The sequence below is a fragment of the Phocoena phocoena genome, chromosome 5, assembly GCF_963924675.1.
Source record: "Phocoena phocoena chromosome 5, mPhoPho1.1, whole genome shotgun sequence".
In the NCBI taxonomy this organism is placed as follows: Eukaryota; Metazoa; Chordata; class Mammalia; order Artiodactyla; family Phocoenidae; genus Phocoena; species Phocoena phocoena.
Genome location: NC_089223.1, coordinates 75802621 through 75874709, shown reverse-complemented (window position 1 = coordinate 75874709; position 72089 = coordinate 75802621). Strand labels below are relative to the sequence as shown.

Here is a 72089-nt window from a genome sequence, read left to right as displayed (position 1 = left end):
GGACACCACAGTGAACAAAATAGACCAATCTTCTCCTTTCTGAGCTTACATTCTAGGAAGAGGAAACAGAGAGTAAACATAATAGATAAGTAAATTATAAGGATACTTAGAAGGTGAAAAGTGTCTTGGAGAAAAATAAAGCCTGGTGAGTTGGATAGGAAAAGAGAAAGAGAAGGGGGAGCTAGCACCCGTTCACTGTGTGTTAAAAAAAAAAATAGGGAGACCGAAATAGAAGGGGTGTGAGCACTCTCATGAAGTCTAAAATAAATTTGAGAAACACAGGGGAAGTAGATACAGCCACACATCAACCCCGGTATCGTGTATGCCTGTGCGTGAGCTGCATTGAGGGCATGGCCGCCAGATTGCAGTAGCTCCTCCCACCTTCTGTGCTTCACCGTCCTTCTCAAGAACGTCATAGTACTTCTAAATGTTACCCTTTTCCTCTGAACCCTCTGTTCCTCCCCCGCAAAGTTGGTGGAGCTTTCTTCCACGTTCCTACAACCTTTAGATCATCTCTGTACGACGTCACTCATCTCCTTGTCCTGTAACGATCTGTCCACGCATGTGCCAGCCCTACTGAACTACAGAAACTCCTTAAGAGAGGGGACCAAGTCCCAGCACCCAGTATCTGATTGGTTCCAGCACTTGGTGATATTTTGGGTTGGCCAAAAGATTCATTCGGTTTTTCCTGTAAGATGGCTCTAGTAGCACTCAGTTGTCTTTAACTTCATTCGAAACAATTCTGTTAGATTGTATTGTGACAGCTGTCATATCAGCATGCATTAAAAAACAATCTTATCAAAATTAGTGAATTTTTGTGTAGCCATTTTAATACTGAAGATGGAAGAAAAAACAACATTTTCAATGTATTATGCTTTATTATTTCAAGAAAGGTAAAAACACAACTGAAACGCACCAAAAGATTTGTGCAGTGTATGGAGACGGTTCTGTGACTGATCGAACGTGTCAGAAGTGGTTTGCAAAGTTCCGTGTTGGAGCTTTCTCACTGGATGATGCTCCATGGTAGGGTAGACCAATTGAAGTTGATATCAATCAAACTGAGACATTAATTGAGAACAATCAATGTTATACCACGCGGGAGATAGCCAACATACTCAAAATATCCAAATCAAGCACTGAAAATCATTTGCACCAGCTTGGTTATGTTCATCACTTTGGTGTTTGGGTTCCACATAAGTTAAGCGAATAAACCTTTCTGACCATATTTCTGCATACTATTCTCTACTGAAACGTAATGAAAACGTGCTGTTTTTAAAACAAATTGTGACCGGCAATGAAAAGTGGATACTGTACAATAATGTGGAACAGAAGAGATTGTGGGGCAAGTGAAATGAACCATCACCAACCACACCAAAGGCTGGTCTTCGTCCAAAGAAGGTGATGTTGTGTATATGGTGGGATTGGAAGGGAGTCCTCTATTGTGAGCTCCTTCCGGAAAACCAAATGATTAATTCCAAAAAGTACTGCTCCCAATTAGACCAATTGAAAGCAGCACTCGTCGAAAAGCGTCTGGAATTAGTCAACAGAAAACACATAATCTTCCATGAGGATAACGCAAGACCGCATGTTTCTTTGATGACTAGGCAAAAACTGTTACAGCTTGGCTGAGAAGTTCTGATTCATCCGCCATATTCACCAGACATTGCACCTTTGGATTTCCATTTATTTCGGTCTTTACAAAATTCTCTTAATGGAAAAAATTTCAATTCCCTGGAAGACTATAAAAGGCACCTGGAATAGTTCTTTGCTCAAAAAGATAAAAAGTTTTGGGAAGATGGAATTATGAAGTTGCCAGAAAAATGGCAGAAGGTAGTGGGAAAAAATGGTGAATACATTGTTCAATAAAGTTCTTGGTGAAAATGAAAAATGTGTCTTTTATTTTTACCTAAAAACCAAAGGAAACTTTTGGCCAACCCAATAGAAAGTGCTCAAAGGGGCTTCCCTGGTGGCGCAGTGGTTGAGAGTCCGCCTGCCGATGCACGGGACACAGGTTCATGCCCCGGTCTGGGAGGATCCCACATGCCGCGGAGCGGCTGGGCCCGTGATCCATGGCCGCTAAACCTGCGCGTCCGGAGCCTGTGCTCCGCAACGGGAGAGGCCACAACAGTGAGAGGCCCGCGTACCGCAAAAAAAAAAAAAAAAAAAGTGCTCGAAGTATTTGATAAATGAGGGGATGAAAGAATGGATAATAAATGAATGAATGAATAGAAACAGAGTTGGAATGAGTGTGGCTATGACAATCAGAACGCATGTTCTCCTGCACCTGAGTTCTCTAGAGATTCTCCATATTTGTGTATGCTATTCTTCAACACTTCTGGATCCCAGGAATATTGGAATGGTCAGATAAGTTATTCTCTAAAGCAAATAAAAATGCTTGGGTAGGGGCTCATTTGTCAGTTACAAAATCTATTTAGTAGGTCTGAAAAGCATTTTTAAAATTAACTATATCAACTATATTTCAACTTAAATATTTTTAATTAACTAGAATACATGATAAAATAAGAGTGCATCAAAGTGAATAAGGGTAAGTGGTTTTGTTACATGTGGCCCAATTTTCCCATAACAACCCCAGTTTATTCCTGTTGGCTCAGCATAGTTACTTTAAAAAAATAAAATAATAACTTTCCTAGTTTGTACAATAAACTAAGAGATCATTTTCATTATATATACGTATGTGTATAATGTGTCTACTGGTTTGTGAAGTAAAGTTATTTCTTACTGGGGACAATGGTCCAGAAAAGTCTGAAAATGGCTTTTCTGGAGAATGTCAAACTTTTGAAACTCTGAAGAAGCATCACAGAGGAGAAAAGCTAGGGAGAAGCAGAGAGAAGAAAAGAATACCTGGATGCCTTCCTCATCCTCACACTATCCCTTTCGGGAGGCAGAACCATTCCATCTTACAAATCTGAGAACTAAAGGCCAGAGAGCTTAAAGACCTTGCCCAAGTCGTAGTGCCAGCATTGAAATCTAGGTCTACACATGGGAAAAAGTAAAAGCATTTTGTCCTACACATAAAGAAGGGAAAGTATTCTTTCCACTTCTTGGAGATGGCAACATTTGTAGCCACATAAAAACTTAGGAGGGTATAATGCAGCACATCTCCCACTCTAGTATTATGAGTTTTATGGTTTAATAAACATACTTTTATTTTAGAAGTATTTTGCATTTGGAACTGCTTAATATTTTGACTCAGATGGCAGTTCTTAATTATGGACTGAAAAAGTGGATAAATGTTTAGAAGTGATGAAATAAGTCTTGCCAGGCAAAAGCACAGAAAATGAGCTGTTCTGTGTAGAGAGTACATTAGTAAAGAGTACAGGATCTGGAGACAGACAACAAAGGTCCAAATCTTAATAGCTATGGGACTGTGGACAGGCTTTTAAGTTTTTCTGTGCTTTAGTTTACTTATTTATAAATGGTGCCTACCTCACAGGGTTCTTGCAGAGGCTAAATGAGATAATTCACATACCACTCTGAACATGCTTCCTGGAATGTGGTAAATGCTCAGAAATGTCAGCTGCTCTAAACAAGAATGGAAATCAAGACTATTGTTCCCTCTTTATCTTTACTTCTCGTTGGCATACACCCCTACCTTCAATGGTCTTCCTCTAGATTTTCTTACATTCCTGAAATAACCCTTACCCCTTTGGTCATGATGCATTATTTCTTTAAGAGATTGCTAGGTTCAATTTGCTAGTATTTTGCTAAGGGTTTTTGTGACTATGTTCATGAGGCATACTGATCTCTAGTTGTTTTTCTTTTTTTCTCTCTTGTAATGTTACTGTCAGATTTTCATATCAAGGTGATGCTGGCCTCTTGAAATGAGTTTGGAAGTATTTCATCCTCCTATTTTCTGAAAGAGTTTGTGAAACATTGGTATGCTTCTTTCTTAAATATTTGATAGAATTCACAAGTGAATCCATGTTTTCTTTGTGGGAAATTTTTTAATTTATACATTTAATTTCTTTACTAGATTTAAGGATATTCAGGTTTTCTACTTCTTCTTCAGTCATATTTGGTAAGTTGTATCTTCTATAGAATTTGCCCATTCATTTAAGTTGTTAACTTTATCTATGTAAAATTATTCATATGTTCATTTATCATCCTTGTGATGTCTATAGCATCTGTAGCACATCCCACTTTCATTCCTGATATTGACAGTTTGTGTCTTTGACCTTTTTTTTTTCTTAATGAATCTAGCTAGAGGTTTATACATTTTGTTGAAATTTACCAACCAGCTTTCAGTTTCGTTGACTCTGTTATTTTTTTTTATATGTCATTATTTTCTGCTTTCGTCTTTATTTTCTCCCTTCTATTTTCTTCAGGTTTAATTTGTTCTTTCTTTCTTTTTAAGGTATAGTCTTAGATTATTGATTTTAGACCTTTTTTCTTTTCTAATATAAACATTTAACTATACATCTCCCTTGGGATTCTGCTTTAACAACTCATAAATTTGATACATGTTTTTATTTTCATTTTCATTCAAAATGTTTTCTAAATTTCCTTGTGATTTCTTCTTTGACCACCCATGTGTTGTTTTTTTATTCCCGTGGCCACGCCAGACAGCATGCAGGAACTTAGTTCCCCAACCAGGGATCGAACCTGTGCCCCCTGCAATGGAAGCACAGAGTCCTAACCACTGGACTGTCAGGGAATTCCCAATCCATATGTTGCTTAGAAGTGTGTTGTTTAATTCCTAAATATATGGAGATGCCCCAAATAGCTCTTATTCAATTCTAATTTAATTTCACTATGGTCAAAGGACAAATTCTATGATTTCAATACTTTAAAATTTGTTAGCACTTGTTTTATGACTAAGATATGGTCTCTTTTGGTTAATTAAATGATTTCCCCAATGCCACACAACTTATTAATTTCAAAGAATTTAAGTGATTCCCAGACTTCTGACTCATTCTGTCAGGTTTTGTTTCATGTATTTTGAAGCTCTATTACATTTAAGATTGTCATATCTTCCTGATGAATTGACTCCTTTATCATTATGAAAGCTCCTTTCTTGTTCCTAGTTGTCTGCTTTGTCTAATACTAATTAGCTACTCCAGCTTTCTTGTAATTAGCGTTTGCATAGTATATCTTTTTCCATCCTCTTTATTTTAACGTATCTGGTCTATATATTTAAAGTGGTTTTCTTTTTTTGTGGTACGTGGGCTTCTCACTGTTGTGACCTCTCCCATTGCGGAGCACAAGTTCAGCGGCCATGGCTCATGAGCCCAGCCGCTCCGCGGCATGTGGGATCTTCCCGGACTGGGGCACGAACCCGTGTCCCCTGCATCGGCAGGCGGACCCTCAACCATTGCGCCACCAGGGAAGCCCTAAAGTGGTTTTCTTACGCAAAGCATGTAATATAATCTTACCTTTTAAATCTAGATTGACAATCTCTGACTTTTAATTGGAGTTTTTAGACCATTTATATTTAGTATAATTATCAATATGGTTAAGTTTAAATCTGCCATTTACTATTTGTATTCTATTTGTCTCATCTTTTCTTTTTACTTTTTTCTTCCTTTTTTCTTCCTTTCCTGCTTCTTTTGAATTAATTGATACTTCTTAGTATTCCATTTATACATAGCACTGTCAGTGATACATATTTTTCTTAACTTATTAAACTTTTAGTGATTGCATTACCCTTTACAATATCTATTTTTAACTCATAATATATATTCAAATAATATTATATCCCTTTGTATACAACATAAAACCCTTACAACTATGAACTGCTATTTTCCTCACCCTGTCCTTCAAGTTATTGTCATACATTTTACTTCTAATATTTGATAATTCTCAAAAATACATTAATTTTTCTTTATACAGTGAAATTAACCTTTTAAAGAAACAAAATCTTGTATATTTGTCCACATATTTAGCACTTCTGGCACACTATACTCCAAGTTTTCATCTGGTATCATTTTGTTTTAGCCTGAATAATTTTCTTTAACACTCTTGTAGTATGTATCTGCTGGCAAAAAAATTCCCTCAAGTTTTGTTTGTCTGATAAAGTTTTTATTTCACTTTTGTTTTTGAAGGACATTTTCAATGGATACAGAATTCTAAGGTGACTTTATTTCTTCAGCACTCTAAAGATGTTATTTCATTGTTTTCTGGCTAGAAAAGTTTCTGAGGTGAAATGTATTGTCTCTCTTATGTTTGTTCCTCTTTGTGGAATCTGTATTTTTCTCTAACTGCTTTTAAGGTTCTCTTCAATGCTGGTTTTCAGCAATTTGACTATTATGTGCCTTAATTTCTTTATGAGCTTTTAAGGTTTTGGATTTATGAAATATAGTTTTCATCAAATCTTAAAGTATTTCAGCCATTATTTCTTCAAATATTTTTTCTGCCCCCTCTTCCTTTCCCCATTTACAGTAGATAATTTTATATTATCCCACGGATCACTGAACCTCTTCTCCTTTATTTTTTTCAGTCTGTTTTTTCTCTCTGTGGTTCATCTTGGATCAATTCAATTGCTAGGTTTACTAATCTTTTCTTCTGCAGTGCCTAATATGCTGTTAATCCTATCCAGCAAAATCTTCAGTTCAGATATTGTAGTTTTCATCTCTAGAAGTTTCATTTGGTTCTTTCTATACCTTTCACTTTTATTCTGATTCTTTTATTGTTTTCCTTTAAATACTTACACATAATAATAAAGTCTGTTTTAACACCCTTGTCCACTAATTCTATTACCTTGTCATTTCTAGGTCTGTTTCTCTTACCTAATTCTTCTCCTTGTTGTAGATTTTTTTTTTTTTGTCCACGTTTTAGCATGTCTAGTTATTTTTAATTTGATATTGACAAGTGTCTGCATTGTGTTGTCTTCTTTGGATCTTCAGTCTAATGCTCTCCCAACTGACCTATTTTGGCTACCCTGTGTTGTCTTCTTTTAAAGAACATTGGACTTTATTTTGGTGGGTGGTGAAGTTAATCGCTCATCAGTTTGATTCCATCAAGAACGGTTTTTAAGAGGTTGGAGTTGTGCTATCCAATGGTAATCACTATGTGGCTACTGAAATATTACTAATCTGAATTAATATGTGATATAGGTATAAAATACACAATAGATTTTGAAGATTTAGTATAAAAAAAGCAAACATTTTCATTAATAATTTTTATATTGATTACATGTTGAATTGATAATATTTTAGATATACTGGGTTAAATAAAATATATTATTAAAATTAATTTTACCTATTTATTTTTACTTTTTTATTGTGGTTACCAGACATTTAAAATTACATATATGGTTTGCATTATATTTCTCTAGGTCAGTGCTAGTCTAGAGCAGTGGTAAAGCTACAGCCCATAGGCTGGCCACCTGTTTTTGTTAATAAAGTTTTATTGGAACACAGCCACACCCATTCACTTATGTATTGTCTGTGGCTGCCTTCACACAATAGTGACAGAACTGACTAGCTGTGATGGAGACCATATGAACCACAAGCCAAAAATACTTGCTATCTGTTAATTTAAGAAAATATTTCCAACACTGTTCTAGAGGGTCTTTCACTCCAAGGATAGTTCAGACTCACTACTAATGTATGATTACTTTAGGGTCTCCACTGGATGTTCCAAGGATGAACAAGGACTCACCCCTTTGGCTAGTCAAACCCCGAACATTTTCTCACTTCATGTGAGATTTATTCAGTTCACAATTCATCAGTCTTTTCTGCCCAGCCTTGTGGAGTGTCATTCTATACATTTGTGTCATGGTATTCAACAAAAACACAAGACATCCCTACACTACATGTTCCTGGAGCTCTTTTTCTGCATAGCTCCCTCCTTCCCAAAATTCTGCCTTACTACAGACTCCCAAAACTCCAACCTCCATCTCATCAACTCAGCAAGGCTGCCAGGATCTGTTTGGATCTACAGTCTAGAAATTGCTTCCAGGCAGAAAGCCAGGGCAATTATCAAGCTCACTGTGGTTCTCTTCTCTCAAGGATCACAGTCCTAAGCAGACTGTTGTCCAATGTCTGAAAGTCAGTGTTTCATATTTTATCTAACTTTCTAATTATTTATGGTGGGCAGTTAAGTCTGGTCATTGTTATTCCACCATGCCTTGAAGGGGAAATCCCCTCTACTTATCTTTTGATAGGTGGAATTTTCTAGATAGTGTACCCTAGCCCTTCAGACTTTCCAAAGGACATTTGTTGGATTTAACTGACTTGTGTGGAAACAGAGGGGTAAGGTAGATCCTTTCCTGGTGGATTTGCCTAAGTAGTTGATGATACACTATATTTTTGCTGACCTGGATTTCACATGTCCAGGTTGTGACAGAAAGGACACAGATAATTTTATAGGAGAATCTGAAAACAGGTTAATCTTGGGCTGCACATTTCTGAATTCATTTCTACATTTATATCAGAGGTACAACAGACACATTAGTAGACCCCCAAAGATGTGACTCTTAAAAGTTTAAGAAGTTATTACCGTAAGTTCCAGATGCTGTATTAAATTAAACAGATATAACTATCTCCAGGAGTTTATAATTAAAAAGAAAGAAATGATCCAAAATATAAATAGGTGATAGATGTAGGTAGATATATAGATAGATGAAAAAGGGGGTTTGTTTTATATTAGCAGCATCTCTTTATTAAGGGATGAAATTCTAATTAGCTGGCCACAAACACACAAAAAGAATGTATGATTAATTTTTTTGTACCTGATTAGAAAATTAGGTACAATTTTTTTGTACTTGATTAGAAAATTTTCAGAAAAATGTGGGGAAACAATCTATTTGTTGAAAATAAGATGAGAAGTGATAGTTTAGCCAAAGGGGAGAGGAGTGACAGAAAGGACTGGGAAGGGTGTAACACTGAAGATGTGGGTCAAAAATAGGCTATCCAAGAATCAAATAAAGGGGCAGAAGGTTAAAACGGTCAAAGGAGAGAAAAGATGAGGAGAGAGAAGGTGGAAAAGTAAGGGATTGGGGGCACAATAGTGCTGGGGACATTGTAGATGTTCAATGAAGATTGGGTGGATGGACGGATGGGTGGATGGATGGATGGATGGATGGATGGATGATGGATGGATGGATGGATGGACAGTCAGAAGAATATAATAGAAAAGGATAAATTGATGGCTGAGGGTGAGAATTCAGTCTTATTACAGATAAAGAAGGAATAATGAAGATAGAGGGAATTATAGTGTTGGATTTTGTAGGATGTCAATTTGTAACTATTTAAAGTGCAGATAAGTTTTCCTCTAGCTAACTCATGTGTAAGACCACAAGTTAAAGGTCACTTTCTTAAAGAGGGCTTTTCTGACTATTAATCTAAATTAATTCACCCGTTTTTTCCTCTCTTGGCACTCTATATTTTTCCTTTATAACACTTACCACAGTTTGTAAACAATATTTTTGGCAATTATTTGTTTAATATCTGTTCCCCACTAGACTATAGGCTCCCTGAGGGAAAGAACTATGCCTTTTTTTGCTAATTACTCTGTCTTTAGGGCCCAGCACAAAGCTTGGCACATGTTAAGCTCCCAATAAATATTTGTTGACTAAACGCACAAATAAGTGCATGAATCCATGAACGAATGAGGTTGGGACATGGGGAAATGCAAAGCTGTGAGGCTTATCCAGCCTCATGAGGATTGAGGCCTATTAATTCAAGGAATGGCTGTAGTGCAATATAAAATGCCCTGGAAATAGCCAAGACACAGAAGCAACCTACATGTACATCAACAGATGAATGGATAAAGATGTGATACATACATACAATGGAATATTACTTAGCCATAAAGAGAGTGAAATAATGCCATTTGCAGCAACATGGATAGACCTAGAGATTACCATACTAAGTGAAATCAGACAGAGAAAGATAAATACCATATGATATCACTTCTACATGGAATCTAAAAAAACTGATACAAGTGAATTTATTTACAAAACAGAAACAAACTCACAGACAGAAGACAAACTTATGGTTACCAAATGGGAAGGGGGGAGGATAAATTAGGAGTTTGGGATTAACAGATACACACTACTATATATAAAATAGATAACTAACAAGGACCTACTGTATAGCACAGGGAACTATATTTAATATTTTGTAATAACCTATAATGGAAAAGAATCTGAAAAAGAATATATATATATATATATATATATATATATATTACTGTACACCTGAAACTAACACAGCATTGTAAATCAATTATACTTTAAATTGAAAAATAAAATAAAAATTTAAAAACAGCCTTGGAATTGGAATCATAAAGTCTGAGTTTAACACCTGCCTCTGTTGTTTACTTGTTGTCTTAATTAGGGCAAGATAACTTATCCAAGCTTCTGATCTCTCAAATGAGGATAATACACCTCACATGGTTGTTATGAAGCTTAAATGAAGAAATTATTCAGAACTTCTCAAAGGTTTTCTCCCAAGAACCCCTCAGGAAAGTGGGGCGGGGGTTGTAGTTCACATCTCTGTTGAACTGAAGGCACACTCAAAACAAAAGCAACTTTTTTGAAATAGGCTTCATCTTGAAAGTTTATGAAAAGTTTGTATTTTATACTATAATATATACATATATTGTTTCAGTATTTAAATTATGTTTTAAATTGTTCACTGCTAATTTACTTAAACTTTTTCCCATAAAATAATTGAACAAAATGGATGCTCATAAAAAATGTCCTGTATTATCCTTTGGTTTTCCATATTTATGAGAAGCATGGATTTATGTGAAGTGGCCTCCCACATGATGGTTTGTCCTCCATAATTTTGCTGAACCTGAATCTGTCCACCAGAGGAGCAGCAAGGTTAGTTCAACAGGCAAAACAGATAATATGAGGAGGATTCCCTCCATAGAGGCAGTGCCAAGGCAGGTTTGCTAGTCTGGACATAAATCAAGGGTAAAGGTTAGAAAGGATTTATAACTTCATTTAAACCTATATAATCAAAAGGAAAATGATCATTGCTATGTAAACTGTAGAATTTATATACTAGATAATTATATATTCATTATAAATAATTACATTTATTTATAATAAATATATTATTTATATTTTAGTTATAATAAATATATTATTATATATAATGTTATCACATAATACAACATATTGAACTATCTTCAGAGAGAAAATTATCAAAGATTACTCCTATCTTTTGTTTTATTCCTAGGACCAAATGTAAAAAAAAACAAAACCTCCACTCTCTATACTAACAACTAGAAATTGTCAGTTCTAAATCTGAATTAGCCCTAAATATATGCTCTATACATTTAGCCGTGGCTCACTTTCCATTTCCAAGGTTTCAATCCAGTGAAAACATTAAACACAGTATCACTAAAGCAAACCCCCATACGAACTAAATGTGGTCTGCCCTCAGTTTCCTCATTATGAAGTGGGGTCAGCAATACTTACTTCACAGGCTGGTTATAGCACTAAATGCAATGATGCCTATGAGTGTGCCAGGTACAGTGCCTGGCACACTGTAACCAGGACCACCTGAGTTCTAGGCTTCATTCACTGCTCTGTCATCAATGCCCACCTGTTATGGGCTGAATTGTGTCCCATGCCCACCCCCTTGGCCAAATCCATATGTTGAAGTCCTAACATCCAATACCTCAGAATATGACCATATTTGGAGATAGGGTCTTTAATGAAGTAATTAAGTTAAAATGAGGATTAGGGTAGGCCCTAATCCAATATGTCTGGTGTCCTTATAAGAAGAGGAAATCTGGACACAGACAAGTACAGAGGGAAGACAATGTGAAGACATAGGGAGAGACCATCTTACAAGCCAAGGATCCAGGAACAAATCCTGCCGTCACGGCCCTAACAAGGAACCAATTCTGCAGACCACTTCATCTCAGATTTCTAGCCTCCAGATATGTGAAAAAATAAACTTCTGTTGTTTAAGACACTTAGTCTGTGGCATTCCTAGCAAACTAATATACCACTGGAATAAAAGCTCCATGAAAGCAGAGATTTTTCTTTTCTTTTTGTTCAGTGATGTACCCTGAGTGCTTAGAACAGAGCCTGACACATAGCAAGCACCTAGTAATTGTTGAACTATTACATAAATGTCCAGTCCTGTACTTGGCACAAGATATTTAGCAAATATTTGAAGACTGAATAAATGATTCTATTTCCCAAATACCAAATCAGGACATAGGTTGAAAAAAATCTTCTGTAAGTATATTTATGTAAGCAGTGTAAAACTTTCAATATTAAATCACACTTGACAATCACCTCAGTTGAAGAGGGCAAATGTCATGAAATTCAAGCTGGTCTGGGAAAATCCAGCTTTGGTAGAATAAGTTGCCAACTGTTTGATGTCCCTACCCCTTGACCTAAATTGAAGCACCGTACATACAGCTCTCACTTACTTTTCCAGCCTCTTTTCTCCAAGTCTTCCACACTTTGCTGGAACCACTGTGGTCTCTGTATCTGTTCCAGATACACCAGGCTCAACTCAAATCCCTCCTCCCACATGAAGCCTTTTCTGACCCTCTGAAGCCAAGGCTTATTTGGCTTCAGTTATTTATTTATTTATTTGGACTACTTTTTAAAAAAACATATCATCTACTTCCTCATATCATCGGTTATCTTTGGGTGAAGATATCTTTCTTGTTTCCATTTTAGATTGAAAGGTCTCTGAGGACAGGGATGTTGTAAATTACTTAATTCCACCCCTATCTAAGTAGCGGTCCAGCAAATATTGTAGATTATAAAATTATGTCATTGGAAAACGGCATAGTCAGCAGTTACGCCGAACCCCAGTCCTGAGTCCAAAGAGTCAGGAAAGGCACTGGCAAATCCAAATCTCTTTAACAACTTGGGCACAAGTCCTACTAAAAGTGGGAAATGGAGAATTGCAATTACAGAGCCATGGTGCTGTTAATGTCGCCATTAACATCACTCTAATAAACATACATCAGGCCCTATTTTTGAATAATGTCTATTTGACTAATGCTGGGAGTTTCCTTTCCAAGGATTCTTACTATTCTTTCCTTTGGCTGGTTTTTTGTTTTATTTTTTTGATTGACTAGACACCGCAGATAACCAAATCAGCAGCAGGGTGCGGAAATATGTTTGATCTCTGCCTCTGTGGGCTTGGCAAACAAGCTAGAGTGTGTTTATGCAATCCTAGGCAAAAGAAATACTGCATAGAATTAATTACTCTTTTTTTTTTACTATCAGTCCTTTTTCTGATTTTCCTGATATGAAACATGACCCAGTGTAAGGAAAAGTCTTTCCTCTTGATTTAATGCAAAAACTTTAGGAAAAATAAGTGTGACATTCCTCAGTTTGTTTTCTGACCATTTGATCTCATCTTCATATGACCTTTAAAAAAATCCTGTTGTTATGTTTCTTTTCATTTAATTGGATCCAAACAATAATGATAAATAAGATAACTGGAGAAAGGAGGGTCCTAACCTCACAGGTAAGTGTGGATATCACCGTCTTTGACTATTTTAATGTGCTCCTCATTGAATCCCCAGTCTAACTTTCTCTCCATTTTTATGTGATGTAAGAGGACATGTTGAATGGAATTTTTATTGATAATAGTTTGAATAAAATATTTAATTATAATATTCCCCTTGGGAAATTAGACTCTAATAACATATTTTGAGTAAAGTTTATATTTTCAGGAGTATAACTCAGAAATACTAAAGCAAGTGATACGGAATAAGGTATAAAATATCAAAATACAAATCAATACTACATAAATCAGACTGTGGACATCCTTTTATAGATAAAGAAATTCAAATGGAAAAGATCATTTACGTGGTCAAGGAAATTAGTTGTTGGAATAATATAGAATTGTCCATTAAGTATAAAGAGTTGAGACAGGAACTATAAAAAAGATAAAGCCCTTACCCCAATCAGCTTACAAATAACTACTGGAGTGCAAGCTAACTAGAAGTATAAACTGCACGGGGAGCTGAGGAGGGAGGTAATTCTACTGATAAAAGCAATTTTTCTTTAATTTTTGAAAGATGCCTTTTTTAGATTCAAAAAGAAAATTTGAATTATACACATTTTATTTAAAAAAATGATACAGGAAAGGTTTTCTTTAAAATAAGATAAACAAACTTTGCCTTCCTTCTTTAGTTTCTAAAGACTATAGAATAGAAAGATTGCTATCTAGAATTGAAATAACATAATCAACAGTGTTATTAGGGAGGGCATCAGGCATAGCAATCACTGTGTCTGAATTAGACAATACATCTTTGTCAGGTCATCTGTACCAAATGGTCTAGATTAAATTAACTCTTTTTTTTTAAAGAATTTAAATGTACTTTTCCTTCAAGTACAGAAGAAAGTCAAAGGGAATACATTAAGAAGTATGACAAATTTTGTCATACAAATAGCACTACTCATTTGATAGCACTACCACCTAATCAAAACCGCAAAGTATCAAGGACTGGACTTTGGAAAGGTTCTTTCAAATGCAGCAGAATGGGGAACACCTCGAGATATTTGGTGAGGGAAAGCAAACAGATTCTACCAACAGTATCTCTCCTGAAACATGGTAAATAAATCCTCATCAAGACATTTCCTGGGAATTTCTGGTGGCGCAGTGGTTAAGAATCTGCCTGCCTAGTCAGAGGACAAGGGTTCGATCCCTGGTCCGGGAAGAGCCCACATGCCGCGGAGCAACTAAGCCCGTGTGCCACAACTATTGAGCCCACACTACGCAACCACTGAAGCCCGCACGCTCTAGGGCCCGCATGCCGCGACTCCTGAGCCCATGTGCTGCGACTACTGAAGCCCGCGTGCCTGGAGCCTGGGCAACAAGAGAAGCCACCGCAATGAGAAGCCTGCACACCAAACGAAGAGTAGCCCCTGCTCACTGCAACTAGAGAAAGCCCACGCGGAGCAAGGAAGACCCAAAGCAGCCAAATTACATATATATAAAAAAAAGACCTTTCCTGTATCCTCCTGAATCTTAGGAACTTCTCTAAAATGCCCTCATCTTCTCAGGACTAAGTGAAATACAGTGAATTTTATTTGAAAATTGTGCCAAGTAAACACACATATGGGAAAGGAGAAAAACTTGTGTGAATCTGGGGGAAATCTTCATTTTTCTGACAGCCACAAAATACTAAGCGGAATGAGTTTAGGAGTCCACCGTTGTTAATTTCAGCTTCTTCTGAATCTTTATATTTCTTATCTCCAGCACAGAAAAGGAAATTGGTTCCATAAATTACTGTGTAGCAAAAATTGTATTCAATGAGTTTTGAAAGTGTTTCCCTCTTTTTTTTTTAGAAAGTGAATTTTCTATGAAGATACTGTGACTACTAGGCAGAATTGTATATTCAGTGGTACTGATGACTTCTTTTATGATGGTATTCCAAAAAATTTTTTAAATATTTCTCATAAACCTGCTAAACTTAAGAGGTGCTAGAATCCATAATGTTCATTAAGTAATAGATCCATTTGCAACGATAATGAACAAAATTGAAATGTAAGTCTAAACAGCTCATGTAAAAGTGCTGACTGGCTAAAATATTCTTTAAAATCTAATAAACTAAAGATTATACTGATAGCATAAACACAGTATACATTGTAGATCTTTCTTGTCCATAACATAACTGAGTAACTTTAAATAGGCAAAGATCACCCAAAAAGTATTGTACATAGTTCAAAGTTCCCCCATATTTCCTTTTTATCCCCTCCTGAAAATACAGTGTCTTCAAGAAAAGGGGTGGAGGGAGACAAACACTAGAATACACACTGAGACATAATTTAGAGGTATTCATGATAGAAGAAAGCACAAGTCAGTGAATTAAAAATTGAATATATGCCGTGCCTTCTTTGGTATGAGAACACATAAAAATAGAAATTTAAAAGTAACTAACCAAGGGAAGAAAAACATGGCTAAAAGGGCCGGTAGCTGAGTTGGGGTGGGGATGGGCTGGGGGACAGAGTCAGGGAGACAAACAGGATGCCAGGAGGTGAGAAATAAGGGTGGGGAGTAGTGGGCAATCTGAAGAGGAACTAACAAGGTCTGTTGCTTATAGTTACCCAGAAAACTTTAAGAATAATAACAGACAAACAAATGTAGCTTAAAGAAACCTGAGAGAAGCTAGCCCCTGCTGGCTGGGACGACAAGCCCCCCTGTATTAATGGTGCTTGGGGAGGCGAAGGTAATCTCCCACATATTCACATTCAGCACAACTGCTGACACTCCTGTTTCCCGTTGAATCAACAGATCCTGGCGAAAGACCACGGGGAGAGGGTGAGTGGACCTTGTGCTCGGGGAAGTATATTTCTGTCTCTTGAGAAATAGGAACTTTGGCTCTATTCAGTCCAGTGTGCTGGGTTTTCTGGTTTTTCGGTTTTGTTTTGTTTTTTAACTTTTTCTCTTTGGAGTCGCTTTTAAAGCAAATACACGCTATTTTGAGGAAGAATCTCAGTTCCAAGAACGTGCACAGATTCAAGCAGCAGTTAAAAAGCCAAACAGTCAATAAAGGAAGATGGTCACCCTGTCCCGCGACCTCACCTCCTAGAGCCCCTCCCTTTCCACCCACAGCCCCCCATACGCCCCCCCCACCTCAAAACTCACAGGCGCAGAACAACACCTCTGACTCCGGGTGCCTTCAAGGGGCCACCTTGTAAAACTGTGCTTCAGGCCCTACATTTAATTACACACAGCGTGCACATTACTTTCTTAGCTATTTAAAGAAGCACACTTCTTATAACAAAAGTAATATATGCCCACTAAAGAAAAAAAGGCACATAAGAGCATTGAATGGCAAAAAAAAAAAAAAAATCACCTTCACTCTTATCACTTTGCTATTACATTATTATGATTTCAATATTGTCTGCTGTTAGCAAATCTTTTTCTATTACAAGGGCAATGAAGAATTCTCTACTGTTCATGTGATCCCACCATATGCTTATTATTTTTCTAGACGTATCAGCAAACTTGTAAGGCACTTGTGAGCGTGGACAGGCTTGCCAGATTGGAAAGCTAAGGAATGAAAGTTGAAGCCTTCTTCCCCAGTAAGTACCAGGGAAACTGGTGCAACTGGGCTTTTACACAGAGGGAAACGCTTCACATGTCACAGTTCAGGATTTGGAGGTAAGCATGCAACACACTTGGAATCGGCTGAAAAAGGAAGGCAGCAAGGCCACTTCCCTAGAGTATAATTCGCACAACATCTCTCTGCTGGCTTAGTTACTGAAGAGGGAAGATGTGTGAGTGTGTGTGTGTGTGTGTTTAGAGTGAAAGAGATGGTGTGCGCACACACACATATATATGTATTTCTCCCCACGGCACACGCGCCATAGTTGCTGCCTCCTGCACTGCACTGGTGGAACTTTCCATTAGAGTTATATTTAATGTCATTTTATATGCTATCATGCATCTCACTTGTTCAGAAACCTTCCACGGTTTCCCAAAGTCTGCTGGAAAAAATTGCATCTCTTTGGCATTGCATTTTCCCCCCCAGCACAGCCTCAGCTGACCCTTCCTAGCTTGCCTTACACCACGTGGTTCATCCACCCCACCCACCACCCCTCCACCACCAAATCCTGGGCCCCTGGGCACCTCTCCAGACTCCAAAATGCAGTGTGGAGCCCCCTCTCCCTCCAGCAGTGAAGTTCTGTCACTGTTTATCACCTCCTCCATGAAGATTTTGGGGATTTTCCTGACCAATGTGATTTCTTTTGCAAACCTATAAGCTCCTTGAAGACAAGGCCCAAACTGCACAAAAATACTCGTAGTTTTTGGATGAATCAGTTTACCTTTTTATCCTTTTAACACCCATATAAGGGTTCTTTTCTAAATTTGGCTCATTATATTCTGCATTGTGTAATAATTAATTAAGAATATATATATATTCTTTCAAATCTCTTGAACACAGGGATCATATACATATTTCTTGCACTCCTACACCCACCCCAGACCTATAGCAAATATTCAACCAGTACTTACCAAACTAACCCAAATCCAGGATTTGAATGCCAATAAATTTTCCATAATATAGAGGAGAGGTTTGGAAACATAACGAGTAAGGCTCATTCCAAAACAAGCTGAAAGATGGGAAGTAGTTTATCTTACTTTGTGGGTCTCCCATTCTCTTAGAAATAAGTTACAACTTAGAAATAAGTTACATTCTCCATTTTTATATGTGTAGGTCATTGATTTGGGAATTACAATTCATTTCCCTTTGAAATAAATGTTATAAATAATGTTTAAGATCCCTGATAAGTCCCCCAAAGCCAATCTGAACACTCAGCAAAGCAGAAATAGTATATTTGCAATAAAAAGTAGAAAATAAAACTATTGATATATTTTACTAGTACAATAACCAATAAAAACAACCAAATACAAGTGATTATTTTTAACTCGAATAATCATGATTTAAGGAAAGCAGATTTCACTATACAAAAAGGAGGATATATCTAATCATTCTCTCCTGGTTGCTATCATTCACCTGTCTCTTGGGAAATCAAGATGTGGCCTGAGGACCTAGGTCTTACTCTTGATTCCCCAATCTGGACAAAATTATGAGTAATTTCAGCATCCACATGGAACCACATTTAATACCCCATTCGTTCTGTTCCTTCGTCTCCTCATTTTCAGGGATATTCTCCACCCATCTCTTCTCCCACTCCCACAGGCAGACCCTGAACCATGCTACCCCTGGGGATAGCATGCATCACCTTTAAATGTTAAACTCATATATCCCCACTCTCTGGGAACTCACCTTCTAACCTTCCAGGTCATTCATTACATTATTCCCAACACACCCATTCTCCGACCTACTTGAAATGTCCAGTTCACTGATCCTTTGCCCAGATCTTTAGAGTATCCTTCTGTTTTAGCTCTCCAGCTCGGATTCCAATATCCAACATTTCAACTATTTTTGTACTACTGTCCTTCAATTGCATTGTTCTGTCAAACATAATCCAGGACAATTTCAATTGTCCACCTGCATTAGAAATAATGAGAGCTCCTGGGTTGGGTGTGCAGGACACATACCATTTTGATCTTTATTAAAAGTCATGGTCACCTAACTCAACCTCAGTATTTCCTGGCAATCCTAAATTGGATGGTTGGTTGGATGGATGGATGGATAATATTAGTGAAAACTTGTAGAGATGCTAAAGAGAATCTCTGCACCCTTTGTAATGCTTTTGAGATGGGTGACCCTTAGTCTAGCATTTCTAATTTTACTTCAAAACATGTGGCTTTGCAATTCTGAGAAAGAGTAAAGTTGGAGGCATCACAATTCCTGATTTCAAAACTATGTTACAAAGCTATAATAATCAAAACAGTACGGTACCAGCATAGAAACAGACACATAGAACAATGGAACAGAATTGAGAGCCCAGAAATAAATCCACATGTAGATAGACAGTGATATTTGATAAAGGAGTCAAGAATACTCAGTGGGAAAATGACAGTCTCTTTAATAAAAATGGTATTAGGAAAACTGGATATTCACATGCAAAAGAATAGACTGGACCCCTATCTTACACTACACACAAAAGTTAACTCTGAATGGATTAAAGACTTAAATGTAAGACATAAAAATATAAAACTACTAAAAGAAAACATGAGGAAAAATCTCCTTGACGTTGGTCTTGGCAACAATTTTTTGGCTATGACACCAAAAGCGCAAAGAACAAAAGAAAAAATTAACAAGTGGGATTACATCAAACTAAAAGGCTTCCACACAGCAAAGGAAACCATCAACAAAATGAAAAAGCAACCTATGGAAGGGGAGAAAATATTTGCAAACCATCTATTTGATGAGGGGTTAATATCCAAATTGAATAAGGAACTCATATAACTCGACAGTAAAAAACAAAAACAAACAAAAAATAGTTTTAAAAATGGGCAAAGTACTTAAATAAACATTTTTTCCAAAGGGGACATACAAATGGCCAACAAGTGCATGAAAAGGTGCTTGACATCACTAATCATCAGGGAACTGCAAATCAAAATCACAGTGAGATACCACCTCACACCTGCTAGAATGGCTATTATCAAAAACACAAGAATAACAAGTGTTGGTGAGGATTAGAGAAAAGGGAACCCTTGTGTACTCTTCTTGAGAATATAAATTGACACAGCCACTATGGAAATCAGTGTGGAGGTTCCTCAGAAAACTAAAGATAGAACGACCATATTATACAGCAATCTCATTTCTGGGTACATATCCAAAGGAAATGAAATCACTATCTCAAAGAGGTATTTGTACTCCCATGTTCATTGCTGCATTATTTATAATAGGCAAGGTATGGAAACAACCCAAGTGTCCATCAACAGATGAATGGGTAAAGAAAATGTGATACACACACACTCACACACACGCACACACTGGACTATCACTCAGCCATTAAAAAAGAAGGAAATCCTGCCTTTTGCAACAACATGGATGGACTTCAAGGGCATTATCCTAAGTGAAATGTCAGACAGAGAAAGACAAATACTGTATGGTCTCACTTACATGTGAAATCTGAAAAAGCCAAATTCATAGAAACAGTAGAATGGTGGTTGCCTGAAACTGGGAGGTGAGGGAAATGGGGAGAAGCTGGTCAAAGGATACAAACTTCCAGCTAGAAGATGAATAAGGTCTGGGAATCTAATGTACAGCATCGTGTATATAATAAACAAATTGTATTCTATACTTGAAAGAAGTTGTTAAGAGTAGATCTTAAATTTTATGACCGCCAGAAAAAAAAAAGTAATTACGTGAGGGGATGGAGGTGTTAACTAACTTTATTGTGGTCATCATTTTGCAATATATATGTGTATCTAATCATCATATTGTACCCCTTAAAATTACATATGTTATAGATCAATAACATCTCAATAAAGCTAGAAGAAAAAGAAAGGAGAAAAAAACACATACATTTCCCTTTAGGGTAGATGTGTCTGTGTTGATCATAATTTCACAAGCACGTGACAATTTTCTGCCTTCATAACTCAGTCCATCATCACACAAGGAGGAGAAACTTTCCTGGGGAAAGAATGGAAAAACTCTGAAAAAGAGTGGAGGAGGAAGAAAGAATCTCAAGAATATGTGTCTGTGTATCAGAAAGGGATTGCCTGAAACGGAACTAACTGTGATATAAGCCCTGAAAGAGAAAGTGGAGGTTTATAGTGGCTTGTATCCACTAGGCTCTGAATCAATCTCAACACAGTGTTACTGTTTAGTTGTCATCTGTTAATCAACAAATATTTTTGGAACAACTTATATCTGCCAGACACTGTTCCAGGAGTTTGGGAAACAGCATTGAAGAGGACAAGAGGATGCAGAGAAAAGGAAACCCTCCTACACTATTGGTGGGAATGTAAATTGGTGGAGCCACTATGGAGAACAGTATGGAGGTTCCTTCGAAAACTAAAAATGGAACTATCATATGAGCCAGCAATCCCACTCCTGGGCATATACCCGGAAAAAGCCATAATTCAAAAAGGAATGAGGAAGACAGTGTCCTTGCTCTCATGGAGCCCAGGTTATAATGGGGAGAAAAGGTTAAAAAAAAAAGCAAGGAGAACTAGACATTGAATGAGGAAGGGAGGGATATTTTAGATTGTGTGGTCATTCCTAAAGATGTAATATTTGATCTGAAAACTAATGTTGAAAAAAAGAACTATCTGTATGGAAATCCGAAATCTTGCTTTCCCCTCATGACTACAAGATGGCTGCCATAGCTTCAAGCATCACACCCTCACATAACTTCCAAAGCAGGTCTGGGGGTTTATCCTTACAAGAGTTTCCTTTCATCAGGAAGAAACATTTTCCATAAGCCCCAGCACACTTCCCTACAGGTCCCACTGGCCAGAACCAGGTCACATAGATATGGTTCTCTCCACTCACCAGCAAAAACGATTGCAATGATTGGTTGGGAGGAATGATGATGGCTCCAGGGAGGAGTACCCTTCCCTGAGCACATGCTGCCCCAAACCTAAACCAGACTAGCCTGCTATCCTCAAAGAGCAGCAGTGAAGCAGCTACTGGAAGGACCAAGCTTGAGATATTTCATTTACCCAGGATATATGGATTTATCCAGGACCAAAGCTTGTGCCAGGCATTGTACTAGTATTAGGAATAAAAAGAAGACCTAGACACCACTTTGTACCACCTCCTTGAAAACAGTGAGGGGAACTCCTTCTTCCCTCTGCCTCACTATTTCAAAGGTACAGTTCATGGCCACTTGCCACCCTGAAGCCCCCTCTCATCTTTTTGGTCTAAATGACTTCTTCTCAATTCATAGTTCACACTTACTCATTTTACAAACATTCATTGAACATCTGAGCCATAAGGATACAATTTTGCTAAAAAGACAAGGTCCGTGCCCTCACAGAGTTTCTATTTTAGTGACATAGAGAGAGGTAAAGAGTCAATTACAAGAAAGAATAATAAGAGGTGAAGCCTGGGTGCTATCAGGGTACCAAGAAGGAGCACCTCCACTCATCCAAAGGTGGGGTGAGGGATGGTAGTAAGAAAAGATAAATTTCATTGAAGATGTCATTTAAAGGATGAATAGAATTTAGGGACATGAGAGTGGAGGTCAGGAGTTGGGGAGAAAGCCAAGGAGGCTAGTCCATCTAGAAAAATGAGCGTGTGCAAAGGGCCAGAGGTGGAGACAGAGAGTTGGAGGAAAGCAAAGGAAAGAAGCTCATTGTTGCTGGAGAAAAGAGTGGGAGGGGAGCACAGGTAGAGATGAGTTTATAATGACAGGTGAAGGCCAGGTCAACATTGGGGCTAAACTCTTGGACTTTATCCAGAGAGAAGCCATTGAAGGGTTTGACATGTTTAGGTTTGCATTTTAGAAAAAGGCATTCTTAATCCTTTGCTCCAATCCCTTACCCACACTTCAGCCACGCTGCAAACAGGATGACCAACAAGACACTGTGGCAATAGGCTGGGCCAGGGTGGTGGCCAAGGAGTGGGTGTTGATTGAGGAGGTCAGGGATTCAGTGAACCACAGGACTGTGACCAGCGAAGGAGGGGGGAGGAGTTAAGGATGACTTCAGGCAGTTCTGGTTGGGGCACCTGGAGGGATGGTGGTGTCCTTCACTGGATGGATTCATTTTTGGACAAGTTATGTTGAGCTGCCTCCCACAGGGCACTGAACACAGTTGTGTTCATTAATTAATCTTTTTTATGACTTCTCTCCTCCCTCCCGCATCTTTCATATCAAAGCCCCTCCCTATCGGATAGACCTACTTCAATCTTCTCTTCAGGTTTTCATTACTCTGTGTCCCCTGAGTGAAGCCTGTAGTTTTTGAGACCCCACTATGAGAGAGGCACAGAAATGCAAAACAATTTCACCAGTCATCACTAATATGTTGTTGTTTTTTCTCAGCTAGTACAAATCTAAGTCGTCTAATCAGACATTTAACGGTGTCAGTGATCAACGGGTTGCAATTAGTAATTGACCCGAATCCAACTTTTTCCATTGTATTTGTCTTTATTCACTAAAACAAACAAACAAACAAACAACCTCATCCCTTTACATTTTAAAGATTAATCTTCTGGGACAGTATGATGGCACATAAACCGGTGTCCATTCTGGGTGTTTTCCACGTGGTCTTTTATGTATATGCATTTTTTTTTTTACAACAAGCAATTTCACTATTTGAGGTTTCCCGGTACTAATTTTATAATATTGTGTAGTTACATGCCGGGGCTCCGAATATACTCTATCTCTACGTTTTAAGTAGTACCATGCCTGGATGAAGCATCAAAGAGAGAATAGTGAACTTAAAGGGACTTTAAAACATCTTGAAGCAATAACAAGCCATAGACTGCAGCTGGGGCATTTTAAAACAGTGCACAAGACTAAAACAATTGAACCAATTTGTCCTTTGTTCTCTTTATTGCATTCTTTATTACATTAGTACTGCTGAAAAAGAAACTCGAAAAGCATTAAACTTGGGTACCAAGCTCTCCAAAGTCCTTCCAGGGGCCTGGCTGGGACAGAAGGCGAGTTTCCGCCTCCCGGCTCCTGTGAACTCCCCCGAGGACGCTCGCGCTCGGTCCCAGGGAGGCGACACGAAAGGAAAGGTCGCCGCTGCGAGCCCTCAGCTCGCCCCGAGTTCTCCCTCTGGGCGGGAGGATCTGGACCGAACTTTGCCAAGTTTTCCGACAGGCCTGGCTGAGCAAATGCCGCTGCGCCCGTCGCCGTTACGCTCCAGCGGCAGGCCCGGCCGTGGGAAGTTTGTTCGAGGGTCTCCCGGCCTTCAGAGAAAAGTCCCGGGAGGTGGGGGCACCGCCCTGCCGGGCCGCACCCCCGTGGAGCGGGCGACAAGGGGGCCCCGGCGCCCCCGGGCACAAAGAAAGCGCGCCAGAGGATGGCTAACGACCTTGGAAACTCCGGACCATTTTAGGGTTTAAGTCACCCTAACTGCCCTCCCTTTCCTCGCCGCGCTTTCTCTCCCGAATCCGCCCCCGTCCACCCGCTGCTTTACCAGCGGTGCCTTTTTCTGCTTTTTCTTTAAGAGTTGTCTGCGCTGGGACCAGGAGGGGCCGCGCTGGGCGCGGGGCCCAGCCCTTCCCGCCACGCCCCGGGGCCGCCCTTCCCGCCGGAGCCGGCTGATTGATGGCCCCGACCGTCCCGGGTCCCCCGCCTCGGCTCGCCCGCGAGCCCGGCTGTGTGTTTTGGAAGCGGCGCAGCGGGCTGCAGCGCTGTGACGCCCGGAGCGGCCAGCGCCGCCCTTCCTTCCCCCCGGGCTCGGGCGGCGGCGCGGCGGCGGGTCCGGGCCGGGCGGGGCCGCGGGCTCCCGGGCGGAGGGCTACAGGGAGGGGACTTTGGGGCGGGGGCTCCAGGGCGGGGGCGCAGGGCCGGGCGGAGGGCGGAGGCCGCGCACGCCCAGCCCCACGGCCGCACCGCGCCTCGCGGGACAGGTTGGGCAGGAGGGGCGGCGCCCGGCTCCGGGGAATAATGAGTGTCTGTCAGGCCGTCCCCGGGTGACTGGGCGGGGCGGGGCGGAGGCGGCGCGGGAGGCGAGGGTGGCGGGGGAAGGGCGCAGGGCGGGGTGCGTGTTTGCGCTAGTGACTCGACCGACCCCTCCGGCGGCTGCCTCCACCCAAGTGGGTGGGGACCCGCCCAGCCCGGGCGGCCGCGGCGGCTCCCTCTCCCCTCCCTGACCCTCCCACCCCGGGTCCCAGCCTCTACTTACCCCGCCAGCCCTGGGAGGCTCGCAGAGCGAGCGGCGCCGGCGTCATGTGACTGCCCGGAGTTGGTGCCAGGAGCCAGAGGGGAGCCAGGAGCGGAGCCGCGCGGAGCCGGGGCCCGAGCTGGAGCGCAGCGCGAGCGCCCGCCGAGCCGAGCCGAGCCGCGCCCGCCGCACGCGCGCCAGTCCCCGTCCCCTGCGGCCGCCACCGCCAAAGCCGCCGGGACTGGAGCGCTGACACCACTGCATCCACGGGTTTCCAGGCAGCCCGGATCCGGGCCTTTATTTCTCGCCTGCAGCGCTCAGCACCGCGCCTCGAAAAGTAAGTCCCCTCTCCCTCACCTTTCCTTCTCGCCCCGACTCCCGCTGCCCCCCTTTTCGGCTCGTCCGGTTTCCTTTTTTTCCCCCCAAGGGGGGGCGCGCAGCGAATGGGTTGGGGGTGCAGCGCGGAGGTTGGGGCGCTCCTGGGCTTGGGAAAGTGCAACAGCTCCAGGCAGCCGGGGGTTGGGGTGGAGGAGGAGGCGAGGAGGAGGGGGCCCCCGGGTTCAGCGGTGGAAAGTGTGGGATTGGGAAGAGCCACCGTGCGGATCGGCGGGTGCGGGGAACGAGGCTGGCGGCGCCTGCCGCGGCCCCAGTTAGGGCGCGGGCGGGGGCTCACCTGTGTGGTCCCCCGACAGCCGCCCGCCCGCCCGCCCGCCCGCGATTCCCTCCAAAGACCCAGAAATCTCAGTTCCCTCCGCGTGTGGCAACGTTGTTTGGAGAAAGGTAGCGCAGAGGCCGCGCGCTCCCGCTCCTCCCCCTCCTGTTCCCCCACCCCCCGCGCTCTCCCCCTCCACCTCCCCGCCCTCCGCCTGCGCCCCCAGCAGCCCCCCTCCTCGGACGGGGCGTGCTGTCGCTCACCCGCCGGCGGAGCAAACTTGGAGCAGCTTCGCGGGCCTTCTGGGAAGAAACTTGGGGCGATTGGGAGTGAAGGCAAACATCCCAGTCTCGGTGCTGGAGCCCAGGAGCTGCCAGGGCGTCTGGATTCCCGAGGGCAGGAGAAAGAGCTGGCCGGGTTTGGAGAGTCCTCCTCCGGTGCAAGGAAAACCTGCCGCAGTGTCTGGAGCAAGGATTGCAGCGTGGCTGGAGGCGGAGAACGCCTTAGTCAACTGCCCGCAGTGTTAGGGACCCGAGCCGGGTGGGGACTGAGGGACGGATCCCTGGACCCGCACCCTTGGGACTACCTTTCCGAGTGGCTTTTTTGGAGATGGCAGACAATACCTGGAATTGTCATAGCTACTTCTTTGGCAGATAAAAGAGAGAACACTCTACGCTGCTTTAAATTTTACAGCAATATACAATAATACTAGATGAAGAACGTGTGAATGGGACTTTTTTTTAAAGTCAGGTTAAACGGAAATTGGTAATTGCTCACCTTCTTGTATTTCACTAAAATAAACATTTTACACTGAATGTTTTTTTTACTCAATGTATTTTTCCATTAATGTCATCCAAGACACTTAAATGTATATATTCTCACAAGAATCTAGTATATGGAGGAAAGTATGAAGTAGTATTCTGACTTCATTTAGATTTAGTATCTAATTATTAAGCAAAATCAAGTGGGGAATAGGGCAGTTGTTCACTATAGGTTATTCCACAGAACAGTTTTGTGCTGTCCTTTTCTGAGTGCTTTATGTATGAATTTGAGGAGCATTTTTAAGAGAGAAATCCATCTGGATGATAATCTGCCTAGCCCAAGAGAAGACTTGCTTCTAGGGAAAAAACAATTTAATAACACTAACATCTTCAAAATTTTGTGAGTTAGTATCTTTAAAAGAGTTAGTAGTATCTTTAAAAGAGTGGATGAGTTTCTTCCGACTTGAAACATGGATTATGGGAGTTGCCCTTATTCTGTTAACAGAACCTGAAATGGGATGTTTGATTAATTTCATTTAGCTCCCTAGAGAAACTGATATCTCAATTTCTAGTCAGTGGGGTTTGCTGCAGAACTGTTAGAAGAAAGCAGCCTAATGTACTGTGGGTGAGGTCAGTGAAGATAGGCTGTAAGGAGCATTCTGTTTGCATGAAGAATGCAAGTATGAAAATCCTAACGTGAGAACAACAAAAGTAACTGCTTAGACCACAGAACCTTGTCAGAGGTAAAACATGACAACATAGCTTTGGAGAGAGCTATTGTTTTTTTCACTGCAAAGTTTCTAAATTAAAACCCAATCTTCTGGTTGCTATGGACACAGTGATGCCTTTTTTTTCTTCTTCTTTTTTTCTTTTTTTTTTTTTTTTACCTGTAGTTATGTCTACACACAGATTCTTAAATCTCTGCTAATAGAAACCTGAGTTAAACAGTACTGGCTAACAAAATAAAGAGAAAAATCAGAAAAGGACTAGTGAGTGGATTTTGCTACCTTAAAAATACCTAAAGGAAAAATAGACATTTTAGGATGTCTTATACAAATTGATACTCTATTCTGCAGATTGTATAACAATTTTGGATTAAATGAAATATCAGGAACAGAATCAGATTCTCAAAAGGTGGATTTTTGTAAATGTGTGTACATGTAGAACAGATGTGCAGCTGTGTGGAAGTATCTTTGTAACTATGCAGTTGAAAAAGACAGTGAAAATTTGGGGTGACTCTAGATGTCCCACACTCTTCATCTTAGAATTTAGTTCTGTGGCTCAGGGACACTTACAGTTGGTCCCACTTCGGTTATGTGGGATGACCCCAGTGTCAACTGAATTCTCAGCAGCTGTGCTGTCTCATTTTCCTCTTGATGCTCTGAGGCTGAACAGTGATCATTACCCTGTTACCTTAACCCAGAATTTGATCGTGGCTAGAGACCATCCATTAGGATTGGGGAGAAAGAGACAAAAGAAATTGGTAGGGAGGCTGGTGTTAATTAGGAAGGTTTCTGCTGCTTGAATATGATAAAATCACATGTTCACTTACGGTGTTTACTGTATGTGGAAGCTCCTATTTGTAAATAGGGCAGGTCCCCTGTATAAAGCTGGTGTTATTATTCACACCCATAGAACAAACACCTCCACCCCCCTGTTGTTGTCTTAAAAAACTCCAGCTGCTCATGAATATAGGGTCAGGGAGGGCCGGCTAAATGTTTCTCTGTGCTTTCTCTCCAGCACAGCCAGCAGAGCTGTTTCCTGTTCTTTGTTTCAAGGCTGGGGTTTGCGTCATACATTCCAAGTGGCATATGTGTGCTCTTTCCTGTTTCAGGCTGTTTTCTGGTAGATCAGTAGCCCAGACCAGGCCATGGTCCCTGCCCCTAAACTCCCTATCCCCACCCAGGGAGTTATCATGTCTCTACACACTTACGATTGCCTAAGATGCCTGTGTTATGTCATAATGAGAAGTCAGTTAACCTTTTCACATACACCCTTTGCTCCCATGTGTTTATATGGGTGAATAAATACTTTTACCTTTTTTAGTTTATCATTGCCAGCTTGTGATTTTAAGAAATGTGTGTGCATGTTGGCTAGAAATCTAAAGAAGGTTGTTTTGTTTGTTTGTTTTTCATTCTTGTTTTGAGATAGGCATTTTGCCCTGAAGCTGTCAATTTTGGATGGGGTTACCACCTTACAGTTTAGAAGATCTAGCATGATCTGAAGGATGTGGCTCACCCTTGCATTTAACACAGGACATTCAAGGCACAGGAGGCTTCATGGGATGGAGAACTCAAGCAGCCTTGGCAGCTTGGACTGACTTGGAAGTCTTGCTTATGTTTTAAAGGAGAAATCTTCTATTGAAGCAAAACATAAGATGTATTGAGAGTACTACAGGATTACTTCTTTTTAAGGACAAAGATTTTACTGTATGCTACATCTGATTTCCAAACTGTTCTAAGAATAAGAAGCTCAAAAAAAGGAGAACTGGAATAAGTTCATTTAATGATAGTTTGGAAATTTTTAACCTTATATTTTGAAGACAGAAGGAGAATGCTCTTGTTTTTATTGTTTTACAGTAACAACTTTCTCATAATCCCCCCCCCCTTTTTTTGGTATATTCTGTCAGTTGTGAGTTAGCAAATTTCTGGGTTAACCATTTAAAACCTACTTTAACAAACTATTTTTCTGTTGGTTCTCCAGAAATGAAGTTTTAAAAACAAGGTTGGAAAAGAAAACTTTTGACAAGTTTCCCCCTTAAATGTCTTCTTTGGGGATTTTCTCTAAAATCTAAAGGAATTATCTGCAGTGTTCTCTAATGGAATTAATGGAATGAGTTGCCGAGGAAGCACATCAGGCCCTACCTATTCTTCCCCAAATCCGTAATAATAATAATAATAATGCTTTGGTTTTAACATATCTTCCCATCACGTTTTTCTTTGATAGATAAAAGGGAAATGCACAATATGCTATTAAGAAAGCTGCTAGGGTCAAATAGTAGGATATTGACAACCTTCCAAGAAAAAAGATGGGAGTTTGGAAAGTTTCAATAAGATTTTTCCTTTCTTCTTTGGAGGAAGCAAACTTGAAATACTAAGCTGCTTGTAGGACAAGAGGCCTTTAAACTAAATTCATAAGTAACCCAAATTGAAGTAAGTTTTTTTGGTTTAGTTCCAAAGTTGTGAACAATTCAACTAGATTTGGTAGACTGAGTCTTTATTTGGCTTACCCCAAATTATTCTTTCCTTCCTATTTGTTGGGAGAGGGAGGTGGTTAATAGAGGTGATTAGGATCTAATATGTTCTGTCAGGAAAAATTCTGCAGGCTTTTAAATGTAAGCTAAACAGTTGGGAAAAATTGTACCAGTCTGATAGTTATTATAATTACCAAAAAAGTGAGGGAGGTGAACACAATAGTTTCATCTCTAAATCATGTAAATCATTTATCTCCATACCCCCCCCTTTTTAGATACTTGCCTTCTTAATTTGTCCAAGTCAACATTTCTGCTATAAAATGAACAGCTTTCTTAAGTGGTTCTTACTCTGTTTTCACACCCAGTTGTGTTTAAGAAAAATAAATACAGGCAACCTCGTCCTTTAAGTATCAGGAATTACATTATTCTGGAAATTGGGTTTCTTTCTGAAGTGCTTCAGTTATCATTGGTTATAGCTTTTAAAAAAAAATCCTAGAGACATAAAACAATTGATATCTGGTTTGCTAATATGTAGTATTCCAGCCAAAACTCATGATGGAGTGAGTTGGAAGGGAAGGATTATGATGGCTTTTAGCATTCTCATTTTCAAGCCTGATCTGTCCCTTTCTTAGACCCCGTTTCTCATCTGAAGCAGTAATGCCAGAGCTCAAGACAGGAAACCAGACAGCAGTCTGCCCTGATAAGAGAGGGCATTGTCTAAGGAAGGTAGCCCTGCTTTCCCCCCCTCAATTCTCCTTCCTTGAAATTTAGTAGTAATAAGAGACACAATGCTATAGACACAGTTTCTGAACCAGAACTAGGACTGTTTTTTCCCACAGCAAATATATGTATGTATATACATATATACACATACATATATATATATATATATATATATATATACACACACACACACACACATATGTATGTCTCTATGTATATCCTTTTAACTGGCTCTGTGCGTTTTCTGGAATATCACCATAGTTAAATGGCACATTAGAAAAAATTATCAGTATATTTTGTATCTATTGGTCAGAGTATTTAATAGTAAGTTTCTTTCTCTAGCAAAGCAGATTCCTAGAGCTATTGGAAACTCATTCCTTTGTGTTGGCAGGCCGAATACATTATCACTTCCCCCATCTCATTATTAAGGGGAGCTGGAGACTGAATGTAGTAAGCTAAGTGGCCCTTCAGCCCATGCATTCCGTGTAACCCTGGGTCTAGCTCTTACCCTCTTCCCAGAAGGGGGTGCCTCCTGAGACAGCCCCCTTCCAAGAGGACCCTGAAGGAGCCCAGCTTAACCTGGGACATGCTTAAGATGGTTGCCAATCTCTAGAAGGCCTGGGGCTCTCCAGAGATGGCCTGGAGCTAGTCTCAACCCAGATCAGTGGAGTTTGGTCAAATCTAGACAGAAGAGGTCCAGCAGACACTGAGGTCAGCGCCTTCTACCCTGGAGAGCGACCTGTGATCCAGTGTGGGGTTTTTCTCCTTGGTCCCATGTGCTCTTCATTCTAACTACTGTTCTCTGAGTCTAATCACTGAAATCCACTCTTCTGTTTGTTCTTGCACTTTACACCCTGGTACCTTCCAAAGCTTTGCACCTCCAAACCGCTAACATTAGGAAGTTCAAGTTCCTGTTCCACTTAGTTCTCCAGACAAGGGTGTTTTGTCTCCCAAGCCTCCTGTGTAAAGTTTTCACATTTACTTTGCGTTTCAGGTTTTAGAAGATGATTTTAAGGCTAGCTGCACTGGCCCCTGGGCAAATTTTCCTTGTGTGAACCCCTTGTGTACAGTCACTCTGAGGCCCTTGCCCTTCATTTTATCCTAGCATGTAAGAAGGGTAGTTTGACATCCATTCATGTATTCATCTCACAAATTTACTGAGCACCTACTCATTAGAGCTAATCTAAGATTGCAGTCATTTTTCTCAGTTATGCCACAAAATGGAGTAGGTCCAGAGTGATCTAACCTGAAAAGTCACTTGGAAATCGTAATTGTCCGCTGGAACCTCCCCATGGCACTGCCTTCCATGGGCCAGTGTGGCACACACACCCCACGCCCCTGGCCCCAGGGGAGTGCGCCAACTATAAGATGATTCTACTTGAGAGTGAGTCCCATAGCGTAGAGTGGAGCAGAACAGAAAGAGCCGTGGGTCTGCAGTGGACAGACTTGGCTTCTTGGCTGCAGCTCCAGCCAGCTCTGTGAATTTGGGCGAGTCTTTTCACCTCTGTTCCTCCATTTCCTCATTTCTAAAATGGGGACGAGGACCTGACCCTTCCACCTTTGTACAGTTATTATGAGGATTTCCGTATTTACTTGGGTGAAGCTGCCAGTTTTTTCTGAACAGTTTTATGGATGCACTGGCTAACAATCGGCTAATTTGGGGCCTTTAGAATGTGTCTTTTGATGTTGCGTCCAGGCATGCACTGAGACAGGGGAGGCATCAGGGACCAGTGGGAAGGAGTTGAAGTCACCACTGCTGTAAATACACTGCCCCTGGTTCCAGATCCCCGAATGACAGACCTGTCTGCAGAACTCTCCATCCCACTCTTGATGTGTGTTGTCCCCTGCCAGGGACACAGCAGGGTGGAGGGCCAGGTCCACCACCAGCCTTGAAGTCTGACTACTTGGGGTTCAAATCCCAGCTCTACCACTTTACCAGCTGTGTCATCTTGGGCAGATTAATTTACCTCTCTGTTTCGGTGTTATCAGTAAAATGGGAAGGTAGTACCACCACACCTCATAGGAATGAAATGACACAGTCCATGTAAAGAACAGCCCCCAGAGAGTGCCAGTAGGAAACCTGTGACATCACTGAGCCCCTGGCTTTCCTTGGTCAATAGAAGAGGCTTAAAACAGAACAAACCGAGTGTTTGTTACACACAAACACACACACCTTGAAGTCGCCTCTTTCTCTTCTCTCTTGCTGTCATTTTTTTTCCCCTTATATTAGGTGTTTTTTTTTTTTTTGCGGTACGCGGGCCTCTCACTGCTGTGGCCTCTCCCGTTGCGGAGCACAGGCTCCGGACGCGCAGGCTCAGCGGCCATGGCTCACGGGCCCAGCTGCTCCATGGCATGTGGGATCTTCCCAGACTGGGGCATGAACCCGTGTCCCCTGCATCGGCAGGCGGACTCTCAACCACTGCGCCACCAGGGAAGCCCCAACCTATCTTAGGTTTTAAAACGGAATAGAGACCTTGACACTAGACTTGTTTAGAAGATCTGTGGGTGGGTTAAAAAAAAAAATCGGGCCGATGCTGATAAGGTCTCTGGAGGACCCGGAACAGGCAAGGTTAAGGTTTGGAGCATACCTTTTTTTGGAGGAAGTTTGGTTTAATAGATTTCCTTTAGGTTAGGTCCCCTTACTCATATTACTTATTTAAGGGAGGTTTGTTTGTTTGTTTTTATTTAAGGGAGATTTCAAGTGCATTCGAAGGGAAAGGGAAGTGACTGTGGGACTCCTCATACCGGCTCAGTGCTTTTATATTCACTCCTTTGGGCCTGGCAAAAAACTTAGTGGACGTTCCTGATCTCCTCTGGGGAGCAGGGAGGGAGCCCCTCTAAGGGGGTGTAAAGCACTCCTGTCCTCAGGTGCTGCCAGTCCGGGTGGTGGTCCTGGGCAGACCATTTGTAAAGTAGAAAGGCGCAGCCTATCTAGGTAAGAAGAGGTGGCCTCAGATTGGTCAGGGAGCAATCAGCTGGCTCCGCTGAGCGGCGAGGGCCTTGAGCTGGTCTTTGAAGAATTAGGAGGATTTAGATAAGCCGGAAGGGGACGGGCATTCCACCCTGGCTGCCCAGCGTCAGGGCCGAAAATGAACAAAGGCGGGGTAGGGAGGTCGGGGGGGGGGGGGGGGGGGCGGGGGGACAGGGCAACCAGCGTGGAGGGCGCCTGGTGGAGCTGGGGCCGCTGATAGGAGAGGGGACGCTGAGCGTGGTGCTTGAACCGACTCTGCTAGCCCTGGGGGTCCCGTCGGAGGAAGGTTTGGGAGCTTGGGAAAGACCAGCTGAGAAGAGGGCTTTGAGAAATGTAGGTGGCAGGGGCGTCAGGATGGATTCTCCATCCTGGGGTGGACTAGTGGAGGTGAGACCCCAGTAACACAGTCTTGAGGTACTGAGGGCCTGGCCCCCTGGTGGCAGCGGTAGGTGTGGAGAGAAAAGTTGGGGAGGAAGGCTTAAAAGATGACCTCTAGGCTTCCACGGTGAGTGACGAGAAGATAAGGCAAATGGGGGAGGGGAGCAAGGGGGAGGAGGGTTTCCGTCTGGGAGGGGTTGAATCCTCTTACATAGCACTGGTGCAAAACGCTTTTTTGTTTGTTTACTTTTGAAGGAAGAGGGCAGTATTAGCTCAGTTCCACATCCAGAGGTTCTTTGGCTCTGAAATAAACGTTTAATGGAGCATCCTCAGGAGCTGGGGGAAATACCACCACTTGTTTCTGGTTATTTGCAAGGTTCCAGCCGTCTCCGCTCTGACTGGAATTTCCAGGAACTGTCAGCTGACCTGAGCCAATTGGTCCCTCCCAGTGCCCCCCCCCCCGGCAGGGCGGGGCCCCATGGGTGGAGGCCCCTTAGGGTGGAGTTGGGTGGGTCTCCAGTGATAGGGCACCCAGCGGAGAGGCAGACAGAGGCAGTGGCCTCACGCAGCCCTTCTGGGTCTGATTATATAACACTTCACAGAAGAAAACTGAGGGCTGAGGCAGATCTTGTAAGATGTGTACACAGCAGGAGTACACATTAGAGGTGCTTTTCAATTGAGTTGAGGTTCCTCGCCCTTAAACCTAAAATACAAAATTGTCCGAGAGCGTGAAGGACGGAACTGAGTATGTAACCTCAGTAGGGAAAATGATGAGTGTTTGCTAAAATTTCTTTAAGAAAGATGTTGTAGGCCACTAACTAGGTGGCCTTGAACTTGAGAGTTTACTGAAGGGTATGGGGCTTGGGTTTCCCCTCCCCCACCCCTGCTCTGCTGGGCTCCAGCTGGAAATGTGTAGGGAGGTTGCTTGGTTGTTACCTTTGCACCTGTCCTTATTTACATGCAAAGGCAATTGCTTCACTTGGTCTTTCCGAAGTACAGGGTGTGGGCAGAATCTTATCTGAAGCCATGTCCTGTTTGGACAAGTCAGACTGCCTTGGCAACTCTCCATAGGGTGGAGCAGATGGGCGGATGCAGGAAAGTAAAGTTGGGTGGCTTGTTAGCCAAGAGGGGAGAGGGCGGATTGTTTGCTCATGGGTCATTACAGTTAATCTGAAACTAAGTAATTAACTTCTTCCCCATTTACAAAACATTTTCATGTAAAATAACTAATTTATGAGGGGCAAAGATTCAGAAGTGTTCCATGGAGTTTTTCCTTTCGCACCAGCAATAGAAGACTGAGCTAGGAGATAGATCACCGAGTGACGTGAAAACGAGACGCCTTTCCAGGTAGGTGCCAGCATTTGGCTGTCCTGAAAGGAGGCTCTGACTTAGAAATGCCTGCTTACATCTGTTGTCTGGCCTCTTGTATTTCTGGCCAGAGCAGCTTGCCTTTAAATATTCAACTCCTGGGAGCTCTTGGAAGAGTTTGGGTACAAAAGTAAAGAAAGAAAATTTCTTTGGAAAGGAAGTTTAGCTACAGGGATGTTGCCTGCCTGCCCTGGTCCTCCTCCTGACCAAGAATTACACACACACACATTTTTTGTTTGTTTGTTTTAACTCTTTTCTTAATTTTTTTCCCTGAAGCTCCTTTGGGGAGGAAGGGGTGAGGGAAGGCAACGTGCTTCCCTCCTTTAACATCCAAACACTTGAGAGAATTGAAAGGGGCGCTTACAGACGGTGTGTTGGTTTGACCATCCTGTTTTTCTCCTTACACCTGGCTGAGGTCGGCTAGGAAACAGATTAGCTTTGAGGGAGGCAGGTAATCTGGAGCCTTAGCGTCAGGCTGGGCTGGGGGAGAAGAATACAGGGACCCTTTGAGTGCATTAAACAGGAGATGAGAAGGGACAATGTCAGAAGCAAATCCTGATATATCACCAAGAAATTGACTTGAGATGCACACACTCTCTCTCCAGACCCCCCTCCGTCCCCTGCCTCACACCTCTCTCTCTCTCTCTCTCTCTGTGTCATGCTTCTAAGGAAGGGGCAGTTATTTATAAGGTTGTTTCTGTAATAAAATGAGCTGTAGCTTCAAGACAAGCTACTTTCAAAGGAGGCTGGCAACATAACCTCCTCTTACATTAAGGCCTGTCTGTATTTCTAAGCTCTGCGGCTTATTTGTACCCTCGTAAAGCAATGGTTGAGTAGGCCTCTTGGAGGGCTGGAAAGGAGACGAAACTGTATTGCTTGCGAGACTTCATGTGAGTGATTCACCAAAGCTTTTTAAGACGTAAACATGCGGTTGTGCATTTTGGCAAAATTCTGAGCCTTCTTTTGACATCTGAAAAGTCAGAAGTATAAGTAGAGAGAGTGTGAAGGAAAATCTGTTTCTTCCTTTTGGAGGAAAATTCAGTTGTATTGGCCCTTCCCAGCAAAATAACACGGTTAGGGGAAGATGACATTTGTTCCAGTGATGGAAGATTATTTTGGCAATGGTGATGTTCCTATATTTTTGCTTTTAAGCACTTTGATAACTTAGAAGTTTTTTTAAACCAGTTTTGCCACTTTTTTTCCTCTTGTAAATGCAGTTGTGTTATCCTGGGATTGCTAGTTTAGAATGTATGTTTCCTAAGCTAGTTAAACACAACTAAGATGTAAATGTGTTAATGTTTGGGAAATAGTTGTAAGAAAAAACAGAACCATTTTGGGGGGCCTTCTCATCTCTGTGATAAGAATTCCTGAGCCTAGTTAAATCCCCACCACGTTTAAAGACCTTGATGTTGTCAAACTCAATTTACCGCCTCTGTCCTAGTCTTTATACTTGTTTTAGCGCGCCACCTAATGGTTCTACTTGGGACTGCTGTCAGGGTTGTGTAGTAATAGTTCTACAGCATTTGTAGTTTACTCAACATTCTTTTAACATGATGGTAATAGCCCCAGAGCACTGAGTCGCCCAGGCGTTAACAAAAGCCACTGAGTTTAGGAACCCTAGTTCTTCCAGTGTGTGAGTTACTTCCCAGTTATATGGAAGGCCCTTTGGAGACACTGCGGTCACTCTTTTATGATTCTAGATCAGAGCCCAAAGACAAGATCAATGCTCGTGGCAAAAAGTGGTCTGTTCAGAGACAGAAACAGTAGGTACAGAGTCTAGACGTTTTCTGCAGTAAATTAACAAAAGCCTGATTTGTGTTAATGTGTTTGATTCCCTTCCTAAATTTGGTTTCTTTCTAGCTTAGCTTCCGTCTTATTTTTATTAAAAGTTTTAATTATAGAATTAATAAATTTTAAAATGGGCACACAGGTGTGTATAAAGCTGCTGCCCCACCCCTCCCAAGAAGCTCTTGTTAGGGGTTAGGGTGTGTCTTTTTCTTTTTTTTTTTTTCCACCACATGACCTCCTCCGTATCCTGTGACTATCATTAAAAGTATAATCAGTCATTTTAGAAGCTACCAAATTCAGACCAAAGTGCTGTTAAGCCTGTGAGTGGACAGTGAGTTTGGTTCTGTTCATAGTGGTATTTGAATTTTGCACAGACTTTTTATTGTCCGGTGATGCATTATTTAGCTAGGAGTTTCAAAATGAGGTATTCTCAATTGTATCTTGCTGCTTCATTTATTAATTAATTCTGATACTTGTGTATGAGAAATATCCCTTCATCAGTGATTGAGTTACTCTTTGAGGTACAGTTCTGAACAAATAAACATACCTTTACAATTTTTTTTTTTAATAAAAATGAATCAGGTTTTGTTAGAAGGGATGCTTTATGTTAGACGATTTTTTCTCTTATAAGTCTTTCAAAGCACTAATTTCCCTAAATTTAGATAAAACAAAAATTAAAGAATGAAAGTAATTTAAGTAATGTCTTAAAATGACCCAAGCTATAGCAGGTTAATGTGTAATTCATTTCTAAATGGGTTCAGTTCTTATGGCTATAGGCGTTTGAAAAAGTTATTGAAGGCTTTACGAGCTAAATGATGGTGTTAAAATTTGAATCAAAATGAGCTACAGAGCCCATCATCTTAATTCCACCGTGCTGCTCCTGCTTGTAGGAAAGGATTCCAGGTAAGGCAAGGTGTGGAGATGCTAGGAAGCTATTGCGATGGTACAGCAGTCAAGTAAGTGACGAGGCCCTATGTAAGATCTCATACAGGGTGTAGGCAGCTATTACCTTTGAAACCGAATTTAGTCTGGGTTTTTTAAGGGTGGAGGAGATTGACCTCTAAGGCTAGGTATCTTGGCAAAGAGACAAGTACCTGGCATTTCCGAAATCGGAACCAACAAATTTAGTGCTGTTTGTACAGTATATAGATCCCAAAATTGTGTGCATGTTCAGTGATGTAAACGACTTAAGAGGGCAAAAAGAGGTTTTTTGTTTTGTTTTGTTTTAATCTCATTTGATTTTTCCCAAAACCTTGAAGGTAAGTGTTTTAGGAAGTAGGCAAAGGAGGTGTCCTCTGCATTTTACATGTGAAAAAGGGTCTCCCTCCTCCTCTCCCTCATGTCAGGGGTCAGGTGCAGATCTCCTGCTTGAGTCTACAGATCAGGACTCTTTCCTTACACTCCTGAGAATGTGAGTACTTTTGTTTAGAAAGATTTGCAGCAAGATACTGTCTAGTGGAGTGGATGAATCTGTAAGAGTAAATTAAATTTAAAAGGCTTGGGGGAGGATGACCAGCTGTGGGTCGAGGCTGCTGAATTATCTGACCTCATTGATATAAGGAGGCTATCTCACGTCTTTTGTTTACGGTCCGCTGTAGGGCCCTGGACAGCAATTCTTAGAACCATATCCATCTGTACAGCTGCTAGCCTGGGAACTGGTTAATAATAGATCCAAAGACACAAAAGGGGTTTTCATCCTTCATTATGAAATCATCCATTTTTCACTGGCTGTGGGGTTTGTTCTCGCTGGGATACAGAAGAGGGTGGTAGCACCATTGATTTGAGCAGCCTGGTATCAAATTGTGTTCACAGATTATAATACGTCCTGTGATGTAGGAAAATATAATTTTGAAGTCAGGGCCTTATGTTGAGTTAATGATGATATTCACGTGTTGTCACAAGACCCAGGACGGTCTTTCTTCAGTGAAGCAGTGAAGCACAAGAACTACACAGTATTACTTTTATAAGTGTGTGTGATGATATCTTAGTTTAACCCATAGAGCATGGACACCACTGGCTACAGAATTGCTATCATGGAGGTGGGGATGGGATGTTTAAATACTGAAATACAGGAAGTAATCTAAACCAGGGATTTCGATACCTTTTTCTGGTAGAACTCAATCTAGAACTTGTTTACGTTCCCACCCAAACCAAAGTAATACATAAAGACCTCACTTCTAACCAAATTTGGATAGGAGGTGCCTGAAGGAAGTTGTTGATGATCTGGGTAGTATGCGGGCGGTGATTCTATAATGTATGAAATGCAGTTAAATGTTCAGCAGGCTGAATATTTTGTCTTGTGAGGAAGCGATCTGATGTATTTTAGTGCTAGAAGTGGACAGTGTAGAACACAGGAGGAAAGAGATAACGCAAGCATAACAAAAGACGAAGAGAAAGATCCAGCGAATCAAGATGGACATTTTCTTTACATTAGGCTAAAGATTGGCTTATTTCCTTATGAGGAGAAATTAGAGTAAATACAAGGTAATAGTCTTCATATTAAAAAAGTACTTAGAGGGCTTCCCTGGTGGTGCAGTGGTTGAGAGTCCGCCTGCCGACGCAGGAGACACGGGTTCGTGCCCCGGTCCGGGAAGATCCCACATGCCGCGGAGCGGTCGGGCCCGTGAGCCGTGGCCGCTGAGCCTGTGCATCCGGAGCCTGTGCTCCGCAACGGGAGAGGCCACAACGGTGAGAGGCCCGCGTACCGCAAAAAAAAAAAAAAAAAAAAGTACTTAGAAAGCCATAAGCAGGGACCGGGAACTCAAGACCTGAATATAGGCATTTCTCAAAAGAAGAAATGTGGGGAATTCCCCGGTGGTCCCGTGGTTAGGACTCTGCGCTTCCACCGCAGGGGGTGCTGCTTCGATCCCTGGTCAGGGAACTAAGATCCTGCGTGCTGTGCAGCGCGGCCCCCCCCAAAAAAAAAATCAACTTGTAAAAGAAGAAATGTAAATGGTAAATAAAGATGAAAAAGACTCAGCTTCAGTAATTAAATCAATAGAGAATAAAAATCATTTGTCGTTTTGATATTAACAAATTAGCAAAGTTTTCATTTTTTTTAAATGATCATGCACATTGCTGGTAGGAATTTGGGGAAACAGGTTCTGTTTTACTGATGGAAATTATAGAGTATCTTTGCTGGATGATACAGCAAATGCTTTGGTAAAAGTACATGCTTCTCACTCTTAGAATTCCCCTTCATAAAATTTATCCTAAAAATTAAGGATGTGCAGGAGGATGTAAGTATAAAAGTGCTCATTGCTATCTGTAATGGTGAAAATTTAGAAGCAACTTAAGTGCCCAATAAAAGGAATTTTTAAAAATCTGATTGGGGACTTCCCTGGCGGTCCAGTGGTTAAGACTCTGTGCTTCCTCTACAGGGGGCCTGGGTTTCATCCCTGGTCGGGGAACTAAGATCCCCGCAAGCCGCAAATATCTGATTGGTTCACACGGTGGCACACTGAACTTGATGGTATGGAACCACACTTACCGAAAAAGAAACATTTTCCCAGTAAACTGTTAAGTGAAATTATGGGTACTATGTAGTACGCATATTACAATCCACTTTAAAAGAGAGTTTGGAGGGATAAAGACAGATTCACGATGGTTGGTTCTAAGTTGTCTTTTTGCCTGCCTTGGTTTTTTCTGATTTTTCTGTAACAAACAAAAGGGGGAAAGGAAAGGTGTTTAACATTCATATATAATGTTAACTTCTAGTGAGCTGTGCGGTAATCTGGAACAAGCATGGCTGCTCAGAAGAGGCTGTACCTATTGTTCCAGAAACACCAGGGTTTATGTATTTGAGTTAGAAATGCCCGTTGGCTCTCACCCGGTTATGACCATGGAGTCTGGTTTTAATTATATAAAATGGCATCTTTCATAGGTAAGGGAAACAAATTCCGGCCATTCCGGGGGCAGGGGAGGGGAAGGAGCAGAGAGGGGGGAAGGGTGGGGAATATTATATATATATTTTCTTTTTACTGATTTATATTGAAAGTAACCTTGGGATTTAGACAAACACTTTGTTTTGTTTTCTAGGCCAAACACCAGAGCACCCTAGAAAGCATAATTAAAAGAATGCTCATGTTTGACCCAGTCCCTGTCAAGCAAGAGGCCATGGATCCTGTCTCGGTGGTAAGTTTTCCAAAACCGAACACCTCTTCTTACTTATTCCAAGTGGTAATAACTCTACTGTGTGTTGTGTTATTCCTTAAAGCCACTCGTTACTGGACAGGCATTTGATAGGCAAACTTTTCTGAAAGCCCCTGGTAGTAAGTGAGGTAAATACCCTCCTAGCAACTGTGCCCCATTTAATAACTGGGATCCATGTTTCCTTAAGCCCTGTGCCCCAAACCCCCACCTGACCCCAAGATGTGATCAGCGCAGAACTTGGGCCACAGGAGCATCTGCTCACAATAGAAGTAGTTTTACAAAACCCCCTCCGTTACCAGTTTTTTTAGTTTGAGTTCTCAGGATTATTGGTTTTGGCAAAAATAAGTTTGGCCAGATTAATTTTTAAAAATTAACGTGTATTTAGGGATATTTTTAAAAAACTGGTATGCAATGTTTATCATGATTAGGAAGCAGTTTCCAAATGTACCTACAAGAAATCTGCATCAAGAACGAGTTAACCCATAATTCAAAAAGAGTCATGTACCGCAGTGTTCATTGCAGCTCTGTTTACAATAGCCAGGACATGGAAGCAACCTAAGTGTCAATCGACAGATGAATGGATAAAGAAGATGTGGCACATAGATACAATGGAATATTACTCAGCCATAAAAAGAAATGAAATTGAGTTATTTGTAGTGAGGTGGGTGGACCTAGAGTCTGTCATACAGAGTGAAGTAAGTCAGAAAGAGGAAAACAAATACCGCATGCTAACATATATGTATGGAATCTAAAAAAAAAAAAATGGTTCTGAAGAACCTAGGGGCAGGACAGGAATAAAAACACAGACATAGAGAACGGACTTGAGGACACGGGGAGGGGGAAGGTAAGCTGGGATGAAGTGAGAGTGGCATGGACATATATACACTACCAAATGTGAAATAGCTAGTGGGAAGCAGCCGCGTAGCACAGGGCGATCAGCTCGGTGCTTTGTGACCACCCAGAGGTGTGGGATAGAGAGGGTGGGAGGGAGACGCAAGAGGGAGGGGATATGGGGATATATGTATATGTATAGCTGATTCAGTTTGTTATATAGCAGCAACTAACACCATTGTAAAGCAATTATACTCCAATAAAGATGTTTAAAAAAAAAGCGTTTACTTAGAGGTGTTTTTCACTTGAAATCACCACCCAGACTATATAGAAGAGTTCCTTAAACATGTTTGTGAATGTCGTTTTTTTTAATACTGGAAGAAAAAAAAGTACTCCATTTTATCTCATGTAGTGTTTAAGCTGTCCTTCAAGGAGCTGATGAAAAAGATGAAAACTGGGGGACGGGGGAACTCCTTGGTCCTTTTGCATGTAAAAATATATTAAGAATAAAGTGATTTGCTTAAACTTCTAGCAGCCATATGGAGCTGTGACTGGGGAGAAGCTAGGGAAAGAATGAACTTGACCCTGATGATGGAATTTCGTATCACTCAGAAGAGTCTGTGACTGGGAGGGAATTACGTTCACTGTTTTTTTCAACACCTTAGTGCTAAGCTAGCCCCTCCTGTGAGCCAGGCGCCTCTACATGCTTCTCGGCCACCAGGAAACAAGTAATTAGTCCAGGTGTTTATAGAGGTGCAACACCAGTGCTGTGGAGGTGGGACATGGGTGACAACAGAAAGGTGTCCATGACTGCAAAGCAGGGAGTGGCTGAGACTTGAGGAGATCTGGTTTAGTGAATATAACAAGGCCACGCTCCCAATTCTGTCCTGCTCTTTTCTTCCATGGGCTTGGAAAATACAAAGGGAAAAACTTGGCCTGAGTTGTGTATCTGAAGGTTGGTAATGACACGCTTGCAAAAATTAGATCATCCTTATGCACTGGCTGTGGAGGTTCCTGCCAAAACTGTTTATACAAGACACAGGGGTCACTCCGAGGCCCTTGGAACTGAGTTGCCATGGAGATTACTGTGCCAGTGAAGTGTTTACCACTGTGTACAGTGAAAAGTTGTCAGGAAATAACATTCACCTTCCTGCATGATAACTGGATAACTGCGTGTCTGAATATGATAATAACAGAGCAATAAGAATTACATTAATCAAAAACTAAATTGACTTCCAATGGTACTCGTTTTGTCATCAACCCCTTCCCCCAACTACTGCATGATCCTATTGAAGGAATATTAAGGTATAAAATTTCCCCGTTAATTATACCCTTGAAATATGAATAGGTTTTTAGTACTGACGAATATGATTAATTTGATAAATGATGCAGGACCATCCGTGATGCCTTTCGTAATCAGGCATGAGAATGTGTCACAAGAGCCTAATTTAAAGCTAAAATGAAGTTGGTACAATACAGTTAAGTGCAAGGAAATACACTTTGCCGAAAAAATGGAAATAAGATTAATTTGAAGTAACGGTTGTACTTGTAATGCTGGAACTTCTGTTAATACATGGAGTTAAAATATGTAGAAGTACTTTTGCAATTAATGGTCTTTTTCTCCTTCATGCTCTAGTTTTCAACTTCTGCAGATGCTTATAGGATTTAATTACATTGTCTCACCAAAAGGTAGTTTCAGTCCTTATAATAAAGTTTCTTTTTCTTAATTCAGCAAAACCTCAGTTAACTAAAACATTTGGGAAGTAGGGCATTGTGATTATTTTACATAAGAAAATTAAAAGCTTTTGTTTCCACTCTTAAATCTTCATATTTTGTCTTTCCTGCCTTCATAGGTGGAGTATATGAAACCTGATTTATTGTGCCTTTTTTCCTTTTTCCTTTTTAATTCTGCCTTTGACCTGAAGGTTGAGGTCTTTGTTTATTCAAGTCAATGTTCTAAACATTAAGCCGTAGACGTGTGTAAGACTCTTTTTGTTTTAATTCCACATATGAATAAAAATATTTTACAGTGACTTATTCCCCTCCCCCACTGCAGAAGCAATCTGCCTATTTGGTATTTTGCTATAGTTTAGAGAAAGTGAGGAGATGTCATTTTTCTCTTGCTGAAGTATAAGCCTTCATACTTCCCACTAAACCTTGTGCCTTGAGGCACATTAGACTTTGGGTTGTCAGTCCTGTTAAGATTTGCAAGAATGGGGAGCAGAGTACACCCGCCTCTGTGCCATGGATCTCTGTTACTTACTATCAGTGCGATGCTGGCAAAACCATCAGCAGCTCCCTGAACCTCCAATTTTTTTTTTCTTATTTGTGAAATTGGAGATTTTTAATTTGTAAAATGTGAAATGGCAGGTGTATATAAAATATGCCCATAAAGGAGTTGTTTTTACCGATACTGCCAAAGAAGTTTGAAAATTAGAACTTAATTCAGGAAGTGAGAAAGAATTTTTAAAAGTATTCCCTCATATTCTTTTCCTACAGGAAGATTACTTTTGAAGAACGTGTATTTTTTTCTTTTTCTTTAATGAAAATTACCATCTAACGGACTCCTTAAAGATTGAGAAGTACTTAGAAATCAGTAGTCCCTCTGCTGTGTTCTAACAGAAACTTTTCATGACTTTTCTGAGCCTGGTAGAAAGAGAGCTCTCTGCTTTTGTTTGCATAGAGGGGCATGACATTGGCTGTTTCCAGCGAGTTTGTTTATAAATGCACCACGCCTTCCTGCACTTGGAAGCCCACCCTTGGTATGAAGATTCCTTTGACTTGCCATCGCCCTGTAACGGACGGCACATTTTTTTCATATTAATGAACAGTGAAACAGAGACTCATCCACGTTTCATGGAGTCACTCCATCCACTTAAACCATCTTGTAGTGGAAAACTCACCAAAACTATTTCCAATAAAATGAGAAACTATTAATTCTCACTTTCATATGAAGTGATAGCACTGGAAAATTATCCAACCCCTGTGCCTTTTTCCTCACCACACTTTAAAAAAATCATGTTTTTGAGAATCAAAGAATTGGTATTATCCTGAGCCTTGTCAGTAGTAAAACCTTGCTGGACGAGCCTGTTGATTCACATCATCCATTCGTCCGGTGTTCTTTGAGCACCTGGGCTGGACCCTCATCTCCCAATCCAGTGACAGGAAGCCGCCAGCAAAGAAATAACCCACAGCGCGGAGGTGTGAACACTTGAATGCGTGTTACAACAGAGGGAGAGAACTTTTCTTAACAACAGATCTTCTGGAAAAGTAAACCCATTGCCGCCGCTAGTGGGGGTCAGGAGTGGGGAAGCCCTGCGTGAGTCTTGTCTGCAGGCTGCTCTGTTCCCGGGAACAGGGCTCCTTGAGTAAGCAGTATGCATATGAGCCAGTGGATGCCTGGCAGTGGCCGGGGGCCCTCTTTCTGCCTCGTCAGTACTTGCCTCTGATTTGGATTTCACTGGTGCAGCCACACTTACCTACATGGCTTTGTTAGAAGACAGGAATGGTCTGGAACAGAGAAGAAGCAACTATTACCAGGGTGTATCCACCCAAGGTACACACCCCAAGCAAGCCCTGTATCGATCAGTCCTTACACTGTGGAGAACCAGACTGTTGCAGGCTGATTGCAGTGGCTTATGTGCTCCACCCAAATAAACATGTCTCATAGAAGGTTCTGGTAAACATTGCTATGAAATTTGCTAGTGAGACAGTTTGAAGAACCACATTTCTTCACCCTTTGGCAAGGCAGTCAGACTGGAAGTTGTTAATAGTGTACTCAGTCATGTGCCCAGGTCCCAGCAGTCCCCCTGCTTTTAGCCCTAGAGTCTTACAAAAACCACATGTCCAGTATAGCTGGCAGGGGGCATTCACGGGAGGGCAAGCTCTCTGCAGAACTGTGCACAATGTTTGTAAAACTTAGCTCTATGTGTGGATGTTTCTTTCTTTATGGCTTGAGAAACCTGAGACTGTTATTAAATTTGCAAATCTCCCAGGTTCTAAATTCCTGCTTTCCTTAAACTCACCCCACAGATAGAAAAATCCAACAATGACAGCAATAAAAGTATGTCCTCATTTTGCTTCCTATGTAGCTGCCAATAAGTTGGCATTAAAATCTAGGTCATAGGAATGTCTTTGAAGACTAGGGCTGAAAATAAGGGAGAAGCTACAATTCCGTGAGTAGAAACAATGAATACTGCCTCCCATTTCCTGGAGTTTTTGTTTCTCATACCAGAACTTTTGCCCTTTAGAAAATTATATCAAGATGGTTAAACTTTAGAACCAGGAGAAATCTTTTTTTCCTCCTATAGTTAATTACTTCCTTAAACCCTCATTGTACAAAGTTTGTAATTTTTTGTTAGCAAACCTTGTGCCTCTTTTTCTTTTGCCTATTTCAATATTTAAATTTAAATCTATTTCATATTAATATTACTGTATATTTTGGGCCTCTCACCTTGTGTTGCACCTGTGTGTGTCTAGTTCTAAAGAAAGGTAGAAACAGTCTTTACCTCATTTGATCCTTAATATGTAATTCAAAGCTATTTTAAAAAACCAATTTGTATATTTTTACAAATTCATGTTTCCTGATTTTATATCCTCATGTCCTTGTTTTTAAGCAGTATTATTCGTGAAAATTCTCCCCGCCTCTGTCTTTAAATTGCATTTAAACAGTATACCATTTTAATAATAAAAATTAGTATTTTTATTCTGTATCTCTGTCATTTAGAGCCAGGCTGTTCCAAGGGTGGTCTGTGGCACCTTAGGCCACTCCGCAGTAATTCAGAACCTGTCTTTTAACAAGATTCCCAGGTGAATCTGTGTGCTCAGTAAAGTTTGAGAAGCCCTGATAGGGAGCATCAAAGCCCATTGCAGTGCACACCTCTTGTATAAGGAAGGAAGACAAGGGACTCCCAGGACCATGGTGTGTGTTAAAGTTCATCACATAGGTATCTCATTGAGTCCAATTTTAATCTTAACCTCACAACCTCCTGGAAGGTGGGTATCCAATACCACCTTGACAGATTTTGCCATATCCTCATGGCTCCTGCACTCTTAATATTTATTTAGTAATTTTTCTTGCCCTAGAGATAGAATTGCTTTTTAACATAATAAAGTTATTTTAAAAGGGAACTTTGTATCACTACTGTAAAAGTTATTTTAAAAGGGAACATAAACATAGTTTTTTCTTAATGCACTTAAATAAACACATAACTGTTCTAAAGCTCTGTGTCTTATCAGAGAGATGTACACCAGACTGCAGGAGTCACTGTTCCATGTGGTTCTGTAGGTTACAAATGAGGATACAGGTAAAGAAAGGAAGGACAAAAGAACAAAGTGCATCTTAACGATGAGAAACTGACATCAAAACCAGATTAAGATAAGTACCTGCCTGTCCCCTTACTTTCCGATACTCTGATGCTCAGTTGGCCCAGAGAAGGAATCGGGCATCTGGAATTTTAAAGCAGCACAGCTAATTGTGACGCATAGTCAGGTGGAGATTTACCCAGTGAGGCCCAGAGAGGAGAAGGGTGTGATCTCAGTGGTAATCCCAGTCAAAAACACTGCTATTCCACAGTTATTTAAAACTCAAATTAGTGGCCATTGGAGGGGCTGGGGAGGCTCAGAAATGAATAGTGCGTTTAAGCTGTTTCATTATAAGGCCCCACTGGTGGGTTTTCTCAGTTGCATCATGAGCTAGTGTAGCCTCAGAATCATAAACACATCGGAATTTAGAGCTGGAAGAGAGGCACGGTATGCTACTCTTCACTTTCACTGTAAAACATTAAAATACAAGTAATTTTCTGCAGGCAGACTTGACATGTTACCACTAAAAATTTCAGTTTCCCTAAAATGCCTACAAGTAAAGAAAATGACTTATGTTGAGTTTAATTTGTTTTAAAGCATTCTACAACAAAGTTTTCTATTTTTTAATTTTAGCTAAGGTACAGAAGTAATTTTGGTGAATTCCATGGCCAAGGACAGAACCCATAGTGTGCAATTACGATTGATTTATATTTAAAGCTGGTAAATGAGTTAGATTACCTTGATATTATAAGAGAGAAATGTACTTGAAGATAAATCAGGTCAGTTGTGGAACAGATCTTAGATTATCTTGTTAGGTTGTCCTGCAGCCTCTTTTGATGAGGGGGGTAGCAGGGTGGAAAGGAGACAAGGCAGGACCTCGGCTCGTGTGCAGGTCCCTTCCAGTGTCACGTGTCTTTATTTGAGTGCTGTTACATTAGCTCGTTCTTACAGTTCTGTGTCATCCACAAATTTGGAGATTAAGTCACCTTCTACAGTTTCATTCAAACTGTGAATAAGTCCATCGCACAAGTTGGAGCCAAGAACATAATCACCCTCATGTGGGTGGCCTTCTACCGTGTATAGGTGTGTAGGGTGACTGGCCATCCTGGTGTGCCTGAGATTGAGGCATTTCCTGGGATGTAGGACTTTCAGTGCTAAGGCCGGGACTCGTAGCATGGATGTGTCAGTGGCTGAAGACCATCCTAAGGTACTACCATGCAGCTCCGCTTGTCCCTGTTATACACAGCGTATGAGAAACATTCAGTGTCTTTCTGCTGAGCTGGAGGGCACTAAAGCCAGGGAGAGTATTTCCTGCCAAGTAAGAAACCTCACCAGAAGATCAGCAAGGTTAGTTGGCTTGGCTGATTCTTGGTGAACCTCAACGCCAACTCCTAATGATAAAGGCCCACAAGCCTTCTGTTTCATAACCTATTTTAGAATTTTTCCAGGTGTCATCCTCTGCCTTAACATTGGACATGGCCATAATCGTAGAATTAAATTTGAGATTTTTCGTGTGACGCAGTTACCACGTAAACTGTATTTTTTTATTTTATTTTATTTTTTTGTGGTACACGGGCCTCTCACTGTTGTGGCCTCTCCCATTACGGAGCACAGGCTCCGGACGCTCAGGCTCAGCGGCCATGGCTCACGGGTGCAGCCGCTCCGCGGCATGTGGGATCTTCCCGGACCCGGGCACGAACCCGTGTCCCCTGTATCAGCAGGCGGACTCTCAACCACTGCGCCACCAGGGAAGCCCACCACATTAACTTTAGTACTTACGTTTATTAGACCAGCTGTCTCTCATAGCATTGTTTTAGGGTCAAGCATGTATCTAAACCCAAACCACTTATTAAAATCCATGTGATTGAAGGTGACTTGTTGTACTTTTTTGTCTTAATTCGTGTTTCAAGCAAACACACTTACTTGGCTATTGACACGTTTACGTCTTTCTTTTCCAATAGTCATACCCGTCTAATTACATGGAGTCGATGAAGCCCAACAAGTATGGCGTCATCTACTCCACACCGTTATCTGATAAGTTCTTCCAGACCCCAGAAGGCCTGTCGCATGGGATGCAGATGGAGCCGGTGGACCTCACCGTGAACAAGCGGAGCTCGCCACCCTCTGCCGGGAACTCCCCCTCCTCCCTGAAGTTCCAGTCCTTGCACCGGAGAGCCTCGCCAGGGCTGAGCCTGCCCTCGTCCAGCCCACCGGGGAAGAAGTACTCGCCGCCGCCGCCGCCCGGCGTGCAGCCCTTCAGCGTGCCGCTGTCCATGCCGCCTGTGATGGCTGCGGCCCTCTCCCGCCACGGCATCCGGAGCCCCGGCATCCTGCCCGTCATCCAGCCTGTTGTCGTGCAGCCCGTCCCCTTCATGTACACCAGCCACCTCCAGCAGCCGCTCATGGTCTCCCTGTCGGACGAGATGGAAAATTCCAGTAGTAGCATGCAAGGTAAATTCTGCCACTCGCCCACACTGCCGCCCCGCTGCTTAGTCCGGACTTACCGGGTCTTCACCAGATAGTCTGGGTGAGGGAGCAAAGGAGGCAAGGGGCCAAGAGCTCTTGCACTCTGAAAAGGAAATATTCGACTTAGAGTCTGCCTAAGGTGTTTGCTTTTTTTTTTTTTAAGTGTTGACACTGGAAGATCTCCCAAGAATGAGGCTGTCTGTTAAATGCCATGAAATGATTAGTTTCACTATATACTTGTCAACTTGGGGATAATAAGAATCTTGACTTTATATTTTACTTTATTGAATACCAGCATGGTTCTAGGTGCAAAAAGTCATTTAAGAAATACCTTTAGACCATGTGATAACTAATAACTATTAAAAGCCACCTTGTTTACTGACTGGTCAGAGGCAGAAGGCTGGGGTAACAAGGAGATAACCAAACGTCATAAGGAAGAAATCCTTTGGGGGCTGATGTCTTAAAAGTCCAGCTTCCTCCATACGGTGCTTGCTGACAAAGTAATCGTTAGGAGGAACAAGAAGCACCCACCGATTCATTTCTGCTGTCATTTTGCCAAAGGCAAATAGATACACATCAGTGTGGTAGCTAGAAGCCGTGCAATAAGCTTTTAAAGGCTGAAATCGGTAAATGGTACATAGAGTAACTTTTCTATTTTTATTTTGTAGTCCCTGTAATTGAATCATATGAGAAGCCTCTATTACAGAAAAAAATTAAAATAGAACCTGGGATCGAACCACAGAGGACAGATTATTATCCTGAAGAAATGTCACCCCCTTTAATGAACTCAGTGTCCCCCCCGCAAGCACTGTTACAAGAGTAAGTATATTGAGGTCTGCCTGGCATTTACCTAGCGGCGTGCATCTCGGAACTGGAATGGAAGCTGGAGCTTCCCGCTCAGGATGTGGTGTGAATTGCCAGACGGGACTGCCTTGTCGTTCGGGGCAGCCCCTGGGCCAGATGGGAGAATCTCTCCAAAAACTATGTGCTCTGTTACACGCGTTACGTCACGTTCTCAGTGATTTGGTCACACATGATTTTGCCACTTTACCCCAGAAATCATTTTTATCTTGTTTTTTTCCATCGTTCCAGACTATGTGTATATAGTTCTTCCATCATCTTTAGCCCAACATGGATTGAATTTGGTGTTCTAGATATTCTACTTAAGGTTGGATCCTGGAAATGCTTCATGGGATCACATATCGTCCTTCCCATTGTCAGTTCTCATAAAGTATAGTGTTTCTGCGGTGGGGAATGGCTTTTAGTCAGAATTTTCCGGGCCAACCGCAAATCCAAGAAAGATACTCCAAAACCAGTCTCATGGCAACAGAAAGCTGACCGTGTTGCTCAGAGAAGCTCGGCGTTGAAAGAACTGTTTAGTCTCCTGTCTTTCTAATTGTGACTGCCCTAGAATGTTCGGTCTGCTTTAGAACCGCCATCCAGTAGGAAGTTTACACTACTGGTCGACATCCAGGCACCTGAACAGTGGTTTAACTTGCTGTGTGTGTCGGTGTCACACACTGTCTAAATAACATCATTACTGAGATTTGGCACTAGAGATGCCCTTGACTTCTACCAGCGATTACACTGGAGGCTGTGTCTGCAGTAGGTACAAACGTGGCCTTTGGATCCAACATCTTGGATCCCAGCTCTGCTCTCCACCATGTGTATGACCTTGGCCTAGTCACTTAATCTCGTTGCCCCTGCTTCCTCTTTATTTTCATTATTGGTTGTAATTATTTTTCTTGTGTTATGGTCTTTACAACATTGGATTTAATGGCCAGCTTCCTAGTACAAAGGAAGTTCAACAATTACTGTCTCCTCAGGGTCCCTTCTATCACCTTCCTCCCCACATACCCTTTTCTCCAGCATTTCTGCCCACCTTTCTGCTTTATCTACTGCACTCTTCTCCCTTACGTAATGAATTCTGTAACAGGATATGAATCCTCTGGTTTTAGAACAGCTATTTTCTGGAACTTAACATGTATTCTGGTTGTATCCACATTCAACCCAAGTAGGTGCCTTCATAATAGCTCATATATCAATCGCCATTTGCATCAAATCCGTCCGCTTTTTTTGTGGGGGGTGGGGCAGTGGGGGGTTGTCATCTACTCCTTGATAGATGAAGAGAATGAATCTTCCACAGCCACATCAGTAGGCAGGCTGTCTGATGGTCTTGTACATTATTGCCCTTCACAATTGCATAGTGCCTCCTTACCCCCAGAAAGGAACTTTTCCAAGTGTTTTCAAAGGAGTTATTTCATCCTCCCAAAACAAGCAGGTGGGAGTCAGAGCAAACAGCTGATGAGCCAAGACATAAATAACTTGCCTGTAATCACACCATTAACAGCAGAGGGGGCCTGGGCTGATCTGCTTCCAGACGAGTGGTCTTCCTGCTATTTTTAGGCCATATCTAGCTGATTGCATCTGCTGCTGCACTAAGGGAAAGGAAAAATAGACTAACCGAAATGGACACATCTTGTAGGCTGAATTACCTTTTTTTTAGGATGTCAGATGTCTTTGGTGAGGTAACTGGCAACATAGCTTGTACCTGTAATTGTTCCTGCACAGGTGATGAAAAAGATGCTATAAAGCCAACTGCCCACATAGCAAGGGATCCATTGACTGAAAAGGGGGTTATTCCAAAGTCTAGGTTATTATAAATTACAGTGTAACACATTACGGAAGAATAATTGAAGGCAATATTCTGTGCTCTGGATGCTGCTGGAAAGAAAACAGCTTTTCCCTTTTCTTGCTTATTTTAAGTAACGTTCTTTTGATGATCTCGAGCCCAGTGGCTTTTAATGATTAGTGAGGAATGTGCTTATTCTAATGCTGACCTAAGAATGCATTTGCCTCTCAGAAAATTGAACCGATTAGTCACAACTGGGACATGTACCCTTCAAGTAATTCTCTCACAGATGTGATTAAGTAATGTCTTGGAGTGTGCCCAGTAGCAGCCCACATAGGAAACCAGCTAGCCAGGAAAGAATCACTGGGATACCAAGCACCTGGTACCATGTCCATGAGGCAGCCCCAGTGATATTTGTCTTAGGAAACCCTTCCTTTACAGGGGCGGACTTTAAAATACAGCTTTGAAATCCATTTGTTTGACCATAAAGTTATAGCTTTAGGATTATTTTTAAAGGCACTCAAAAGTATATCAGATTTCTTTTGTTATTTACATGTGTGAAAATTTATTTAGGACAAAAAGTTTGAGGATCAGACTTCCCCATTGAGTTGTGAACATGAAACTGTAGCAAACATAAGAGGGATCAGCTTAACTCACAACAATGACCAGGTCTCTGATATTTACTAGGTATTCTAACTTCTTGGTTATAATGATCCCAAACAGCCTCCTAAAAAATGAGCAGTGAGGAGACCAAGAAGAGTGAGTGAGATCCCAAGATCCTGAACCTCAGCCTGTACCAATATCCGGCTCTTTAGAGATAGACTGCTGACCCCTCTCAGAGTGATGCTGCCTTCCAAGGGAGATGTTGGCTGGAGTAGAGATTTCCTGATCTGGTGTTAGGACATCCCAAAAAAACTCCTCGTGAAATTAAACCACTGTAGGGGCAAAGTTTGCTAGTGGGTTTCTGCACCTTGAAATAGTAACAGCTACTGTTTAGCAGATTTGCATCTGGAACAGGTGTTGTTCTGAAGCGTTTTGTGTGCATTCCTCACAACAGCTTTCTGAGATCGCGTGATTATCATCCCCTTTTACAGAGAGGAAACTGAGGCACGCAGAGCATGAATCCCTTGCCGAGGGTTATAGGGACGATCGGGACAGAGCCGGAGCGCACAGCCTTTTAGGGTACCTCTTTTTAGGGTAACGTTTTCACAAAATGAGCAGCTGGAACAGCAGTCATAACTACTACACAGAAACCATTAGAATCCCAACTCATAAAATCGAATAACTGGGAGAGACTTCTAAAGTTATCTGGGATTCTCTCCCAGGGTCCCAGAGGCACATGAGATATATTTAACTGTTCATTTTTTTTTCCCCCTCAACATTTTACTTCCTGAAGTTCCCTTAATGAAGATGAAAATTTTCAGTCAATGGCATGAAAGTTGAAAGTTTAAAATAAACTGATAAACTGTTTTCTTTTTATTAAAGGGTCTTAATAATCGAGCTTTATAAAAACTCTCTCACTTCTCCATTTTCTCTGCTATTTGTTTGTACATTTATATAATTGAAGTTCTTGTTCTCCCCCCCCGCCCCCACTAGTTCATGTTCCCTTTTCCATGTATCTAAACTTTGTTCTTTCATATCGTCCCTCTAAGCATCAGGGTAGGAACGTAAAGTGATACTCAAAACTGACAGTTTTCTTTGCTAATCATAAGTGAGAAATTAGTGAAGTCACTCAAGATAAAATGCACCTTTTTATTCTCTTCCTAGGCACTTCTTTGGGTGCTTGGAAAAGTTGTTGATAAGGGACATGTATTTACATTTTTACCAAGATAAAAAAACAAGCTTCATTCAGTGACTCTCTTGATTTTTATGTCTAAATTTTATTATTCTTTATCTCACAAGACTGTTTACCCTCATCAAATTCTTTTCACCAATCTTTTTTCCCCCATACACTCTTGTATAAAACATTCACATGTTATTTGGAATATTTTAAGAACTTTAGATTCAAATTTAAAAGACAGAGAAGTCTTTCATTGCAGTTAGAGGCCAACCGTCGATACATAAGCTTGTAATGTATCAAGTAATTAGTTATTAGGAGAGCAAATGGATGGATTAGAACTTGTTAATTACATCAATCAGCAGGGGAAGCCTGAAAAAACTACAGATTTTTCCTAGCTCTTCCCACCTGCCATTTCTCGCCACCAGCTTCCTTTCTGAAAAAGAGAAAGTTCATAGTAATGATGTGTAACCTGATTTGATTTCAACCCCCCTCCCCCCTGGAAAGGTGTGCAGGTGCAGGAAGGGGAGTCTGGGTGAGGAGCCAGGAAGGTAGGGAGGATGGCGGGCAGCCAGTGAGGGAGCCGGTGCTGCACCTGGAGCCTGGGTCTTGAGTCCTGAGTGAGGGGCTTCCTCGCCTGACCACTAGCACTGCCTGAAGTTCTCTCTCAAGGAGGAATAATAGTGACAGTAAAGGTTTGAGTTTGTGAAGACAGTAGTGCCAACTTTTTTTTGGGGGGGTGGGTGGGGAGATAAAAATCAAATGTAAGTTGAGCCTCTTTAAGAGACTCAAACTAAATGCCAATTATGTAAAGGATAAAATGTAGATACAGCGTGGTTGCCTGAGACTTAGGAGTTTGACCTCTTACATTTTCCCCTAAAGAATAATAAATGTGAGAAAACATAGTACAACGTTCAGCCTAGTACCACAGAATTCTACAAAAAAGCAAATTTCTATTAAGGGAAAGAGACTCTCCTAGCACTTTGCACCTCCCTCTAGTGTAGCCCCTAACCCTTCTTACTGTCATTACTTATCTACATGTCTGTCTCCCCCTAGAGTGTGAGCTCCTCCAGGGCAGGAACCCTGTTTTTATTCATCTTTGTGTCCCGGTGCCAAGCACAGTGCCTGGCTCATGGTAGGTGCTCACTCCATGTTTGTTGAATGAATATAGCAGTGCTTCTTGGGTTGATCCGCTAATTTCTTTTTGTTTATTTTGTTGGGTTTTTTGTTTGTTTGTTTTTGCCCAGTGTTGTTAATGCTTTTGGTACCCTGAAGGAAAGGAAGAGCCTTTCACTCACCATTTTGCATTTGGCATCGGCTTTCCTAGGAATCACCCTTCAGTCATCGTGCAGCCTGGGAAGAGACCTTTACCTGTGGAATCTCCAGACACCCAGAGGAAGCGGCGGATACACAGATGTGATTATGATGGATGCAACAAAGTATACACTAAAAGCTCTCACTTGAAAGCACACAGAAGAACACATACAGGTATTAGAAATACAAGACTCGCTTCATCTTTCTTCTTAAGAAGTACTAGCATGGAATGTTAAGACAAATGTTCTAGCTTTCAGAGATTATTGTAATGAAATTTTTTCAGGCATCTTGAAAGTTACCATAGCTACAGATGTCGCTTGTCAGTCGTGAAAAATGAAGTTTTCGATAACGATTTGTTTTTATAATAGAATAGATTCAGGGTTATCTGTTCAAGGCCCCTTGCCACCACTTCCAGTTCTGTGGTCTCTGTAGTAAGAGAGAGAGAGAAGGGCATGAAACCTCCACTGAGAACAGAGGGGGAAATTGCCCTTAACCATGGGCCTGTTGCATCAAAGATGTGGCCTCCATATGGGCTGTCACTTAGTAAATGTACGTTATCAAATTCACGATGGCAAAAAAAGAAGAAAAAAGTTCTTTATACAGAACAAGTCAATGCAGCAGTTTATAGAAATGGAATTCAAATGGAAGACAGTCATCGAAGGAAAGAAAAGTGAAGATATTTGGGTAATTATCGTCTTCTAAAACTGAGGGAACTTGTAGGCGATTGCCTGCCATATTTGTTGTAGGATATTTCCAGTTTGCCAGGTGTTGCATATAGAGCGTACAGACAGGTCTTATAAAAATTGTTAAATAGGTGAGGAAAACATAAAATTGTCCCCTGTGCTCATGAACATTTTGTAGCAACACATCTTAAGGAATTCGTACAAAAATGATTCGTACGAATTCGTACAAACCTGATTAATTGCAGTTGGTATTGGTGATGAATGTTTATGGAAAGCCTCATCTGAGCTGACCTCATACTCTTGGATGTGAAATTCTAGTGTAACAACAATTTCCCTCTCTGTACATTTCCTTAACCTCAGAATGTAGAATATTTGGAGGTTTGTGAGTCATTCTTGTTAGGAACATTTACAAAGAGAAGAATCCGGGGTTTGGAAGAGGAGAGGCAGTAAAGTATCTGGCAGAGTGGAAGTGAAGGTTTGCCGTGCATCCTGGGAAGGAGGCAAAGGAAGCCGAGGGGATCCAGCCTCGTACAGTGTTCCTTGGCCTCCTCACAGTGTTGCCACGGAGAGAGCTGAGGGTGACAGCCTTGCAGTTAGAGGACCACCCAATGGGCAGTGCCAGATAGACTCATGAAAGCCTCCTCAGGGCACGAACGGGACCTGAGAGGTGGTTGTTACCAAAGGCCAGCCTAAGAGTAAAAAGACATTGGATATTTGGGTAACGATTCAGATGTAAGAAAAAGAACTCATAGCATATATATTCTGTGCAACAAAGCAGAGAGTATAAATTCTGAATATGTCATTGAAATGCCAAGGAATTACAATCCTTTAAGGTTTCTAGAAAACAAGGGATAGTAAATGGGAATGAATCTGTCATGCCCATTACCCAATATTACTGATTTAAACATGTAAAATTACCGTTAACTGCCTTTTTATTTGTAAAGGCCTTCATACTGCTGTCCTCGTGACTTTCCCACAAAGGTCGTCTTTTTCTCACCTGTAAGTTATCGTCTCACAGGAGAGGGTTGTAGAGACCTGACTTCTGACAGCGTGGGGAGGAGTTTACTATATTTTCCGTACGTCTGAATTAAAGCATTATACTCAGACGTTGTTGTTCTTGACTAAACAAAAAATAAAATGTTGAAATCCCTGATGAATATTTGTTGCTAGGGACTCAGGGACTTCACATTTTTAGAAAACTATTGAAAAGAATAAGCAAATCCCATAACTTTCAGTTTGGACTTCTCTTTGAATGGATAGCGCTGCATGTAGCTAAGCTCCTAAGTAAGTTTACGACTTGGAGGTCAACAAATACGGATCACCGGGTATTAAAAACTTGTTCATTGCCTCCTTTGAGGGCAAAACCAAAATTCTTTGATAGCCCCTCAGAGTGGATTTCAGTGCCATAAATATGCTTTAGGAACTCTTAAAATCTCCCTCCCCCCCCTTTTTTGGGGCAGAAAGCCAGTTTCATATTAAGACAATTAATCTGTGTCTCTCATTTGTCACCTAGTGGTTCAGGGGACAAATGTATGATCCTGTCTTGGAAATAATGTTTGTCAAGAGCTTTAGCTCAGAAATATTTACTGTCTTTAATTATTAATATCATTTTGCTCTTAGAAAAAATCAGCTCCTTTTTCCCCCACCTTTCTGCAGGAGAAAAACCCTACAAATGTACATGGGAAGGATGCACATGGAAATTCGCTCGGTCTGATGAACTCACGAGACATTTCCGAAAACACACTGGAATCAAACCCTTCCAGTGTCCAGACTGTGACCGCAGCTTCTCCCGCTCCGACCACCTTGCCCTCCATAGGAAACGCCATATGCTCGTTTGAATGCCTCTATCTCCTGCCTCAGCGTGGCTCCCACTCTCCCAGCTCTCTCTCTGTCCTCCCTCCCATTATCTAACTCATCTTTTTACATGTACATTTTAATTTTGATTCAGCTGGTCTGAATCTCTGAATTTATATCATTCAAACTTCCATATGGTCAGTAGTAAATATTCTCTAATCTTCCCTCTCCTTGCCACGGGTCAGACCTAAAGAATGTGAACAATTTTTTTTTCTTTTTTTTTTTTCTGGGGATGCTAAGCAAACCCTTCTTAGAGATACGTTTAATGTAATGAAAGCAAGGGAACATATAAACTAACATAACCAATTGTTTCTCCATGTAATCCTCAAAAGAATGTCAAAGTAAATGTATTAGAAATACAGTATCCAGCCTGCTAGTCCTTGCCAGAGGCATCCAGACCTCTGTGCTCTGTGATCGAGTTTGGTGCTCCACAGCAAAAAGAAGGGTGGAACCTGTCACAGATTAGCTAGACGTGCAACAGGCTTTCAGACTAGTACAGTCAACTCTTCCATTGTCCTTCACAGATCTGGCTGGTCAATTTGGATTTAACACTTCATCTAAATGTACATCCGTTACCCTCCTTTGTGTCTGCAGCTACTAAGGAGGTCTTTGTCACCAGGGAGGTGAGCCAGAGCTGCTGATTTAGGTGGATGATGTCTGTCCGTTGAGGGGGTGGATACTGTACTTGCTAGCGTGGAGTCGGAGCAAAGGGGCATGCAGCAGGGGCAGAGCAAGGCGGGCAAAGGAGGAAGCCAGCCATTCCTGCTCGCCTAGGGCTTTTTGGAGACAATTCATCATTTGGTTCGCTGGGCAGTACATTCCCAGAGCTTCAGTCTCTATGCACGTTCAGCTGTGCGGAACCCTACTGCAAACCCAGATACTGATGGGGTTCTCCATGCACCTGTCTCTGTTTCTACAATGTCCTTAATGTCGATTACCAAGCATTGATAGGGATGCCACAAAACTATTTGCTCAGTAATGGGAAAAAATCTTTTGGATAAGGGTATGAATGGTTTTCTCTAATGGCCTTCTTTTACCCTACCTACTTAACAGCTTTTTTTGCAAACAGGGAAACGTTGAGTGGTAATTGTATTCCCCTATCAAATTAATCATGGAGGCTTCATATGGAGACTTTTCTGTGTGAGCTGTAAGGTGCCAAATTGGCTGTCATCTGTGTACATGACACATATCATAAATAAGCATCTGCTAACGCTTTAGTAGATTCCTTCAGTTTAAGACCTGAGAGACACTATTTGTAAATATAAATAGTTGTGAAGCACACATACCTTTCTTGGGGGACAGATTTCTGAAAAATCTAGAAAACCACAGTTCAGGGATTCATAAATGTAGCTCAAATTCCCAGATGTTTACTGTTGGAGCCGGCAATCTCCTACCACTATCAAGTATCCTGTCAGAAGAACAAACTGAAAATGACTCGTGTTTATGTTGAAGATTAATAGCACCATTATTTAGGGGAAGTTTTTCAAAAGCAGGCTTTTGAGCATCATAGTGTAAATGCCAGTAAAAATAATTTATGCGTGGAAATGCCATTGGTCCTAAATTTGAAGAAAGTGGGCGACGGTGGTGTAGTGTGGGTGCATTTAAGCAAATGCACCTTCATCCCTCGATAAAGGATGGAGGAGCAGAGAGAAGAATGGAATCCTGAAGATTCATCCCAGCCACAACTCAGGATCCAACACAACCTTAACTGGGAGGAATACACTGTTCAATTGTTTTTTTAAGACAGTGCATGAGTGGTTCTGGAGGCCTGCGAATCGTGTGGGGAGCTTACTTTGATGGCGCCGTGTTAATAAAAGTTAGTTGTAGGGACTGCACACCTAAGAGAACCCGCTCGTAAGCCCTCGGATCCAACTGAAAGGAGATGTAGTTGAGAAATGCAAAGTAATTTGTTATTGTGGCACTTGGTTTTTCTTTTTTTTTTTTTAAGCACTGCAAAATTTGTTTAGACTATTAAAACATCCTTATGAGGCTTTTTTTTTTTTGCAACTATAACATGAATTGAGGGATAAAAAAAGAATGGCTCTTGGAAAAGTAGGTATTGTCTGTATTGTAGATGCTTAGTCCCATTCATGCCAAAATGTTTATTGCTTGAAATGGTTCTTCCACAACACACCGAAGAGTTAAGTTGGAGTGTAAAGAACATTTTTGTTTTAATGGAGATAACCAGTTTGTGTGTGTTCTAACCCATCTTGAAGGTGGGAAAAGGGGCAGGAAAGGATAGAATTGATCTTTGAATAATTAGCTGTGAGTCTAAGTCCAGCTGATAGAAAGCTTCGTGGGTTCTCATGAAATTTGATGTGTGTGCTATGGCATATTGACATTTTTTTTTTTTCAGAAAAGCAAGCAATACCCTGCGAAGACTTACATTACTCTTCAGCTTGCTTAGATTATACTAACAGTTCACTAACAAAGATACATTTCAACTCAAAGAAAAGCAACCCAGGAACCTAGTCTCTGTTCCCATGCTGGTCTATATACTTTAGTTACCAATTGGCTCTTAACCAAATTTTCCTTTTTTATATATATATTTGTATTTTACTATGATAGTTGAGAAATTTAGTCTCTTAGTAATTTTTAGCTGTTATTGTGGAAGACCTCCAATACAAGATAAGGTACCCTTGAACGTGTGGTTTTAATGATATGCCATGTTACTATCAACGGTGATTTTAATTGCAATATTTTAAATTGATGAGAATGATTTGTAAACATGAAGTTAGTGTTGTGTAAATTCTGTTTATTATAGAATTTCTTTGATTATTATCCAAGTGTCATCTTGGGGGAGAAGTCAGAAAAATTAAATCTGTAACCATCATATTTTAAGAGTTCTAAAAGTGTGAATCTACATCGCAAATGGGCATTAACATTCTGAATCGCCTGGTTTTGAGAATGTGTTAGCAGCATAGCTATGTTCAACTAAGGAAATGCTAAATATCAGAAGTTTCAAGAGCCTTAGAACAGATTTACAGGGGAACTATATATGAATGTGTATATTTTATTAAACACCCATCTGCACTATCAGTGTTGCACTAATGTGGAATTTGAAAAACTATATTGCTGATACTGTATATCTACACATCATTCCTGATTAGATTGTTTTAAAGACAATCTCAAAGGTCTAAGGTTTTAAAATAATTTGATTGGTTTGGAAATATACAGTCATCTTGAAGGAATTGCTGTCATACATGAAGTTGCTCAGAGTGGCCTTTATTCTCTTGTTGGTCTAGGTTAACAAGTTCTAAATGATTGCAAATTCACTTAAATAATACATTTACGAAGCCATTTTACGTGAATTAAACGAGGGCTACAACAATATTATGTTTTACAAATACTAGCACTTTTTTTTTTTTTTTTTTTGCTGTTATGTACTTAGTGTTAGAGGGTCAAAATAATCTTTCTGCTTAGCATCTCTTAAACCATACCTGCAAGTATAGCAGGATTATTACATTTACAGTACTTTAATACTTGTATAAACTATGCAGAAATTTTTAATAAAGTGTAATATATTTTATAAGCTAATAAGACTGAATGGGTAAAGGTTTTTAGCATGCATTAGTATACTTGCAAATACTGAAACATTTTGGTAATCTTTCTTACTAAAGATGTGAATGTTTAATGTTCTTTCTCTGTTTCTACTCAGTAGTCCAATGGGAATTCAGTAATGACATTTTGTCATGTCAAACTGTGAACATAAATTTGTACTGTACAGTCCTCATATACTATATACAGTATGCAATATATGTATTATATACTTGTTAATAAAACCATCCGAATATTACATGTGCTCATGTGATTACTATGTATGCAGTGATCACTAGGAACAAACCTTAGCAAAGTAACATGTAAGAGGCCCTTACTTAGAAATTGCAAAGTAAATCACCCTTTGATAGGCAATCATTAATGGAAGGAAAGAAAAACAGATCTAACTGGAAAATGCACTATATGAGTTAACTCAGCCCTAAAGCTATGTCCCTGGTTTTCTGATAAGAAGTTTTCTAAGTACAAACCATAAACTTGTAGACAACCCAGCATAAACCTACAAATTCACCTAGTGGATTCTTGGAATATTTTATTGTTTATGACCCTATCTGCTTCCAAAAACAATTTTCAGTTTCTTATGTGTAGTACTTTAAGTTTTTTTTTTTTTTTTTTTTTTAGTACTTTAAGTTTTTAAATAAAGATCAGGATTCGTAGCTTGGGCAGTGGGGAATCAGGAATTAAGGTAAATAATTCTGGTAAATAAAAACATGATTTTTCAAGCCTTCAGGAAGCCATGTCCGTGGACACTGCTGTGTCCTTAGCATCACAGGAACAAGTAGTTTCTGGTGGGCATTTAGAGTTCTTGTTTAAGACAAAATGTCTACTCTCTTGCTCCACCTAAATGTAATTGAAGCTAAGATACTGGCTTTTTAGGTCTCTCAGCAGCTTCCTCCAGCCAGACTACATCTTAGCATAACATGAAATAATGTCTGACTGGCGCTTGTCACGTGACTCAACTTCGCAGGTTGGAGAGGGGAAGGAGGACGGGGTGGAGGCTTTCAGCCTTCTGCGTGCTCTCCATCAGCCTTCTCCAGGGAACTTCTCTGCTTTTATACTGTGATAGTTGACTGCAAGCTCAAAAGGTATTTATTATGTGTGACTATGACATCCTAATGGAATATCACCTTGGATTAGTCCAAATAATTGGCTGTAATTCTCCCTATATTTCATATATGGGTGGGATGATACTTGCTTATTTCAAAATGAGACCCAGCCTTCTAAGGAAATACTTTCTTACAGCTGGATTCTGCCTGAGTGTGTGATCAGAATGGTGACAAATGTAGATTTTATGAGAAACTAAATTCTTTGAGGAATGGTTGAACAAATCAAGATGTTCAGCACACACACACAAAATATATAATCATTGGCCAATATTTTTTTTTGTCTTTTACTGTACGCGGGCCTCTCACTGCTGTGGCCTCTCCCGTTGCGGAGCACAGGCTCCGGACACGCAGGCCCAGTGGCCATGGCTCATGGGCCCAGCCACTCCGCGGCATGTGGGATCCTCCCAGACCACGGCACGAACCCGTGTCCCTTGCATCGGCAGGCGGACTCTCAACCACTGCACCACCAGGGAAGCCCCATTGCCCAATATTTTAAATGCTGTCAGGTCAAAGAAGGAATTAGGAGCCTTGCTGGGGGCAAGTTACCAAGTCTAGTATGCCTTCAAGGAAAGAAGTGGCTTTCAGGGATGGGTTGAGATGGTAGTGAAAACACATATCTATAGGTGTCTAAGTTGAACTATTACAGACCAGAGTGACCTGTGTGTATGTACCAGACAACAATGAATTGCCTTTCAAGCGTACATTTATTTTAAGATGTGTAAACCGATCCTGTTACCATTTCCTATTATCTGAGCTGATCACAGTCATGGTGGCTGGAATGAGACTGTATATGTAGAGAGTGACCCCCAAGTAAAACTGACGTGCCGTAATTAGAATTCTCTTTAAACTTACTACTTTGGTGAGGGGGCGGTTCTCACCAACTTTAGACATATTTATTGCTTGTTTGTTCTGTTCCTGGGTTTGCATTCCCCGTGGGTGTCCTGAGTGGTCTGGGTTAAGGATAGAAGACGGCAACTGGATCTGCACGTTCCTAGACTGTATCTCTCTTTTACACTGAATACATTCAGTGTTTCTTCCTTCTCAAGACTCAGTGTATTAGGGTTCTCCAGAGAAACAGAACGAATAGGATATATAGATATAGATTAGGATATATAGATATAAAGAGATTTTTTTTCTTTTTTTTTGCTGTACGCGGGCCTTTCACTGCTGTGGCCTCTCCTGTTGCCGAGCACAGGCTCCGGATGCACTGGCTCAGCGGCCATGACTCACGGGCCCAGCCGCTCTGCAGCATGTGGGATCTTCCCGGACTGGGGCACGAACCCGTGTCCCCTGCATCGGCAGGCAGACTCTCAACCACTGCGCCACCAGGGAAGCCCTAAGGAGATTTTTAATGTGGAATCAGCTCACATTATTAGGGAGGCTGAGAAGTCCCATGATCTGCTATTTACAAGCTAGGAGACCCAGGAAAACCAATGATGTAATTCTAGTCCAAAAGCCTAACCAGGGGAGCCAATGGTATAAAGCCCAGTCCAAGGGCAGGAGAAGACCAGCGTTCCAGCTCATGAAGACATGAAGCAGAAGAGGCAAATTCCTCCTTCCTACACCTCTTTGTTTGATGCAGGCCCTCAGTGAATTGAATGATACCCACCCACACTTGGGGAGACAGCCTACTGAGTGCACAGATTCAAATGCTAATCTCATCCAGAAACACCCTCACAGACACACGCCAAAGTACTGTTTAATCTAGGCACTCTACAGCCCAGTGAAGTTGACATTAAATTAACCATCACACTCAGGAATTCCAACAGCCCAAGGAATTGGCTTCTAAAGAATTCTGTGTGGCAGAGGAGGGTTTTGAGGACCTTCAAGGCTTACCGATCTGCTCTAGATTTCATCTCCTGCTACAAAGGCCAGCTGCTTCCCTGTAAGTTGCACAACTTCACAGCTACACTCATGCAATCCCCCAACGAAACTAAAATCCCACCACACATTCAAACCAGCATCCTCAGCCCCTAATTTTTGCTCTACACACTTGACCCTGCCTCCTTGAGATCACTCATTACACTCTAATTATTTGTCCAAGAATCTCTTCCCCACCAGAATGAGAAACCCCACGGTCTGGGATGGGACTTCTTCCCATCTGTGTCCTCAGCACCACACACACAGTGAATACATCATTAGATAGTGGTTGAAAGAATAGGTGAATCTGAGTTCTAGTCTTAACTTGGGCACTAAGACCTTTCTGACCCTTTCATAACAAAGGGACCACCTCTGAAACTTCTCCTGAATTTGTCCTCTCATGTCCATTGCCATCTGCTGCCCCAGCTCAGGCCTCTGGGACTATCACAGAAGTCCCCTCACTCACTTCAATCATCCTCCTCCACACCAGCTACCAAGACCATCCTTCCAAAACAAAGATCTGATCATGTTATTGTCCAGCTGTTTAAAATCCTTCCATGGCCCTCATTGCACCTGAATTTGTTCTTCTAAATTCAGCCCTATTCCCTTTAAAGCCTCATCTATTACCATAAATTTTTTTTTTCTTTTTCCCTAAGAACCTTCAAACACTTTCCAGACTCTATGACTTTGATAGTTGCACAAGATATTCAGGGAGATACTCAACAAACTCCTACTCATCTTTCAAAACCCGTCTCAAAAGTAACCTTTTCGGGCTTCCCTGGTGGTGCAGTGGTTGAGAGTCCGCCTGCCGATGCAGGACACACGGGTTCGTGCCCCGGTCCAGGAAGATCCCACATGCCGCGGAGCGGCTGGGCCCGTGAGCCATGGCCGCTGAGCCTACGCGTCCGGAGCCTGTGCTCCACAGCGGGAGAGTCCACAGCAGTGAGAGGCCCGTGTACCACAAAAAAAAAAAAGAAAAAGAAGAAAGAAATCAACAGATACTAACAGACAGAAGTGTTGAATTGTCTCACAAAGATTTTAAAGGAAGTTTCATAAAAATTCTCTGAAAAGCAATTATGGGCATTCTGGAAACAAACAGAAAACTGAAAATTTCAGCAAAGAAATAGAAGATATAAAAAAAGAATTGAGTGGAAGTTTAGAACTGAAAAATAAAACACCCAAAATAAAAACACTCACTGGGTGAGCTCAATAACAGAGACCACAGAGGAAAGAGTCAGTAAACTTCAAGATAGATCAATACAAATTATCCAGTCTGAACAATATAGAGAAAATCAATTGAAAGAAATGAACACTGCCTTGGGGACCTGTGGGAGAATAACAAAAGATCTAACATTCATGTCATTGGAGTTCCAAAAGAGAAGAAAGTATAGGGCTGAAGAAATATTTGACGAAATAATGTAAAAACTCCCCCAATTTGTTGAAAGACAAAAAGACAACAACAACAAAAAATCCCTCCAGATTCAAGTAGCTGATTAAATCCCCCAAACAATAAACCCAAAGAAATCCCCACCCAGACCCTTCATAATCAAACTGCTGAAATGAAAGACAGAAAAAAACCCGAAAAAATAAAACAAAAAATCTCAGAGTTAGATATAACATGGATGAAACATGATATTGAATTTTTACATTGGCAACTAAATAGATAATAAATACTAGAATTGTAAATGGTTTGTTTTAAGAGATTGTCTCGGCAAGTGAGAATGACAAAAAAGTCAGGGAGAAATACAGCCTTATTGGAAGGGGTGGGAGGAAGAGAGGGAGGGGCTGGCAGCCATATGGGAAATGAGTCTCAGAGATGCAGTATAATTTACTCAAGAGTAGGTATAGTTTTGTGGGATCTGAAGCTTCTCCATTTGAGAGGGGAGAGGCTTTTAAGAAAAGAATACAAAACTATGAACACAAATACAAAATATGAAATCAGTTATGACTGTGAACGTTTATTTCAAATGAGAAAAGAAATCCCAATAAACTGTAAATTTTAAAAGCTGATAGATATGTTAAACAGTACAGAATCTCTAACAATATCATACTGCCTCTTCACAAACCCCCTTGACCATTACAACAACACTTGTTTTCTACATTTTTTGGCTGCATAGCCTCTTTCTATGACAACAATTTCATAATTTTTCTATAGAGCGAGAATAGAAAGACAAATCAGTCTTTCCCCTGGTATGGCTGATTAAAATTTGTTTTATTATTATTAATCATTGGATGTATAAAACATGCAGCTTCACACACAGATGTACTCACTTTTGTAGGAATGCTACAGGTTTGTGCCTTATAAATACAGAAATTCTGAAAAAGTCTATTTCATGTGATTCCATCAAAAAGAAAAGACACGATATGCTTCATTTTGAATGATACTCATTGCACTATTGAGTAGATTCTTGACAGGAAGGAACTTTTGTTTGGACCAGGGGTTGAGGAGGAGAACTGAGTCCCATGCTTATGATTTTACATGCCTGATGTCTGGGAGCGTTTCCCCTGGATTAGCTTCTGACCTGTACATTTCAAAACTTGCTTCTCTTCCACTGGCACATCTGGGCCAGATGGCACAGGATCTTCTCTTATTGCTATACAGCCTCTGGCCCTGCAGCTTCACATTGCCACCAGGTTGAGCCAGTCCAGTGGGTGATAAAAATATTCCTGGATGTTATTCCCACACTGACAATAACGCAGCACAGAAGTAACATGAAACTTGAATACATCCTACTAAGCCCAAACAAAATGACATTCCCCAGTTAGTAGTCCTTTAAGAGGGTCCACAAAGTGTGCAAAGCTGCTCCAGTCCCACTAACCTTAGCAGAAGTCACAAAGGAAGCAGACAAGAGTCTTGACCAATTGCAGTCAAAACATCATACTTCTGCAAATATCAAAAAAACAAATGGCCAGGGAGCAGGACACCGGCTCCCTCCCAGGACTTGGAAGGGCCCATGCAAGTGAGGCCCCGGAAGCTTCATCAGCTTCACAGCAAATCCAACTGGGACCCTCCTGGGCTTCAAGCCTGGTTGACAAGCCAGCTCATCTGCAGACCTGGTTAGAGAATACAGACTCTAAGGCCTCACCTCTGTAGATTCTGACCCGAGAGTGGAAAGGGAAGTGGTGTCTTTAGAAGCTAAGTGGGGTGGGTTGAAGTGGGCGTGGAGATGGGAGGAGGGAGAGGACAGAGAGTACCCACTGAGCCCTCATTATCTTATCTTAAATAAATGAAAAAATCCCTCCGGGGGACTTCCCTGGTGGCGCAGTGGTTAAGAATCCGCCCTGGTCCGGGAAGATCCCGCATGCCGTGGAGCAACTAAGCCCGTGAGCCACAACTACTGAAGCCTGCGCGCCTAGAGCCCGTGCTCCGCAACAAGAGAAGCCACCGCTCGCCGCAACTAGAGAAAGCCCGCGTGCAGCAACGAAGACCCAATGCAGCCAAAATAAATAAATTAACTTAAAAAAAAATCACTCCGGGACTGGTCCCAGCAACCTGTAAACTGCTCTTCATCTTTTAAAGTCTCCTGGTTTTCCAAGAAATGGGGACCAGGGTCAGCTTCTCCAAATTGCTGTCACTGACCTTCTGCCACAAATGCACATACCCTACTTCTCCTTTTACTCCCCCATTTAGACCCTTTTTATTTATTCATTTTTAAAAATTTATTTATTGAAGTATAGTTGATTTACAATGTTGTGTTAGTTTCTTCTGTACAGTAAAGTGACTCAGTTATACATATATACACTTTTTCATATTCTTTTTCATTATGGTTCATTACACAATGTTGCATATAGTTCCCTGTGCTATAGAGTAGAACCTTGTTGTTTATCCAGTCTCTATATAATAGTTGGCATCTGTTAATCCCAAACTCCCAATCCATCCCTCTCCCACCCTCCCTCCACCTTGACAACCACAAGTCTGTTTTCTATACATTTAGATACTTTTATAAGGCACAACACACACACACACACACACACACACACACACACACACACACACACAGCCCTTGCATCTGCTTCTAAGTTCCTGCCACCAGGGCAAACACTAAGGAGCTGAATCTATTGATTGGAATTTGGGACTGGCCACTTCAAAACTAGAAATCTCTGGTCTCCTCCCTGTTATAAAATCTCCACTCAGCTCCCATACAGAGAGTTGAGGTGAGTAATCACATCAATGGAAGCCACCTAGGGTGCATAGGAAGAAAGTTCCTTAAACCCTAAGGATGATTTTCCTTCTAAAAAAAAGAAGCCCTTATTTCCGTACTACTGGAGGGTAAGAGACTTGATGTTTATAACCATGACCTTGAACTACCATTTGAATCATCAAAAACCAACTAAATACTATTTTTAAAACAATAGTAACCCTTGTCATTAAATCTGGCTCTTGTTTTGACATGTCTGCTGCTCCTAAATGCACAGGTTTTGGCACAGGTCACCTTTGTTCACATTCCTGCTTTGTTCCTTACCATTCTGAACAACTGGAAAGCATTTAAACCTCTCAGCTTCTGTTGCCTGGTCTGTAAAACAGAGGCAGCTCATATCTATCTGATAGTGTTTCAGAATTAAATGACGTCATGTTTGCAAAGTGTCTAGTGCAACGTAGTACTTCGCTAAATAGCTCATAATTATTATAGTTTACTATTTGCGCTTTCAGAATAAATAAGGAGGACATGCAAATGAAATGAAGAAAGAGACCTCGGAATTGCTGAGGTTATGGGAAAAGGACCTTCTCCACCACTGTTAATAGGAGAATGGATAATGATCCTTTAGAAAGTAACCTGAGAGTATTTATCAAAATTTAATATGTACATATCTAATTTCTAGGAACCTGTTGCAAACTGATCTGAACTAATTTGACTAGGCGACAACTGTCAGGTTCTGTTGCTAAAATTCATTTCACACCAGTGCGTAGAGGTAGATGATACATCTTTAATACTGAGCCACATACCTCGACCGTGGGTTTCTGATTAGAAGACTTCAGATACTAACTGCCCTGGGGTGTAGACGGGAGATAAGCTATCACACAAACTACCAACACTCAAGGTGGACACGGGGAACTGGCCCTCTGCATTCCATGCCACATTTTTCTAACACACCTTTCTGTACTACAGAGCCTGGAAAACTAAAAATTACATTTCCTGCGCTCTCTTGCAGCTGAGATTTGGGATGAGAATCACGTCTCACCAAAGGCATGTCAGATGTGGTTCAAAATATTCCGTTTCTTACTGATAAAGGTTAAGCCGAGAGCATGCTTGGTGTGCGGTCCAGATGAGCTAAGCCCAGGACTGGGCTAACTTACCTGCGCCATCAGGGTAACAGAGGACTGGAATGGCCTTCCCACACTGGGGGAGGGGGGGAGGTGGGGATGACCTGGCAATACGTAGGGCAGAGGAGAATTCTCTTGCAGACAGCTCACTCTCAGGAGGAAGAGAGGGGAAAACCTGAGGTGAGCACGCTCAGTAGTGGTCCCAAATCCACCAACTAGGCTAAGCCACCTCCCTCTTCTAGCCACGGCAGAAAATGAGAGGAAGAGAGAGGGCAGGAGTGTCACAAGGTCACATGGAGGAGAGACATCAGGGAGGGTAAGAAAGATTCACCCATAACAGTCACCTATTGGCACGCAGAAAGTCACGAAAAGGGGCCAAGAGAACCATCACAGTTACTCCATCTACTCCCATTGTTTTAAATTAATTTTTTTTATAAAGAGATGTATTTGTGTACAACTTGCATAGTTAAAAAGGACATGAACGTAAAAGTCATGTGATTTCCACTTCCATTTAGGATAGAGTAGTGTACAGCAGACCAAAGCCTCTGCCAGGAAAAACTGGAAAATCTAGATACAATTAAAAAAAAAAAAACAACCTTCGACAGCATCAGAGGGCTGGATGAAGCAATAAGTCTTCGGCAGGGCTGATTCTGGAGATGGAGAACTGCAGGGGGATGAGCTGCTAATCGGCAGCCACTTTCCCTGGGGGCCCCCTCATCCCACAAGCTGCAGAGGAAGAGTCAGCTGCTCAGAGGAGGAGGACCCTGTCTTAAAGCAGCTCTCCACCTTTATTCTTTGTCACAGGGGTCTCGTGGCGTGCGCTACAATTTGTAATTAAATGTGGATTTAATTGTATTTGTATCTGTCTCTACCTTTAGACTATGAACTTCTTACAGGCAGGAGAAAGTTTTGCCTATCTTGTTCACTGCTGTATTCCTAGCTCCCAGCACAGCGCCTGGTACACAGTAAATGTTTAGTTGAATATGTTGAATTCAGTTGAGTTGAGCCGAGTTGAATTGAATTGGATTAAAGCAATGAATGTTTTCTGGCTCTTTCAGATTTCCTGGATTCCACAGGCACCTTTTCCCAAAACCTGGAGGCCCTATTCTTAACAAGACTTCGTCAATAGGGTCAAATCCAAGCTACTTTCTAACTAGAACTGCAACCTCTGGCTCTTGCTCTAATACCTCGAGGGCTTGGAAATGGGAGGGGTTGGGAGCCTTGCCAGCAGCCTTCTAAAATCCCAGGCCACTTCCACACCAACACCTCTAGGGCCCTAGGCCCTTGTCTCCCTAACCACACACAGTCCTAAGGCTCTAACAGGAAAAGTTTAAGAACTTCTCTGGGGAGCTTCCCTGGTGGTGCAGTGGTAAAGGTTCCACCTGCCAATGCAGGGGAAACGGGTTCAAAGCCCTGGTCCAGGAAGATCCCACATGCCGTGGAGCAACTAAGCCTGTGCGCCACAACTACTGAGCTTGCACTCTAGAGCCCGCAAGCCACAACTGCTGAGCCTGTGTGCCACAACTACTGAAGCCCGCACGCCTAGAGCCCGTGCTCCACAACAAAAGAAGCCACTGCAATGAGAAGCCCGCGCACCACAATGAAGAGTAGCCCCCAATGGCCACAACTAGAGAAAGCCCGCACGCAGCAATGAAGACCCAACGTAGCAAAAAATAAATAAATAAATTTATTTTAAAAAAAAGAACTTCTCTGGGGGCCTGTCAGGCATTTTCTGTTTAACTCAACCCATTTCAATATCTCTCCAAAGTGCTGTAGGTTCCTCAAGTCCACCTTCCCTGCTCAACACTTACCTGGAGATTCTAAACAAGGCTTGTCCTCCTTTGGTCCCCTTCTCCCCCTACCTACCCCATTCTCACTGGGACCTGGGCTTCCATCCCCTCTATGGGGGCCTCAAAGTCCCAACCCTGAGGGAACCCATGCCCCATGAGTGAGGATGTTGATAGGAAAAAAACTCCATTGTACCTGTTTAAGTCCTCAATCGTGGGACACATTAAAAGGATATTTCTAAGTTGGCTTAGACATTCTCAGAACTTGATTCCTGTGCATTTTAAGTCCTTTCTTTTCCTTTCCAAGGATAAAGAACCATGACTGAAGCCAAGGCAACTGGGTTCTACCCCTGGTTCTGCTGCTGTGTGTCCTTGTATCATCTGTTTTCTGATGGGACACTGACCCATTTGCTTTTGGGTTTGGTCCTTGGTAAGGAATTTTATTTACTTTGAGCACCTTGAGGCTGTCACGCTCAGGGAAACCAATGCATGGGGCCCATATTTACGTGAGACTAGGGTATAAATCCGATGCCACATAATTAAATCACAATGAGAGGCC

The 72089-nt window shown here is 41.6% G+C and overlaps 1 protein-coding gene across 1 annotated transcript; it reads left to right on the top strand.

Moving 5' to 3' along the window:
* Positions 1–25039: 25039 nt before the first annotated feature.
* On the top strand, positions 25040–58319 carry KLF3 (KLF transcription factor 3). The gene is made up of 6 exons (XM_065877688.1): positions 25040–25449; positions 40985–41080; positions 49195–49684; positions 50368–50518; positions 55436–55596; positions 57762–58319. Exons 2-6 carry the CDS (start codon positions 41024–41026, stop codon positions 57941–57943), a joined length of 1041 nt encoding a protein of 346 aa, XP_065733760.1. The 5' UTR covers positions 25040–25449; positions 40985–41023; the 3' UTR covers positions 57944–58319.
* Positions 58320–72089: the final 13770 nt, after the last annotated feature.

What these genes read in the sequence shown, in the direction of transcription:
- KLF3 (XM_065877688.1), top strand. Translation starts at nt 41,024, where the DNA reads ATGCTCATGTTTGACCCAGTCCCTGTCAAGCAAGAGGCCATGGATCCT. An exon ending in CCATGGATCCTGTCTCGGTG is followed by an intron (nt 41,081 to 49,194) that starts GTAAGTTTTCCA and finishes CTTTTCCAATAG; the next exon opens with TCATACCCGTCTAATTACAT. An exon ending in CCGCAAGCACTGTTACAAGA is followed by an intron (nt 50,519 to 55,435) that starts GTAAGTATATTG and finishes CGGCTTTCCTAG; the next exon opens with GAATCACCCTTCAGTCATCG.